At 43.4% G+C, this 72,089-nt stretch overlaps 1 protein-coding gene across 1 annotated transcript; it reads left to right on the forward strand.

The window, feature by feature from the left end:
* The first annotated feature begins 12,757 nt into the window (after nt 1-12,757).
* Nucleotides 12,758-51,349, forward strand: RDH10 (retinol dehydrogenase 10). Its single transcript, XM_040354421.1, has 6 exons — nt 12,758-13,386; nt 16,786-17,024; nt 43,689-43,787; nt 44,935-45,080; nt 47,841-47,972; nt 49,627-51,349. Exons 1-6 carry the CDS (start codon nt 13,104-13,106, stop codon nt 49,748-49,750), a joined length of 1,023 nt encoding a protein of 340 aa, XP_040210355.1. The 5' UTR covers nt 12,758-13,103; the 3' UTR covers nt 49,751-51,349.
* The last annotated feature ends 20,740 nt before the right edge of the window (nt 51,350-72,089 follow it).

Raw genomic sequence — 72,089 nt, forward strand, 5'->3', positions numbered from 1 at the left:
AATGCGATGGTGTGTACACTCCATCGCATCGAAATCTGCGGAAATCTTTGAGAGGATTTATCCGTGGAAACGGTCCGCTGGACCGTATCTGCGGATAAATCCTCTCGTGTGTATGGGGCCTAACAAAGGAGAAGAATCAGGAACGTTGGCGTACAATGTACAGCCATTCCCTGTGATCTCTTACAAAGGAGAAAATTGGCATACAATTTACAGAAATTCCTTGTGATCTCTTACAAAAGAGAAGAATCGAGAAACATTGGCACGTTTTCATATTTTGTTCTTGACCAAAATAAAAAAGGAGTAAACTATTCCGACTCGCCTCATAAATTACATTGTCATAAGAAAAGCACTTCATTTTCCAAATCGTGTGTTGTATGTGTGATTCCTAAAAGGTGGAGCTGTATGACCCACACTTAGTGAGGACATTTGGCAGGTGGAGATGCTGAATGAGGAGAAGGCGTTACACCTGTCAGACTGTAATACAGGTGTCCTGATATGAGCTGCGATACCCAGGAGCCTCCTACAAACGCCTTTTCTGATCGTAAGCAGGGCAGGGACGGCTTTCCCAACTCCAGCTGTTACGTCTGTAATCCTAATTTCACTCACAGGCAATGATCAGCGTCACATTCTCACATATGTCCTAGGTTTATGTAGTAAGATCAGCAAGATAATTGCTTTTCATTTTGCTACACTTTGCCCAATCTCACTTGGCTTTCCTCCAAGGTAGAAACATTTTACATCGAAGTTGCAACATGGAATGAAGTGCAAAAAAATAAAGTAAAGTAGACAGATCAGCAGAATAATAGTTGTAACAACTGCCATGATGGGGTGAAAATCATGCCAATTTATGGTTACTTTCTTCATTAACTTCCTTTCATTGAATATGTAATATGTATCATGTAAATTATTGGCATTGGGCTAGATTCAGGTAGCTGCGCCCCTTCTTATGGCGGCGCAGCGTATCGTATTTATGCTGCGCCGCCGTAAGTTTGAGAGGCAAGTGCTGTATTCACAAAGCACTTGCCTCCTAACTTACGGCGGCGTAGCGTAAATGGGGCCGGCGTAAGCGCGCGTCATTCAAATGATGTTGAGGGGGGGCGTGTTTTATTAAAATTAGGTTGACCCCGCGTATTTTAAGTTTTTTACGAACGGCGCAACCCTCCTCTGGTCTTACTCCAGACCCTATAGCCTCGTACACACGACCGGTTTCCTGCCAGAAAATCTGCGGGGGGAGCTTTTGGCCAGGAATCCCAGGCTTGTGTATGCTTCCTGGCAGTTTTCCCGACAGGAAAACTGCCAGGAATCCCGGTGGGAAAATAGAGAACCTGCTCTCTATTTTCCCCCCGGGATTACCGACGGTCTTAAACCCGGCAGTTTTCCTATGGCGAAACACTGTGAGGGAGCATACACACGGCCGGGATTCCTGGCCAAAGCTCTCCCCGCAGTTTTCCTGACGGGAAACCCGGCCGCGTGTACACGGGGAAACTTACCTAGCAGGTTCTTGGGATTCCCGGCAGACTTTATACCACCGGGAATCCCGGTCATGTGTATGGGACTTTACTTTCTGCTTTCAAGCAATGCATCCAGCTTCTTCCCTGCAGCAGCATAAGTAAAGGGGGGTGCACTGTGATGTAAGGGAGAGTGGGGGGACTCAACTTCTGATGGTGGGGTGGCTCTTGACATCTAATGTAAAGGGGAGAGGATGTGCTGGACAGCTAATCTTACAGATAAAACCGGCCTTTTTTAGGGCAATCATAATGCTGATGCAGCCCACGATGAAATTGAGTTTGACACCCCTGTCCTACTGCAACATTTCTTTGTAAATGGCCCCTATAGAAGAACTATCATTACATGTTTTTCACTATTCTGTCCCTAATGTGACAAAGTACATGTAGTACTTTGTTCCAAGTTACTATGTGCATCCTAGCCCTAGCATTGAGATTGGACTGGGTGCAACACCCCCAAAAAAGCAACCCCCCCAAAAGCCATCCGACAACATAGCTGGGAAGGAGACGGACACTTCATATCGACCACTTGTCTTGGCTCCAAGCACTTTCCAAGACAAACAACGGCAAGAGGAAAGCAGAATGATTGGGGGCGTGTCAGTTTTCCATTGCTCTGCAACTTTTCATGCTGCCAGTTTTCTTGGGAAGGTTGTTGTACACACTAATATATATATATATATTTTAAACTGACAGCTTTGGAATAGCCACTGTAATAACTCTGCAATGTTAGTACAGCGATCTCCCCTGCTGAGCTTTTGTGTTTTTACAGGGGGGCGGCCCCTCTACTAGAACACTCAGGTTACTGGCTGAAAGCGGTGATCGGGAGCCGATTGGCAGACATTTTTCAGTCATGCCACATGGGCGGCTTCTGTCTGATCAACTGCAGTACACACGGGTCAAATGTTGGCCCAACATTCAGCCCATGTGTACTAGGATTAACTGAGACCAGTGGCTGTCCCCTTCCTATGTTCTCTGATGGCCACAGAGGTAGAGGGGTTATGCCCAGTCCTACTTCATATCTAAGTTTGGGTAGCACCTAGCAACATGGGACTTTTGTCTTTAAAGCGGAGGTCCACCAGAATTTCTTTTTTAAAAGCCAGCAGCTACAAATACTGCAGCTGCTGACTTTAAAAAAATGGACACTTACCTGTCCAGTGCACACGCAATGTCGGCAGCAGAAGCCGAGCAATCGCTCGTCTCTCGGCTGCCCCCGCCGCCATCCTCGGTGAGGGAATTACGAAGTGAAGCGGTGTGGCTTCACTGCCCGGTTCCCTACTGCACATGTGCGAGTGGCACGGCCCATCCTCACTGGTCCCCGCTCTCTCCTGGGAACAGTGTGTTTCCCAGGAGACAGCGGGGGGGGGAGTCTATGCCCAAAAGTGGGTCCAAATACATGTCTTAGACAGGTATCTGCACCCCCAGAAAGGTGCCAAGTGTGACACCGGAGGGTTCCGAAAAGCGGAAGTTCCATTTTTGGGTGGAACTCTGCTTTAAGGGGACATAACAGTGAAAAAGATAAAGCAGACCTAAAGTCATGCAGTCCTATCTTCATCAAAGCAATTTTTACAGTCATTATGCCAAACTACAAAGTAATGGAAGTAATCCACAGAGATTGCCCGGAGTACTCTATGGCAGCCCTCAAAATTTCCACTCGCCTGCTCGCATTTTGCGAGTGTATTTTGAGGGCTGGCGAGTGTGGGAGTGATCTTAGGGGAAGAGAGAGGAGAGTCACCGCCGCCGCATTGTTCAAAGCGCCCGGAATATAACAGCTTTCAATTCAATATCTGTGTTCCCTGCCGCGCGCCATTCCACGCGCTTTGAACAATGCGGCGGCGGCTCTCCTCTATCTTACCCAGCACAGGTAGGCTGCACTGGGGACAAATGGCTGTACTGGGGACACATGGCTGTACTGGGGACACATGGCTGCACTGGGGACACGTGGCTGCACTGGGGACACGTGGCTGCACTGGGGACACGTGGCTGCACTGGTAGACATGGGCAGGCTGCATTTTTGGGCACGGATAAAGTTGTTGTTAATATGTATTTTTATAACTTCATTCTGCATAAAACATTTAAGTGTAATTTCATGAGATAATTTAGGAGGGCGTGTCTAGGGGCAGGATTAGGGGCGGGACATGGTAGGGGTTGGGCGGGGCAACTGGTGGCGAGTAACCCTTGAGGCCTGGCTAGTAGCTTAGGACTTGAAATTTTGAGCCCTGCTCTATGGGCCTGTGTAAGCAGACATTTGTTCACTTCAAATAGGTTTTGTATATCCCCATACAATTCTATGGTAGCAGGTCACATGCAAGTCAGGAAAAGGCCAGTTGCAAGTCAGATGTATCAATTAATTCTGAATGATCTCAGAAGTATCTTATAATAATGTCAAACTGAGTCATCAACGTGAGCCCAATGCCCGTCAACACAGACCCTACACTGCTGATGCTATATGGAGGGCTCCTTGGCATGAGCCAAAATCTTCTTCCTGCATGGACATGCCAGCTCACCTATGCTGTCACATGAAGTTAGGTATCCCTGTCATCCCTTAGGACTTGGCAGGTTTGATCAGATTGATAAATTTAGTGTGGGAAACTGAAACGCTGAAGTGTAAAAATTGTATGAAATAGACAGACTGCCACAAAAGTGATGAGACGGAAAAAATGTGACACCACTGTATAATTTTTAATATATCCACAGCACAGGGTCAGACATACAGTATGTGCTTGTTACATAAGCAGGCTAAGAGTCCAGCTGATCCTCTTATCTTTCTGATAAGGTCTATCTCCTTAGAAACAAAGGAATCGGTGTAGTCTCTAACAACATCAAATGTCCACAGTGCACTTGGTAGAAAAAAACTCTGGGGTAGATTCAGTAAGCAATTGCGTCTGCGTATCCATACAATTGCTTAGTTGCGCCGGCGTAACGACTTTTCTGTATTCAGAAAGCTTGTTACGCCGACTGCAGCCTAAGATATGACTGGCATAAGGCTCTTATGCCTTCGTATCGTAGGCTGCATTCTTATGATGGCCGCTAGGTGGCGTTCCCGTAGTGGTCAGCGTAGAGTATGCAAATTGCATACTCACGCCGATTCACAACCCTACGCGCGCCCGCCATATGCATTTTACATCGTTTGCGTTCGTCGGGTTCCGCGTAAGGCTGCTCCTGCTATTAGCAGGAGCAGCCAATGCTAAGTATACCCGTCGTTCCCGCGTCGCGATGTTTGAAAATGACGTCGTTTGCGTAAGTGAATCATGAATGGCGCTGGACGCCATTTACGTTCACGTTAAAGCAAATGACGTCCTTGCGACGTCATTTGCCGAAGTTTCCCGACGGAGCATGCGCACTACGTTCGGCGCGGGAACGCTCCTAATTTAAATGATCCACGCCCCCTACGGGATCATTTAAATTACGCGTGCTTACGCCGACTATTTTTACGGAGCGCCCAAGCAAATTACGGTGCTACTGCTTCGTGAATGAAGCGTAGCACAGGTAATTTACGGAGGCGTAGCGTAAAAACGGTACGCTGCGCCTCCGTAAGAAGTGCGCAAATGTACCTGAATCTACCCCTCTGTTATCTTTGCCAAAGCTTTCAGTGGTATGATTGAACTCATTTTGTTCTTGACAAGAAGAAGTACCCAAAGCGGAGTTCCACCCGTGTTTTAGTTTATTATCTACGTGTGTATGCTCCATTGGACATTTGCTGTCAGAATTTCCGACAACAAATGTTTGAGAGCTGGTTCTCAATTTTTCTGACAACAAAAGTTCTTGTCGGAAATTCCGATCGTCTGTAGCCAATGCCGATGCACAAAACTGCTCAGAATCAATTCGACGCATGCTCGGAATCATTGAACTTAATTTTTCTCGGCTCGTCGTAGTGTTGTACGCAACCGCATTCTTGACGTTCTGAATTTCCGACAACATTTGTGTGACCGTGTGTATGCAAGACAAGTTTGAGCCAACATTCCGTCGGAAAAAAATCCACGGTTTTGTTGTCGGAATGTCCGAACGCGTGTACGCGGCATAAGAGTCATCCGCTACAAAAAGCATAGCTGCTGACTTTAAAATAAACCGACACTTACCTGCCCCATGGTCCAGCGATGCGGCCGCCCCGAAGGCTCGCTCCCTCTCCCCCTCCTCTCCCTGGCATCGTCATCGTAACTGTGGGCACAGCTTACGGCTTCACGGCCGGGCACGCACTGCGCATGCTCTCCTATTGGCCAGCCGATCTTCCCAGAAGATCGCTGGCAGGGAGAGGCCACCTAGGCGGCTGAAGATAGGAAGGAGAAAGTGGGACAGAAAGTCCCACTAAAAAGATGTTACCCACTCCCCCCTCCAAAAAAATGACATGCTAAATGTCAGGGGGCGAGGAGTGGTAAAGCAGAAGTTCCACTTTTGGGTGGAACTACGCTTTAAAAACCGACTGAGCCGAGTGGCAAAGTATTGGTCAAACGGTGACTGCATCCTATCAGATGAAGTCAGTGGCCCGGATTCAGATAGCCTTTACGTAAGTGCTACGAAGCGCCGGCGTATCTTCTTTCTGTATTCAGAAAGCAAGATACGCCAGAATTTTACTAAGATACGGCCGGCGTAAGGCTCTAATACCGTTGTACCTTAGGCTGCATATTTACGCTGGCCGCTAGGTGGCGCTTCCGTAGATTTCCACGTTGAATATGCAAATTTGGTAGATACGCCGATTCAGAAACGTACGTCCGCCCGGCGCATTTTTTTACGTCGTTTGCGTTAGGCTTTTTCCAGCGTAAAGTTACCCCTGCTATATGAGGGGTATCCTATGTTAAGTATGGACGTCGTTCCTGCGTCGAATTTTTTAAATTTTACGTCGTTTGCGTAAGTCGTTCGCGAATAGGGCTGTACGAAAGTTACGTTCACGTTTAAAGCAATGACGATTTGCGGCGTAATTACGAGCATGCGCACTGGGCCGTTCGTAAAAAATGTAAAATACGCGGGGTCAAATGAAATTTAAATAAAACACGCCCACATCATCCAGATTTGAATTAGGCGGGCTTACGCCGGACCACATACGTTACGCCGCCGTAACTTAGGGCGCAAGTTCTTTCTGAATACGGAACTTGCGCCCTAATTTATGTTACGTCCCGCCGATAGATACTCCAATGTATCTGAATCCGGTCCAATGTGTGGGTATTCAGACAGCTTCAAGTGCCATGGCTGTCTTAATACAATTGCTGACAATGGTGGTTCCTTCATCCACGCTGTTAAGATGGATGATGAATCGATTGATATTTTTTATAGTTCAGCCTGTGAACTGCATGAATGAATACCGAGCCGCATATGGCAGCCTTTACTAAAAAAAGATGTTATTTGGTATTGATTACATATGCCCTATTTATAGCACTAACACACAGCTCCTTTCTCTATCTGCCTGACTCTCCTGTAGTCCAAGGAAGGGGGCGAGCATGACACTCCACACCAGGGAGAAAGCCTCTCATTACGGTGTGGAGTTACAGACAGAAGAACAGGAAGTGAGGATTTCTCAGAAGAAATAAGGACATTTAAAAGCAAAATGGAAGGATGAGGTAAGTGAAGGAGGACTGCACTAAGGTAATAGTAAAGCTATTTAGGAAAAAAAAAATTACCTTTACAACCCTTTTAACCCATACATTACCCAGAGATCTTATCAATTCTTATTGGGCTGTATATAGGCAACACCTGGCAATGAATAGTGATTTGTGTTACACAAAGTGTGAGTATTTCCTCTATTATCTTACTAGGCTTATATATAAGTATTTGTAGTCACGAATACATACATTCATCCATAAGACTGCGTGGATGTTTTATTTATACACTTTTTGTTGCACAATTTGCCCTGACAGCTTATTTCCTATTCACTTTGTACATGTAGTCTGTTGTGTACTTGAAGCAAAGGTTCTATTTTAGGTTCATTCACATCTTAAAATGGAGGGAATTTTCTGTTTGATGTGATGTGTACTCAGTACCTGTCTGTTATCTCCTTCCATTGTTCTCACTTCCTCTTTGCTATGATGAAAAATCCATTCTGTGTACAGATGAGGAATCAATGAAACTTCAGTAAAATGTTACAGAACTGGAATCGTTTATTTCGAGCCGCTTCTCGTTTCCTGTGAGGTAAAATGCCGTGCTTACAGGTGCAGGAAGACAGTGTGCAGAGAACCATTTTTATTTATTTTTTACTTTTTTTTTTAAAGGTAATGCTGCAGATCGTAGAAATGTGCTGCGTATGAACGGCTTCCACTTTGTCCAATCAATGAACACTTTGCATTAATTGAGAAAATACAAAGGGCCAGATTCTCGTACAGCGGCGTATCTTTGCGGCGGCGTAACGAATCCGATTTACGTTACGCCTCCGCAACTTAGATGAGCAAGTGCGGCGGCGTAGCGTAAATCGGCCGGCGTAAGCCCGCCTAATTCAAATGTGGGACAGGGGGGCGTGTTTTATGTCAATGTTCTGTGACCCGACGTGATTGACGTTTTTCACGAACGGCGCATGCGCCGTCCGTGGAAATCTCCCAGTGTGCATTGCTCCTAATACGCCGCAAGGACGTATTGGTTTTGACGTGAACGTAAATTACGTTCAGCCCCATTCTCGGACGAGTTACACAAACGACGTAAAATTTTCAAATTTCGTCACAGGAACGATTGCCATACTTAACATTGGTACGCCGCACTTACGCCACCATATAGCAGGGGTAACTTTACGCCGGGAAAAGCCTAACGTAAAGGGCGTAACTGTACTGCGTCGGCCGGGCGTACATTCGTGAATTCGCGTATCTAGCTGATTTACATATTTCGACGCGTAAATCAGCGTACACGCCCCTAGCGGCCAGCGTAAATATGCAGTTACAATCCAACGGCGTAGAAGACTTACGCCTGTCGGATCTAAGGGAAATCTATGCGTAACTGATTCTAAGAATCAGGCGCATAGATACGACGGCGCAACTCAGAGATACGACGGCGTATCTGGAGATAAGCAGTCGTATCTCTTTTGAGAATCTGGCCCAAAGTGTTCTCTGAATGGTGCCCATGCTGAGCGAAAGAGCGACCTCCGCTGTTCAGCACCCTGAACAGCGTCAATGGAGGAATCTCCAATGCTGGTTAAAGCCGAGGTTCCGACAGTTTTTCAGCTATAAATACTGCAGCTGCTGACTTTTAAAATGTGGACACTTACCTGTCCTGCGCGTCCGCGATGTCGGCAGCTGCCGCCATCCTCTGTGAGGGAATCGGGAAGTGAAGCGTTGCGGCTTCACTGCCCGGTTCACTACTGCGCATGTGCGAGTAGCGCACGCGCGCCGTCACTGGTCCCTGCTCTCTCCTGGGAACAGTGTGTTTCACAGAAGACACAGGGGGGTGCGTGTAGGGGCGGAGCTGCTGCACGAGAGTATTCCCGGAAGTGGGTATACCCCCCTGAAAGGTGCCAAATGTGACACCGGAGGGAGGGAGGGTGGGTAACGAAAACGGAAGTTCCATTTTTGGGTGGAAGTAAAGGCACAAAAAAAAAAACCCTGCAAGACAAAGGCACAATGAGCTAGTATGCATAGCATATTAGCTCATTATGTAATACTCACCTCCGATCTAAGCCCCCGCAGCCGTTCTCGTACACCGATTGGGCGGCCGACATCTTTCCCGGGGGTTATTTCTGGGTATCGCGGCTCCGGCGCATGCGCCGCCAGTCACAGCACGGTATCTCTTTGGAGCTGCTCGATCGCCGTTGCTAAAGTGCGCCTGCACCGATGTCTACCGAGGTTTCGGTTTAGGAGATATTTCAGGCACCTACAGGTCAGCCTTATCTAATAAAAACATCATTGCTATTCTGAAGCTTCCCTCCAACCACTTTGCATATTATTTTATATAGACTGTGATTCTGTACTTGCCAAATATGCTGCAGAAATCTCTCTTTACTTTACTGCAGACATTTTTACTGTGGGTAGCTGAAGCTGCTGCCTGTTCACTTACTGGATTTACACAGACACACAGAGGCACGCCTCAAGCTCTGCAGCTCTCATTGGCCCTCTTATGACACAAGAGTGAGACAGAGAGCTGTGCATGATATCCTAAGCCTTGGCTTTTTACAAGACAAGAAACAGGAAGTGTGCTGTATAAGGTATTTACTGGCAGAAAAAAAAAAAACGTTTTACGATCCAAAGTTAAAACAACAAGGGCAGAAGATTTAATAAATGGAAAAATGAAAAAATGACTGAAGTTCCACTTTAATGTATTTAGATGTCCACAACACCCACAGGGGCAGACAGTCCAATGGGCCTCCGACATCTATGGCCCTATTAGCATGTGTGAATATGACCTATAACAGTCCACAGACATGAGATCACGGACAATCCCATGGCAATGGTAGCAGGCAGATACCTGCAAGCTGACAGGGGAAACATTGTTGAAGGGGTTAGGAAACCTGTCCCGATTGCCATTGTTTCCAGCCAAGATAAGCGGTGCCAGAAAAGTCTGCTCTCCTCCTTCCTCTACCCTCCAATGACATAAACTTTCTTGATTGGCAGATTGGATTTTGCATGTTTATGGAGTGCTCTGTATCACTCTGGAGATTTGCTACCCTGAGGCTGATCACATTGTGCCTACGTGGTATATTCCAATCGCTATGTCTATGGGCAATAAATGACTGCACACATTGTACAGGCACCATATACACCGTTCTGTTCTAAATCCCCCAAAAGTATAACCAGGGACCACCTAGATGACTTGAATTGTGCCCTGAACTGGAGCTATGCCTTGCCCCTACCAGGGATGGACTGGCCATTGGGACTACAGGGAGTTTCCCGGTGGGCCGATGGCTCAGTGGGCCGTCTTCAGTGACAGTGGCCCGTCGCCCCCCTCCGCTCCTCTGTCTCTCCCTTCCCGCAGCGCTCACCTCCTCTCCCTCCCCGCAGCGCTCACCTGGGGGGAACAAAGAATCAGGGGGACAACAGAGGAGCATGGGGGAGGGGACAGACAGCTGACCCAACAGCTATGGCCTGGGAGTTTCTCCCTTCTGCCTAATCTTGTCCCATAAGGGGGGGCACCGAACTGATTCTTTGCCCCGGGTGAAAAAAAGTCTAGCTTCCCCACTGGTACTGCCCATAAGAGTACCAGCACTAGCCGTTCTACTCTAATAAAGTAGAACGGCTAGTGGCTAGTGAAGGGGGAGAGGGGGCTTGGGTGGCCAGGGGGTGCGGGAGTTGTCCGGCCCCCATGGGAGAGACCTGTCAAAGTGGGCCAGTCTGGATGAAGTCCAGGGCCAAATTTCTGTCCCAGTCCAGCCCTGGCCCCTACCATTCACAGCCCAATGTGTAAGCCTTCACTTGCTATGGCAGGTTGCTATATATGTATAGTGTTTTCTGAATAATACAAACAAGTATACAATAAACATAGTAATAATCAAATATGCTTGGGACAAACATAGATTTATACAAAAAAAAAAAAAAAAAAAAAAAATATATATATATATATATATATATATATATATATATATATATATACAAATGGTTGCAGCACCGATCCCAGCTGCAGCTGTCCCCCGCTGCCTCTACCCGAGAACTGAACAATCTGAATGGGCAGCTGACATTTGGGAGACACACAGTTTCCAGAAGTCAGCGCGCCCCATTCCCCAGAAGACAACGCGAGGAAGACGAGACCGAGGAGCACCGCGGACAAGGAAGGGACAGATTAGGAAGACCTGCCTAGTAACAGCCATTTCTGGTAAGTACAGTGTAAATTTTAAAAAAAATGATTTTTTTCCACATCTTTTTAGCCTTTTTGGCTATTTTTTTTTTTTTTTTGGGGTGGACCTCCACTTTAAAGCCCATTTGGCTGTATTTCTCCTATGGATCATAGGAGTGCAGTTTGTTTTGCACTCCTGTGACCCATTTTCAGAAGAAAGCAGTCTGAAGTCTGTCCAGACCAGGGCCCACGTCATTACGACCAGGATCTGTCTAGATCTCTGGACCGGCACATGGTTCAGCCTCTCAGTGAGCCACTGAGAGCCTGAGACAGCCACTGAGAGCCTGAGACAGCCACCGAAAGCCTTTGACAGCCACCGAGAGCCTAAAACAGCCACTGAGAGCCTGAGACAGCCACTGAGAGCGAGAGCCTGAGACAGCCACCGAGAGCCTGTGACAGCCACTGAGAGACTGAGACAGCCAACGAAAGCCTGAGACAGCCACTGAGAGCCTAAAACAGCCAATGAGAGCCTGAGACAGCCACTGAGAGCCTAAGACAGCCACAAGAGCCTGAGACAGCCACCGAGAGCCTGAGACAGCCACCGAGAGCCTAAAACAGCCACTGAGAGCCTGAGACAGCCACTGAGAGCGAGAGCCTGAGACAGCCACCGAGAGCCTGTGACAGCCACTGAGAGACTGAGACAGCCAACGAAAGCCTGAGACAGCCACTGAGAGCCTAAAACAGCCAATGAGAGCCTGAGACAGCCACTGAGAGCCTAAGACAGCCACAAGAGCCTGAGACAGCCACCGAGAGCCTGAGACAGCCACCGAGAGCCTAAAACAGCCACTGAGAGCCTGAGACAGCCACTGAGAGCGAGATCCTGAGACAGCCACCGAGAGCCTGAGACAGCCACTGAGAGACTGAGACAGCCACCGAAAGCCCGAGACAGCCACTGAGAGCCTAAAACAGCCAATGAGAGCCTGAGACAGCCACCGAGAGCCTGGGACAGCCACTGAGAGCTCTCAGTGCAGAGGCGTCGGGGGACAGATGCTGCATCCACAGTAGGAAACGGGCAGTGAAGCCGCAAGGCTCCACTGCCTATTACCTTTAGTGAGAATGGCAGCGCCGGGATGTAGTCCGAGGGATGGATCGGCCTTGGGCGGCAACCTGGACAGGCAAGTGTGCTTATTAAAAGTTGGCAGCTACAGTTTTTTGTAGCCACTGACTTTTAATTTTTTTTGTTCACCGCCGGACCTCAGCTTTAACCAGACACTGATAGAAGTCACACGACTTCTATTTAGTTCTGATGAGAAAAGGTATTTAGCAGTTTATATGTAATAAAACGATTACATGTCCATGTTCTGTGAAAGAGCAGATATAGGAATTGCAGGCTCCCGGGTAAGCTAGTAGTGAGTAAAGCTGTCAGCGGTCATTATGTTCTGACTGATCGGTGTATGTGACGGCAGTAGCGGAGTGTGAATTGTGGGCGGAGTTAGCGCAGAGTTGAGCAGGGCTCCTCCCCCCCCCGGCGGCATGTGAAGTTTTGGGCGGAGTTAGCGCGGAGTTTTGGCGTTGTTCCTCCCCCGTACGCCCCGCCCCCCTGTACGCTGAGTGTGTGCGGGATGTAGCGGGCGGGGCTGTGCGGAGTCCCGGTGCCGGGTATATAGTGCGATCCCGGGGCCACAACATGCAGTGTACGGGCCCCCATCTCTGCAGCCTCTATCCCCGGGACATCACTCCTCATTGGTCAGACGGGAGGAGACGGTACTTCCCGGTATACAGCACAGCGGACGGGACATGGGTAGAGGGAGTGTGAGGATCTCCGAGTACTGACTTCAAACCGACACCTACCGCTACTCGTCCTCTGACAACAGCCGGCACTTCTCCGACACCCACCTGTCCTCCGACACCCACCGCACCGGGACTATGAACATCGTACTGGAGTTCTTCCTCGTCACTTTCAAGGTCCTGTGGGCCTTCGTGGTGGCCGGAGCCAAGTGGCTGGTCCGACCCAAGGAGAAGAGTGTGACCGGCCAGGTGTGTCTGATCACCGGTGCAGGGAGCGGCCTCGGGCGCCTCTTCGCTCTGGAGTTCGCCCGCCGCCGGGCACAGCTCGTCCTATGGGACATCAACACCGACAGCAACGAGGAGACGGCTGGCATGGTCCGAAACATCTACCGGGACCTCCAGGCTGAGGACGCCCTCAGGGGTGAGTCACACACACCGATCACTGCACCGATCACTTCATACACACACCGATCACTTCACACACACACCGGTCTCCGCTGTAAACTTTCACCAACTCTTCCCCCAGCACCGATCGGATTGTACATGTAGGAGAGATCCCTCCATGACACCAACTGTCCATCTACACCCCGACCATCCTAGAGACATCCCTGTATGGGCAGCACTCTGTAATCCTAGAACATCTAGGGTCAGGACTGGATGAGGACATTTGGGATCAGGAGGCATAATGGGGACATGTTGGACCAGGATATAAGAACGGGACATCTGGGATCAGAAGGGATGGTGGGACATCTAGGATTGAGACTAATAATGGGGACATCTGGGGTCAGAAGGGATGGTGGTGGTGGGACATCTGGGATCAGAAGGGATGGTGGGACATCTGGGGTCAGAAGGGATGGTGGGACATCTGGGGTCAGAAGGGATGGTGGGACATCTGGGGTCAGAAGGGATGGTGGGACATCTGGGGTCAGAAGGGATGGTGGGACATCTGGGATCAGGACCATTAATAGAATAGCTAGGATCAGGTAGAACAATTGGGACATGTTAGGTCAGGACTGAGAATGGGGGGGACATCTGTAATGATGGGACAGCCAGGATCAGGACTGATAATAATGAGGACATTTGGGATCAGGAGGCATAATGGGGACATTTTGGATCAGGAAGAATAATAGGGATATATGTAATGATGATACAGCCAGGATCAGGAAGAACAATGGGGACATTTTGGACCAGGACTAAGAATGGGGACATCTGTAATGATGGGACAGCCAAGATCAGGACTGATAATGACATGTTGGACCAGGACTAAAAACGAGGGACATCTAGAATTGGGAATAATGATGGGACAGCTAGTATCAGGACTAATGATAACGGGGACAGGTAGGATCAGGAGGAATACTTGGGACAGCTCTTGCGGGACTAATAACAAGGACATCTAGGATCAGTAAGAATAATGACATGCTGGATCAGGACTAAGAAACGTCTAGGATTGTGATTAATAATAATAATGGGGAAAGCTAGGATTGGGACTAAAAATGGGGGTCATCTGGGGTCAGAAGGAATTGAGGGGGGATTTTGTATAATAATGGGATGTATAGGATCAGAAAGATTAATGGGACATCTCAGATTGGGACTAATGATGGGACAGCTAGGGTTAGGACTAATAATAATGATGGGGACATCTGAAATCAGGACTAGTGATGGGACAGCTAGGGTCAGGACTAATAATAATGAGGACATCAAGCATCAGGACTAAGAATTGGACAGCTAGGATCTGGGGGATTAATGATAGGACATCTAGGGTCAGGACTAGTGATGGGGGACATCTAGGGTCAGGACTAGTGGTGGGGACATCTAGGGTCAGGACTAGTGATGGGGGACATCTAGGGTCAGGACTAGCGATGGGGGACATCTAGGGTCAGGACTAGTGATGGGGGACATCTAGGGTCAGGACTAGTGATGGGGGACATCTAGGGTCAGGACTAGCGATGGGGGACATCTAGGGTCAGGACTAGTGATGGGGGACATCTAGGGTCAGGACTAGTGATGGGGGACATCTAGGGTCAGGACTAGCGATGGGGGACATCTAGGGTCAGGACTAGCGATGGGGGACATCTAGGGTCAGGACTAGCGATGGGGGACATCTAATGGGATAATATTGGCGATCTCTAGAATCAGGTATACCGTTTTGCTCTGCAGAGGTCCCTGGCTCCAGGACCTGTACACTGTCGCAGTTCCCGGTGTAGTCCCTTCTATAGTACATTGCAGGGTCTGATCTGTATGTGTAATGTACAGGAATGTCAGTCTGATGATCCAGAGTCCCACAATGATTGGTCAGCCCTGTATATGACGGTACAGACATGTTTTACTTTGAATAATGAGGGGGGGGGGGGTGGCTTTGACCCCCACCAGTTTATATACAGTATGGTTGTATAAATGATTTCAGACTGTAAGATTTAGTCCTATATAAACCCCAGCAGGTGTTTTTTCGGATCCCGGTACACACATTGCCATGAAAGCCGCTCACATGATGTTGGGTGTCAGCTGTATTCTAAAACATAGACTTCTGGGATCTTCCCAGCAGTAAAGTGTAATGTTTATACCGAGCTCAGCAGATGTAGTGGGACTGTGCCCGGGAGGTGTATGGCGTGGGGACTGTGCCCGGGAGGTGTATGGCGTGGGGACTGTGCCCGGGGGTAGAAGGGGAGGTGTATGGCGTGGGGACTGTGCCCGGGGGTAGAATGGAGGTGTATGGCGTGGGACTGTGCCCGGGGGTAGACGGGAGGTGTATGGCATGGGGACTGTACCCGGGAGGTGTATGGCGTGGGGACTGTGCCTGGGGGTAGACGGGAGGTGTATGGCGTGGGACTGTACCCAGGGTACATTATCTTCATATGTAATGCCATGCAGAGCAGACACAGCCAGGGTGTAAATTCTCCATTACTGATGCTGATTGGTGAATTGCCGGTGTACGCCGCGCTGGCTGGGACGCCTGCATTCCTAAACGGTTAATCTCTTTTCTGATGTACAGTACAAGATCCATTACCCGGCTCTGCTCATACATTACACAACACTCGGTTTGGCTGCGTATTGTCTTCTATCTGATCAAAGTACAGTTCCAGTTTGTTTTGGACGACATCCCGTTCCTTTTTGCATAAATAAATGCCCGCTACATCTGTTGTTGGTGTAATGTTTAAAGCTGTGCGTTTATCATCCATGCGCCCGTCCAGATGACATCATTGGAGAAATGAGCAGTGCTCTACTAAAGTAAATAGTGTAGTAGCTTTGATGAATGAACGCTGGTACAGCAATGGATTAATATGCTTCCTACCAGAAGACAATCTGGATCTCCCTCATATATTGTACGTGTAAGCTGGCCATACACTACACAACCCGACTGTACAATCTCCTATAGATCTACCAACAAGTATTGCAGGACCTGCCTGATTAGGTACAGATTTGTTGGATTGTCCTTCTTCTTCTTTTTTTTTTTTTTTTTTTTTTTTTTTTATATTGCATTGTACAATCTAATTGTATAGTGTTTGGCTAAGCTCAATGAGGTTTCCATCTTATTGTGCCCGTTCACATCTGGGAGTCCTACTGTCGCTCAACACTTCTAAAAAGTACAGAAATTTCCTGGGGGCGCAATCGCGTGTTTTTGGCCCCAAGAGACTTCAATGGGAGCGCCTGAAAAACGTATAATTTAATGTTCACAACCGTCTCCTCTTCCTCCTAGTAACTAGTTCTGCATTGGTTAAATCAAAAACTCTCGAGCTTAAAAATGGGCAAAAAATAAAAATGCTATGAAAACGCTGAATTGTTACCCGGACTTACCCCGTGTTCTTTCTTCTTCTTATTACAGCAGGAAATCATGTTGAGGAAGAGGTGCTGCCGAGCTCCAATCTCCAGGTCTATACATACACTTGTGATGTAGGCAAGCGAGAGAGCGTCTACGCCACGGCCGAAAAGGTGCGACGGGAAGTCGGCGATGTCTTTCTGCTGCTCAATAACGCCGGCGTGGTCTCCGGACACCATCTCCTCGAGTGCCCAGATGAACTCATTGAAAGAACTATGATGGTTAATTGCCATGCGCACTTTTGGGTAAGATTCACAATGATTTTTTTTTTTTTTTCACCTTGTTTTTGTATCCTAGGAGCATGTTTGTAAACAGATATAACTATTTTTACTGTATTTGTTTCAAAATATGGGACCATCCCTGTAATAAGTGTCTTCTATTAGATTAGGCTTTTTCAACCAGGGTTCCATGGGGGGGGCTATCCTCCCGAGCTGGTTGGGGATTCCTCCCGAGCTGGTTGGGGATTCCTCCCGGGGTCATTAGAGCTTTCTTGAGTAATGAAACATTTCCACCTCTCAGATAAGTTCCCAATGACACCATTGATACTTTGTATCTATCTATAAGAGGATCCTTCTTCCCAATGACCACAAGTGTAAGGAGTATCCTTCCTGCCGACCATCGCACCAATCTATCACGAGTTGTACATATAGTCATTTTATAGCAGAGGGTTCCCTGAGACCGGAAAACGATTTCAAGGGGTCCTCTGAATGGTTGAGAGTCCCTATTGGTGAGATGTTTTAGCGCTGTATCCAAGAGATATTTTTAGGACTCGTACACACAGGCAGACAAAATGCCACTGTTAGGCTGCATTCACACCTGAGCGTTTTGTCGCCTGAAGCGCGACGCTCAAAGACGCTAGAGGGGAAAAATAACATTATTCTCTATGGAGATGGTTCACATCTCCAACGCCGAACGCCTGAATTTCAAACAAGTCCCGGACCCTTTTTTGACGCGCGAATCGGGCGGCTTGGGCGTTTTAAATTGATGCCAATGACCTGTACAAAACCGTGGGGAAAAACGATGTGTGTTTTTACGGCAAATAGCGGGGAAAAACGCCGCAAATCGCCTACGCCTAGGTGTGAATGCAGCCTTAGATGTGTTTGTGTGTGTGTGTGTTTTTTTTTTTTTTTTTTTTTTTTGACACAAAGGTGTTTAGAGGCAATACAAATGTTTAGAGAGGAGCTATGTGTACAATTTATGCACATAAATTGTAGTCCAATGAGAAGGAAAACGGTTATTTTTTTTTTATATATATATATATATATATATATATATATATATATATATATATATAGTGTATGTCGGTAGAATGCATTAACACTTAACACCATGTACATGTGCAACATTAGTAGAATTTGTTCTAAAGGGGAAAATCCTCTTCTTTTTTTTTTTTTAATGATCCACTTTTCACAAAATTAATTTGTAAATAAAACCTTGAGTTGCAGACAGAGTATAGCCTACCCGCTCTTTAACCACTCTTGCCAGTTCTGACACTTCTCACATACCATATCAAAAACACCTTAAAGTGTAAGTTCACCTTTAGGCCGGGTTCACGCGTATGCGAATTGAATGAGCGTTTCACCGCATTTAATTCACATAGCAGGAGAATGTGACCGGCTGTCTATGGAGCCGGTTCACATATCTCCGCAGCGGGTCCAGTGCGGTGTGCTGGGAAAAACGCATGCCATTTTGGTGCGTTTTAGGTTCAATTTCAGCCCAAAATTCGGGCTGAAGTCGGACCTGAACTGGTGAACCAACACGGACCGGACCCCTGGTGTGAGCCACAGTGTGAATCCGGCACATAACTGCCCCCCCCCCCCCCCCCCGTCCCGCTGACCTGGACCATGGCAATCTCCTGCTCTAAGCCCCGGTATATCCACGCCAGGAGTCTGACTAGTATTAGTGCGACTTCAAGTCATGCCGACTTCAAAGTAGTCCCTGCACTACTTTGGTCCGACTTTGATGCCAGTTACACAGGCATTCCCTGAAATCGCAGCAAAAATTGTTCAACTTTGAAGTCGCAGTATTGTGACAGGGGCCTTGGGCTTTTGTTTATTTTCACCTGGTGATCCAGCCAGTAATTTTTTTTTTTTTTTTTTTTTTTTTTCTTCAGCTTTCTCTAATAGACAAAGCTGTCCAAAGTGTCAGAGGGTTGAGCCAGGCCATTTACCAGGAGTGCCTTCAGTGATCAGCATTTTATTATGTAAATCCTTTATCTGAAAAGGGCAAAACATTGCTGTAACTGCTTAAAAAGTGTTAGCTGTTCAGCTTCAGTTTGTTAGCCAAGTGCATTTAAATCTGCTAGTGTGCCCAGCACTGCCCTCTCCCCAGATTTACAATGCTGCTTTCCAGAGGTGTGTCTGTTGCTTCTTCTCCACTTCACTGGAGAGGCAACAAAGTCTCTCTTCACATTTCTGAGTTTATTTGCATCGGCACAGCAGTTTATTCATTTGAATGGGCTGCTGTACCTCTGGGAAACACTGGGGGGAAGTCTCTGACCCTTTTTCCAAAATGCACCCACTGGGCAGCTGCATGGAACCACATTGTGCAGCAGCACCCAGAGACATGCTGGATATTACTAATGCATGAAGGTGCCATTAATTTTTTTTATAAACCCCCCCATTCATCTACTAAAGAGAAGTGCATTTTGGCTGCGGGTGCAGGAACCCACTTTAAAATAAATAAATCGAACATGTTTTCCCGCACATAAGTGTGAACTAAGGCTGAGACAGTGTGTTACTGGGCAGATCACCCCTTAAAAAGGGGGGGGGGGGGGGGACACTTGTAGAGGAGAAATGGGGCTACATGTGTGCCAAGTTCCGGGTCAAGGGGACCTTTTGACCGGCTGGTACTGGGCCCCAATTTCTCCGGAGAAATTACTGTTTAACATTGGAGTCTATGGAAGGGGTGCCCGGCTTTGAAAAATTGGTGCTCCCCGGCCGTGGGTCCTTCGGACAACAAACTTTGCACACTTGTAGAGGGGGGGGGGGCTTCATGTGGGGTCTGGGAGCACCTATGGCCGGTACCGGGTCCCCAAAGTCCGGGAGATCAGGCGCAAAAAAGGTCACTCAAGTATAAGCCGAGGGGGGCATTTTCAGCACAACAAAAATTTGCTGAATAACTCGGCTTATACTCAAATGTATATACCCTGTGTGTGTGTGTGTGTGTGTGTGTGTGTGTGTGTGTGTGTGTGTGTGTGTGTGTGTGTGTGTGTGTAAAATGTCCACCTTTTTTAGCTGATGTTTCAGCCTCCGAAATGTCGGTGCATTTCTACTGCAAATGATAGGAGGGTTTCGTTTTTGCTTTTAAGCTGAAAAGTCCGTTCTGACAAAGTATATAAAACGGAATAAAGGGACAAATTTAAACCTTCCTTAAAGTAAGCTTGTACAAGAGTCATTTTAAAATGACTTACATAAACTGCACTGGTTCCCTTTTTAAGGGCTCATTCACACCAACGTCCGCTGATCAACACAAGGATACACAGAAACACAATAGTTTTACAGCTGTGTAGAATAAAAATAGAGCATTCCTTCACAAGCCACAAAAATGCATAGTAAAATGTATGATCCTTGATGTGGCCTGTACAGGGGAAAAAGTTACAACGGTTTAAACACATGCAGAGTGTTTGTTTTCTGTGTGGTGTGAACATGCTCAGCTGCCCCCATTTTCCCCATAAGAATATTTTGAGACCCCCCCTCCCGTATTTGGGCTCATAACCAGGGGTACTTTCCTGTGAATGGTGACTACTATGTATTCGGATCTGGTGAGGTGATTCTCACAGGTATGAGTAGAGAAGGACCCAGGGTTTATTAAAGTGGAACTAAAGGTAAAAAATACTTGCCCCTTATTGTTCCAACCGTCCAATGCCCATGATGTCCCTTGCTGGCTCCAGGTGTCTGTCTTTGGCCATCTTGATTGTAGAGCATGGGATGACCTTATTTCATGCATGTGCAGTATTGCAGTCATTCCAGCACAGGCACTGTGCCTAGATGTAAACTGAGCTGTGCATGTGCAGCTCAGTGTTCATTCTACAGAGGACTGCAAACAGGTAAGCAAGTGTATTTAAAGTGGTTGTAAACCCATTTCAACCACTTTAACCTACAGGTAAGGCTTACCTGTAGGTGCAAGAAATATCTCCTAAACCTATACAGTTTAGGAGATATTTGCAAAAGAAAGACACAGATATCTACGACGCACTGAGCGTGCCGTTACTAACTGCGATCATGCCGTTAGCGGAGGTGCATGTGCGGGAGTGACATCATCGTGGCTCCGGCCAGTCACATTGCCGGAGTCGCGATATGCGGAAGTGAATCGTGGCGAGATGGCGCAGACGGAGGTGGTGACCGAGCACCTTAGCGGGGGCTTCGATCTCAGGTAAGTACTTCATAATGAGCTAGTATACTATGCATACTAGCTCATTATGCTTTTGCACTGCGGGGCGTTTAAAAAAAAAAAAAAAAAGAGAGGGTTTACTTCCTCTAAGACATTACATGTGTCTTCTGCAATAAGAGTCTGCCTGTTTCCCGTTATTTTTCAACTTTAGTTCTGATTTAATTTTGTCACTTAAAGTGGATGTAAACCCCAATTTTTTTTTTTATGTCACAATGTAGAGAATAAGATTTCCTATCATCTGTGCCCAGTCTTGCCACACATAGTTAATCCAGCTCTGAGCAATCCACTTTTATTGTTCAGTGAAAATTAACAGACTTCCAGATAAAAACCTGTCTAAATAAAGTCCTTTCCGTCTCCTTGCTTCGAGTGACAGGGTTTTTACATATCTCGTGCACTAGCTTGGACACATTCACATTCCTGGATGTTTATCATAATATGGGGGGTGATCCACAGTTCATTGTGAGAGGTAATGTATGTCACTCAAAGCAAGGGGACGGAAAGGACTATAAGCCTAGGTTCACACTGCTGCGAATTCAAAATCGCGGTAAAATGCACGATTTTGCGGCTGCGATTTTGCCACGATTTCGGCCGCAATTTACTGTAAATCGGGCCCGAAATCGCAAAAAGTAGTACAGGAACTACTTTTTGAAATCGCAGATGCGGCGTCGCACTGATTAGGACAGTGCCATTGCCGACAATTGCTGCCGATTTGAGATGCGATTTGACATGTCAAATCGCATCTCAAATCGTTCCAAATCGTACCCAGTGTGAACCAGGGCTCAAAGAGGATTGATCAGAGCTGGATTAACTCTGTGTGGCAAGACTGGGCACAGATGATAGGAAATCTTATTCTCTACGTTGTGACATCAACAGATAAATAAAAATGTTGGGTTTACATCCACTTGAAAGGTTAAGTCCTGGTTTTGGATATTTTGCATATTTCATACCTGGGTGATCCCTGTGGAAGGCGAAAATCACTGTAGTAGTCGCTGCTACTACAGCAGTCCTCGTGAGTGAGCAGAAAACTGACAGGAGAACCTGGTTGGATCGCTGTGTGAACGGGATCTTATTCTGGGATCCCACATAGATAGGATCAGCTATGACATATTCATTCTTAAAGAGTCACTAAAGGAATTTTTTTTTTTAGCTAAATAGCTTCCTTTACCTTACTGCAGTCCTGGTTTCATGTCCTCATTGTTCGTTTTTGCTTTCATGTTGCTGTAAATCCTCTCTGTTCTGGACACTTCCTGGTTGCCTGTTTCCTGATAACCACAGTACTGGGAGATTTCTCACGGTGGTCACTAATCAAGGAGGTGTGATTACTGTGTGTAAAACAAAACTGGATTGGTACTGAGGAGTTTTAGACAAAGTATCACTGCTCTCTATTGGCTGACTGCCCTCTAGTGGCTCTCTGTACATCAGAGAACCAGCAAACAACAGCAAAAACGAAACTACACTGCAGGCACATTATATGATTGTTTTTTTTATCTATTTTTAATCATTTTTAAAAGGAATCAGTTAACTATTATGTCTCTATGCCCTGTAAACAGTCATTTCAGCTAAAAAAAGTTTTTCCTTTAGTGACCCTTTAAGTTACTTTGTTCCAGCTTGGACCAATTATCAAAAATGTTCATACCTGGATTTTGACTTTTAGGGCTCCTTTACACGTGCTTCAACACACAGTAAAGCGCCTACAACTTCAACAAGCTTTCATGATGTGTTTTTTTTTTTTTTTTTATGCTTCGGTGGTGCTTCGATAAAGCCTTGGTGATTCTCTTTTTGAAGCTTGGCAGATGGTGTGTGTGTGTGTGTGTGTGTGTGTTACCTGCAATTTCTCCAAAGCTGCTGGTGCTTCAAGTAAGCTTTGCCATAGAGTTCTATGGAGGCTTTGAAGCACAACTAAAGCTACATGCGGTATAATTTTTGAAGCAAAGCAAGGTGCAAGCTGGCCATTTTATGTAGTGACTGGCGTTCAGAGCGCTTTAAAAAAGCCTGTCCGAAGCCTTGTTTTGAAGCAAGTGTAGCCCTAAAGGTTGATAACCTGTACAAAACGTATCTCTCAATACTGTGATTTGTACACATAATAGAATTGCAATAAAATAAATGGTGGGATTGGCTTCAGTTTTTATCCTGCTGAACATGCCCTGTGGTGATGGTCCCTTTGTGCTGTCACTATTCTGCCCCTTGTGTTCACTAATGGTATTGCACTTCTGTAGTTGGAATAAGTAGAACAGGTCAATTCTTTAGTATAAAATGTTGTTCAACCTGACCATTTCCAGCTTTGTCATTGGAAGGTCATGACAAGCTTAATCCACTTGTTATAGAAGGTAAAAGTTCTGTTAAAACCTCCAAAGTCCATTCCTTCTTTTATAGAAAGTTTTGTTGGTGAATCTCGGTCATAGAGAATCATGTAGGATATCTGCTCACTGAAAGCAACAGTTGTCCTTGGAACTTGGAGAGCTTGTCATATTCCGGCGCTGCATTGTCTTTGTTCCACCTTTTTAATGAATGACATCTCGGGGTAGAAAAGAACGTATTGTCTGAAATTCTGAGAACATGTCAAAGGTTATTTTTGCTTCAATTACTATTCAGGAAGGTTAAGACTAGAATACTACAGCTGGCTGCAAGCCCAACAGTAATTTACAAACCAGCTAGAGAGATAATAATACACCAACCCCCCCTCTGCCTTTATTTCTAACACTATAGAGTCTGATGGCATATTGCATCCTTTAGTCATAAATTCAGGTTTAAAAGAGAAGTTCCGTATTATTATTATTATTATTATTATTATTATTATTATTATTATTATATATATATTTATTATTAGGTCTAAGATTGAGAGCCGAGCAATCCAAAGATCATCACTTGGTTCTCAGAGCTCCATGAGCAGAGAGCTGGTCACGGTCAATCACCGCTGTCTGCTCTGACCCCTCCCCCCCCCCCCCTCGTGTGCTCTAACTGAAGCACTGGGCTGTGAAGGGAGTGGGAGCGTCAGGTTCAGGCTCCCTGAGAGGCTGAGCCAGGTGCCGGTCAAGGGTTGTGGATGGATCCTGTCATTATTGTCACAATCTTGCCCGAGCCTGGACTGAATCTGGGACGACAGCCTCTGTCTGCTGAAGAGAGTTCACAACAAATTCCTGTGATCAATAGAAGTACAGCCAAATGAGCTTTGGATGTACTTCTCCTTTTAAATTGTACCTAAACCAAGAGCAAACCTGAATCTGCTGCAATTCACTAGACCTTTTGGATATGGTGGCTGCATTCAGTTTCTTTCCTTAATCCCCCCCCCCCCCATAATATGTTACCCTTGCCTCCCCTAGGGTGACAACACTCACGGTTACTGTATCTACTGAGAAGCCACGTTGCCATAGGACAGAAGGTGGTAGGACTATATAACCATGCAGCAGAGTGTACAGGAAGATGTTTGCTCACTACATTTCTGGTAGGCTCAAGGGGGGGGGGGATTACACTTTAAAATATCGCAAAATGCTTTCAGCAGTATATTTAACAGACCAAAAGGAAAAAAAAAATAGAAACATTCATTGTTGGGGTTTACATACTCTTTTTAACTGAGCTGGTTTGTCATTGACCGATTTAAAGCGGTAGTCTTTGGGGGGGGGGGGGGGGGGGGGATGCAGGTTAATAGTATGCCCGCATACCTGCACTTTGAGAGAATTTTTTTTTTTTTTTAAATGATCTCATGATGCTGTCACTGCTGCAGATGCTTTCATTTTCACCTGGTCTTCCTGCCAGGTCCATGTGCTCCAGCATGGCCGGGCTGTGATGACATCACACTTGTTCATGTGTATGGCCAATCATGACCAGGGCACAATTGCCCTAACTGTAGCGCATGTGCCATTGACATCACCGGCTGCTTGTGTTGTGATCTCCCAAATGGTGTGTGTGTGTGTGTGTGTGTGTGTGTGTGTGTGTTTAGGGGATATTCACTGTACCTACAGGTAAGACTTCTTATAAATTTGCCTGACAAGTGTCAGATATGATTTCACAGTCACTTTTTTAAAGTGGAGTTCCACCCAGAAATTTATTTTTTTGGCCAAAAAAATCCGGGGGGAAATAATTATACTCATCCGAAATACCTGTTGCTATGCGGAAGTCCGTAATCTGTCTCTTCCGTAACCGCGGTCTGTCTTCTTCATCCCCTTCTAGTGAATGGGGCGTGCTGCTTTCTGGGAACTGTGTGTAATCCCAGAGAGCAGCCGCCCATTCACAAGTCGGCACGAGACTTGCACATTAGGTAGGAAACGGGCAGTGAAGCCGTATGGCGCGGGCGAGTAGGACAGGTAAGTGTCTTTATTAAAAGTCAGCAGCTACAGTGAGCTTGCATAGTGCAAACAAAGATGTGACCAATTCATTTATGATTATAGTTAAAATTGATTTACCTTTTAACTATCTGTCCAAATCCACTTCCCTGTGTTTGGTATATCGATTGGAACAATTTATCTATATTCAACACATTCAGTCAGAAGAGATTGATTTTTATTTTCTGATCAATCATTTATTGACGTGTGTATGGCCACCATAACGTTACTTGAGTTACAGGCATACCCCACTTTTAAGTACAAAATGGGGTTTATTTACTATTGCTGGAAAGCGCAAAATCAGGCTCACTTCTGCATAAAAAACAACAAGCTTCCAGGTTTTATTACCAAAGCTTAATTGAACAAGCTGGGGTTAGAAACTCATTGGTTTCTATGCAGAAGTGAGCCTGATTTTGCGCTTTCCAGCTTTAGTAAATAAACCCCATTGTGTACTTAAAAGTGGGGTATGCCTGTATTTCTTTGCTTTCAGCTCTATTTTAAGAAGGATGAACTGACAGATTGGGTAAAGGTCTGAACCTCTGTCACAGGGTTTTTAAGACTGGGCGGAAGGGGAAACTTCAGTGGAAACATCGCAAAAAAACAACCACATTGTTTTAATGCAAGTGTTTTGTTTTTTTCACCATAAATTGTGTAGTTTAAAAAAAAAAATCATAACTGACCACAGCTCTGGATGTTCTAAATTCTAAGCTTCCTATAGCGCTTTATTGTGCTTCAGTAGTAGAGTCCATCCTCGTCTATTCTGTGTGTTGAGCTGATTGCGAAGTGATGCATCTGCACTACAAAATCCCTACAGAGATCACAGATCTGTTATTTTTGTACAGGCTTGTCCATAGACGGGCTTCAAGCCAAGATTTCTCTATGCATTTGTGAGTGTTGGTAGTAACTATGAGAGGGGTCATATGGGAGGGGCACCCTTTTTACAGGGGATTTATAGTCCCCATACAGATGTCGGTAAGTAAATAAAACAACAGGGGGCACAACAGCTAGCAATGTCCTAAATGTTCCTGAGGTTAACTAAATTTATAAATCAAAATATGTCCCTGCTTGCCTTTTGCTCGCACATAGTACATCACATAACAAACCTCAGATGCAGTCAGACAATATGCTCTTTTAGGACCTACTCCTCCCTCGCCACATATCTAAAACTGGGTATATGCGTTGTTTATTTGGAAAAAAAAAATACGGACAGATCCCAGCATCAACACAGGGAGGGAGATTTACTAAAACTGGAGAGTGCAAAATCTGTTGCAGCTGTGCATGGTAGTCAATCGGCTTCTAACTTCAGCTTGTTCAATAAGGCTCCATGCACACTGAAGCTGATAAAAGCTATACAAAAACGCCAGTAGTTTTGCAGGGAGCCTTTCAACGTTTTTTAGCGTTTTTGCAATAGCTTTAATCAGCATTTTTCAGTGTAGCTTTTTTTTTTTCAATGGCTAAAAAAACGCCAGTGTTTTTAAGAGTTTTTCAGTGTTTTGTGTTTTTTTTTTTCCCGCCGAAAAACTGCACTTTAAACGCAAATTTCGGGCGTTCAGAAAAAAGCCAATAAACTCCAAAGCTCATTAACACTAAAAAACGCCCAGGTGTGCATGGGCACATAGGCTAACATAGAGTTCAGTTTATGGGTTTAAAAAAAAAAAAAAGCCAAAACACCAATAAACTGCAGTTTATCAGCTTCAGTGTGCATGGAGCCTTAAAGTGGGATTCCACCCGCAAATTTTTTTTTTTTTTAAAGTCAGCAGCTACTAACAGTGTAGCTGCTGACTTTTAATAAGGACACTTACCTGTCCTACTTGCCCGCGCTGATGGGCCCCCCCGATGCCAATCCCACGATCGATGCAGGTCCCGCACCGCCATTCACACTAGGGGAAACAGGCAGTAAAGCCTTACGGCTTCACTGCCCATTTCCTACTGCGCATGCGCGAGTCTCGCGCCGACTTGTGAATGGGCGGCTGCTCTCTGAGAACACACACAGTTCCCAGAAAGCACCGCACCCCATTCACTAGGAGAAGACGGACCGCGGCTACGGAAGAGGCAGATTATGAACTTCCGCATAGCAACAGGTATTTCGGGTGAGTATACATTTATTTATTTATTTATTTTATTTTTTTTATGATTTTTGGGCAAATGTGTTTTTCCTGGGTGGAACTCCACTTTAAGCGTTGCCAATAAAATCTGGACGTGGGTTGGCTTTTTTTTAAATTTTTTTTATAGTAAATCAAGACCATTCAACAGAAGCCGGTCACTAGACTCCCCCCCCCCCCCCCCCCCCCACCACCACCATAGAGTTTCTGAAAGCACAGGACCAAGAATAAATGGACAATGCTACTAATTTCTTGGATACTGTGATGAATTATGCTATTGTTTATCAAAACTATATTTTCTATAAAAAAAATACACTTATTATTATTATTATTATTATTATTATTATTGGCGCATACAAACACTCGTTTTTTCCTAGAGCTATAACTGCGTTGGGTTAATAAATCACAAATCTTTGTGAATATTACATTTTAACCTTTTTGTGAAATGGCAAACATTGCAGGTATACCTAGTTAGTCAGGTTGAAAAAAGACACAAGTCATCCAGTTCAACCAAAAAAAAAAAAAAACAATCCTAGATACACAATCCCTCACCCACAGTTGATTCAGAGGAAGGTGAAAAACCCCCAGCAGAGCATGATCATATTTGCTACAGCAGGGGGAAAAATTCCTTCCTGATCCCCCGAGAAGCAATGGGATTTTTCCTGGATCAGCTTTACCTATAAATGTTAGTACCCAGTTATATAATGTATATTTAAGAAAGAATCCAGGCATAAAAAAAAAATGGCAAAATCTTCTGAGCTTGCCAAAACCACCTCTGGAGGGAGTCCTTTTCACAGCTCTTACTGTGAAGAAACCTTTCTGTATTTGAAGATGGAAGTCCTCTGTGATGACCTTAAAGTGAGTAACTAACTCAACACCAAGGTCACTGTATATAAGTAACTGTGCTAAAAAAACTAGAAGTTGACTTCCCACCTATGTGTTGTGGTAACTCCTGATCTACAGGTGCCACATGTGCACTGCGCTGGTATGTGTTATGATAAAATAATGCTGGCATACACTTTATAACAATTGTGGTATCATGTTGCTCCGTTCACATCTGAGTCGCGGGTGAAATTGCCACGATTCTGCCTGCGTTTCGAAATGGTGGCAAATCATGGGACGCCAGTCACTTCCAATGGCAACCCAACTGTGGTGTGATTTTTATTTTTTTGCCACCATTGTCATTCTTGTACTTCTTTTGAGTGACCGGTGTCCTGTGATTCGTCGGCTGACAATCGCGTCACAATCTGGGTGCCATTGGAAGTAACAGTGGTAGCACAGGTGTCCCACGATTTCCCGCTATTTTGAATCTCGGGCAAAATCGCAGAAATTAGGATCGCTCGGATGTGAACAGAGCCTAAATGTGATTAAAAAAAAAAAGTACTGATGTGTTGCAACAGTATACTGCAGTGCATGTGTACGTCAAACACCAGAATGTGCGCCTGCTAATGCGAATGGGCCATTAGTGACCACCTACATTACCACAATGTGTAACTTTTGTGTGTGTGTGTGTAGGGAGAACTGCAGAACTGAGATGTTGCACATGAATAGTCCTGGACACCGACCATTTGCGTCCAAGGCCACTCATCCTTCCCTGTAAGCATGTACCTGCTTGTATGTGCAGATAAATCCGTACAGCCACGACATCTGTTTATTTGTACAGACTTCTACTCTGTCTGCTTTGAGGACACAAAGTACTAAAGGGCAGAATATTGGGCTGCATGGGCTGGCTCAATGGACACCGTCCGACTAACATTGGATAGTTAGTACAGTGGCGTGTGTGTGCGCGCGTAATATTTTTTTTTTAGCGCGTGACTGACGTTCGCTTCCATTATGAATGGACAAAGCAGTCCTCATACTGTCCGCTCACTCTGTCCGCTCATAAAAGGAAAGGATAAGTAAATTAGAGGCATAATGACTATGACCCGCTAGCTAAAATCGATTCTGTTCTGCCATAATCTTTGCAGCAGTGGCAGCAAAAGAGTTAAAGTTGAAGGCTGTTGCCTGCATTGGAACGGCGATGCCTGAAGCTGTGTGGTGGCTTCAGGCCTGTGGTGCTGAATAGAGTGTCTGTGCTCCCATTAGGGAGATTCATCCTCTCTCTATTTGTCCTGTTAACTATTATGCCGCATACAGACGATCGTTTTTTGTGATGGAAAAAAAATGACATTTTTGAAAATGTCATTTAAAATGATAGTGTGTGGGGAAAATGTCGTTTTATGTCTTCAGAAAAACGACCAAAAAAAAATTCGAACATGCTCGAATTTTTTGTGTCGTTTTTCAAAATGTCATTTTTTGTGTCAATGAAAATGATAGTGTGTGTGGGCAAAACGACGTTTTTAAACCCGCACATGCCCAGAAGCAAGTTTTGAGACGGGAGGTAAAACTACCATTCATAATGGAGTAAGCACATTCATCACGCTGTAACAGACAAAAGCACGAATCATCTTTTACTAACAAGTAACCAGCTAAAAGCAGCCTCAAGGCGAATAGAACTTCCCCTTTAGAGTGCCGTCACTTTGTTCATCATTTTTCAAAATGATGGTGTGTATGCTACATCGTTTTTGAAAATGAAGTTTCAAAAATGTCGTTTTTTTTCATCACTTCAAACGTCATTTTTTTTTCATCACAAAAAACGACCGTCTGTATGCGGCATTAGAATTGAAAGTAAAAGAAAAGACCACATTTTGTGTTGTCCCCAGGAAAGTAATAAGAGGGGATATCTTAAAATAGGGACACTAGTTATGGTGATCTGGGGGTCCCCAAGAGATTCCCTTAATTTACAGAGATTTCCTCTCACTTCCTGTTTGGCTATGGGACAGGAAGTAAAGGAACATCTCTCTCCAATAGGACAAAGATGGCAAAAATAAACCTTACAGGGGTAACCCTCAGTTATAAAATTCGAAATGAGTAAAAAAGTTTTGCACACAAAAAGTGAACCTCTGCTTTTCGGAAACCCCCTCCGGTGTCAGATTTGGCACCTTTTCAAGGGGGTGCTGCAGATACCTGTATAATACAAGTATTTACACCCACTTCTGGGAATGGCGTCATGTCCCCCGTCCCCCTGCTGTCTTCTGGGAAATGCCTCCCTTCCTGATTCCCTCACCGAGGATAGCGACGGGGGCAGCCGAGAGACGAGCGATTGCTTGGCTTCGGCTGCTAACACCACAGGCACCCTGGACACGTATGTGTCCATTTATTAAAGCGGGGGTTCACCCGTACATAACACTTTTTCCCCTTAGATGGATGCTCGTTTTGTCTAGGGGAATCGGCTAGTTGTTTTAAAATATGAGCTGTACTTACCGTTTACGAGATGCATCTTCTCCACCGCTTCCGGGTATGGGCTGCGGGACTGGGCGTTCCTATTTTGATTGACAGTCTTCCGAGAGGCTTCCGACGGTCGCATCCATCGCGTCACGATTTTCCGAAAGAAGCCGAACATCGGTGCGCAGGCGCAGTATAGAGCCGCACCGACGTTCGGCTACTAGTGACGCGATGGATGCGACCGTCGGAAGCCTCTCGGAAGACTGTCAATCAAGAAGGAACGCCCACTCCCGAAGACCCATACCCGGAAGCGACGGAGAAGATGCATCTCGAAAACGGTAAGTACAGCTCATATTTTAAAACAACTAGCCGATTCCCCTAGACCAGTGGTTCTCAACCTGTCTAGTGCCGTGACCCCTTGATAAAATTTCCCAAGTTGTGGGTACCCCTAACAGTAAGGTGTTTTGGCTCCCAAGGCAAGACAAGTAATTTGCGCCCCTAACCCACAGACATTTAGCGCTCCCTGAGTCACTTCCACTCATACAATATTAAAACCCCTTAGTACATTTTAGGATGTACCACTCTTTCTCTTTGTTCTCCTTTCTTTCACTTTTACCTCTCTCTATCCTAATTTCTTGTTTGTTATCCCCATCCCTCTCTAGGTGTCTTTCTTGTTCTTTCTCTTATTCTTTCTCTCCCTTTTTCTTTGTTCCTCCCCCTCTTTTCCTCTCCCTTCCATATATTCTCTATTTTTATTCCTTCTCATACTCCCTGGTTGGGAGTGTGGGATCAGTGGCAATGCTGGCGGGGAGTTGGGATCAGTGGCAGGGCTGCTGGGGAGTTGGGATCAGCCAACTTAGGTGCTCTTGATTAAGGTCATCTGCTGATCTGAGAACTGTAGTGGGGACTGTAAAGGCAACTCTAATCACAGGTAGTGTTACTCACTGTGTCTCCGACTTTGTGGTTTCTCGTAGCAGTGACACCTATGCTGAAATAAGCAGATAGGGTCTCCTCCAGCCCCTCCCACTTCACATTCCTCACCAGTCAGCTGACCTCTAGTCTCTGCCTCCCAGCTATGCCGTGAACTGAATGGGCGGCTGTGAAGAGGCTGAGTGGGCGGTCACAGGCTTCAGGAACAGCCCAGGTTTTGGGGACCCTGGCAAATCCTCATTTGACCCCCAAGGGGGTCCCGACCCCCAGGTTGAGAACCACTGCCCTAGACAAAACGAGCATCCATCTAAGGGGAAAAATTGTTTTATGGGTGAACTCCCGCTTTAAGCAGCTGCAGTATTTGTAGATGCTGCATATGTATGTGTGTGTGTGTGTGTGTGTGTATATATATATATATATATATATATACATACATACATACATACATACATACATACATACATACATACATACATACATACATACATACATTTTTTTAGGTGGACTTCCACTTTAAAGATGTGCCCATGCTATGGTGTTCTGGGTGAAGTGTCCTGTGACCGCTTCTATGGAATAATGCAATTTTTTGTTTTTATGTTTGAAAAGCAAATTAAATCGTCGGTGCCTCTTTACCCTAAAGGAGCCCCTCATAGTCGCGGTGCTGAGCACTTAATGAACCAGCAGTTTGCCTTTAAAACAATCTGCTGTTTCCCTTGTTATGACCTTCAATGTTTAACAATATACTACAGTGAATGTATTTCACAGTTGAGTAGTTTTGCTGTAAGCATACTTATTGTTGTAGTTTTTAATGACTGCGGATGGCAAATGGCCTACTTCCCTTTTCTTTACAAGCCGCGTGGTTTAGTTGCTCTTTATTAAACTTCTAAATAAGGCCGAGATATTTATTGCTGATAAAGGGGCAACGTTTTTACGAGCTGGAATTGCTGTGCAATAATTGATCTTTTCCCCAGATTTTGTCCCATGGCTGCAAAACACATGTAACTTTTAGCAATAGCCTTTAAGGGCTGCATTCTCCCAAATGAAAGGAAATTGACGTAAATTTGTGAAATACAATGAATGTGCTCCGCTGGGCAAAGAACAGATGTCTACAAGCATCTCTTGATGTCATCTAGCACCTCCAATGACGAGAGCCATCTGTAGGACCGAGGCAGCCAATTTCAGTGGTAACGCGTTTATTTCATCCAGTGAATTGTTTTCTCCCGGCAGCTGTGAATTGTGCTGTAATGCTAGTTGAAATCTACTAGATAAGGACGGGGTGTGCTATGGTCACGTCATCGCAGCTTCTGAAGCTGGTAAAGTCCCAGTTATGTTTTGTAGGGATGGGTCATGAATTGTACAACACCCCAGAAGTCCCTTCTTACTGGGCCCTGATTGAGTTCACCTTTAAGCATATAGCTTTGCCACGGAAGGAATTAAATGGCTTGGCATGCCCCCCCTTTCTATTCCGTTTTTATTTATGGAGCTCTCTTAGGTCATAGCTGGCCTCCTGTAGCATATCCAATCTGCACATTTCTGATGCTTTACATTATTCCTGCATTTTGTCATAGAATAATGCTTGCTTGTGAGCATGCCTTGGCTCTAGTAGCAGCTATCTTAGTCACTTCTTGGCAGTAGCACAATCTTTCTCGTTCAGGGCTGCTCATTCCCTGACAGAAGCACTCAGGTAGTGTAGGCCGCACACTCTGTAGCTCAGAGCGACATGGGACACTATTAACGTGTGTGTTTTTCATGTGTGCTGAGTAAGGCTGTTGCATCCAGTCTTTGACTTGCAGTCAGTTTTTGAATAGCAAATGCCAGCAAGCCTTTATTGGGCTCTGGACTCTGCAAAATGAATGTGGTATTACCTGGATATTGTGTGTAGGAAACAATAAGGCCCCTTTCACATTGAGGCGTTTTTCATGCGGTAGCTATACCGCATGACAAAACCGGCCCTGTAGTGTTCGATGTGAAAGCCCGAAGGCTAGCAGGAGCGCTCCAAAAGTCCTGCTAGCCGCATCTTTACCGTGGTATAGGAGCGGTGTGTTCACCGCTCCTATACCGCGCCTTCCCATTAAAATCAATGGGAAAGCGCGGTAATACCGCCCGCAACGCTGGCGGTATTAACTCTTTTTTTGGCCGCTAGCGGGGGTTAAAACCTCACCGCTAGCGCCCGAATATTGCGGTAAATACGACGGTATAGCCGCGCTAAATAGCGCGGCTATACCGTCACCGCGGCTCCACGCCTCAATGTGAAAGAGGTCTTAGTCTTGTTATGCTAAATGGCAGCTCTAAAATGCCAAATAATGCTGTTGCATATTTCTTTTTTTAAAAGCAATAGTTGTTGGCTACCCATGATTGTGCCCTGCTGTGGTTGAAACACCTTGGGGGGGGGGGGGGGGGGGGATAGCTTTGTGTGGAAGTGAGCCTTGGCTGAAGTTAAACATCTTTTGGTTTGCAGCCTGTTTATTCGAATAGTGGACTACCGTGGAACAAGAGCAGACTCTTGGGCCTTGGCACCCCGTAAAGACAATTATTGGATGTTAAGCTGCCCCCCCTAACTGCTCTAATTCTACAACTTCCACAAGTTTAGCTACCAGTAAACGGGTAAGAATGTTTTAAGGCCAATTCACACCTGAATGAGGTGTGGGAAACCCACGTTTCATGCACTTTTTCCACATACCACGTTGAAACGCACTGCACTTGCAATCTGCAGTGAGTGTCGGTGTTAATGTAATAGTACTCTAAATGCAGGTAGCAAATGCAGTTTTGTTTTCCTGCACTGGATCGGATGGAACAGCAGTACCATGCAATATGGTTGCTGTGCATTTTTACAAAGTAGTGTATGCACTACTTTTGGTGCAGTTTGGTGAGATTTCAGTCCATTCATACAATTGGGCTCAAATCACGCTGTACCCCGATCATGTCATGTGACTCGCACAGAAACGCAGCTCCTTTTTGTGCAATTCATGGTGTGGACCAGCCCTTATTGCAAGAGAGACCTAGTATGTCTATTTTGCAACAAAAAAGCCATTCCCTTCTGTGTGTGTGTGTGTGTGTGTGTGTGTTTGTTTTTTTTTTTTTATGTCTGGGGGTGTGTTAAGATGGTACAGTTCTGCTGTAATGCTGGGTTCACATATATGTGAAGTGGATGCAGTTTTAACCACATTATATTTGCATAACATGTGAGTGTTGGCCGGCTTTCAATAGAGCTGGGTACACACATGTCTGACGCCGGGTGTGTTGCGGTTTAAAAAGGGTCCTGTGCGTTTTTGGGTCCGGTTTAGGTGTGACTTCTGTGAAAAATTTGCACCTGAAACGCACAACACACAGGTCAAAGGGTTTTTACCCAGGGAATGGACACAGCGCCCAGAGGCGATTCAGTTTGCATGTGTTGCGCTATATAAGTTTTTCACTCACTCACAGGTCACCGGACTGCAAACCATTGCCACATATATGCGAACCCAGCCTTACTCGGTGCACGCGTTAATAGTGTGAATGGAGCTCTTATATCTGTGTTCAGCCTGAGCCCATCTGTACCTGAATGAAAATGGGGTCTTCTAAACAGGGCAGAGGGGGGGATGTGATGGGACACAAATGTCGAACGCTTCACTACCACATGCATTCCATAAGGGGTTAAGCTGAAAAGAAGAAAAATAAAAGCCTGCTAATCTGTCTGTAAAAGTCATTATCCTAAAATGTAATTATGACACTGCCCGTAGCTCACAATACGTTATTTCCTTGTTTTCCACATTTGCTTTACTTTTGCCTAATTTGTCTTGACACTGCAGCTGTGGCGGCCTTTTGTGCGACTAAACCTTTCCTCTGTTGTGTTTTCATGAAAAGCACTAAAGAATTCTGGAGTGGGGTGGGAAGAAGTGCTAGACTGTTAGAAGTTAATTTGCCATAAACAAGGATGTCGAGAACCAATTACTAAAGCTATGAAGTGACATGTAAATGCTTGTCCACTTTCACACATTTTGTGCCTAATAAGTAATTGCTGTGTTCCTATAAGTGCCATCCCAAACGTGCAATTTGGATGTAGCCGGGCCAAGTCTTTTGAAATGTCCTATAAAGAGAAATCTGTGCTTATATCTACTGCAGTATTTAAAAAAGAGGAGGGGGGACCTTTACCACACCATAACATTGGCAATGTACACAGCGCTTTTCAAAGAATTAGAAATGGCCATTTTCACAATTCTCACAACCTTTCAGCAGTAGTTTCCAGTGAACCTCAAATCTGTTGTGGGTGGGTTGCCCTAATCCATTTTAGTTCATGTTCTGATCAAGACGGGTTTACATTGAAGTTCTCCAATTGCGCCCCCCCCCCCCCCCCCCTTGGTTTATCAACTTATCTGTTAACTTTTTATCAACCCATGCATGGATTTTTTTTAACATCGCTTTTACATACAACTCCACACAGCAGTATGCTCCCTTGGATCTGTTTTATTTCTTAACCTTTTCAGGTCAGGAGAACCCTTGAAATTTTATTTTCCAGTCTTGTGGACCCCGTGCTAAAAATGACTACATCTACAACTCCTAATACATTAGTGTGACGGTCAGCGGGAAGAATGCACTTGAGATCATTGGAAAGAATTATCCCCTTACAGATAGCTAGATCGTTGGTTTTAGCGGAAACTTATCCGAGAGGTAGAAATTGCTTAATTCTCAAGGAACCCCTAGCAACCTCAGGAGGAACCCTAAATGAGAAACCCTGCTCCAGAGCATTCTAAAGCCTCATACACCCCATCTGACTGTTTTTGTCCGAAGGGGCGTTGGCCGTGAACTTGGTATGCATACACACGGCAGAACATTTTCCGCCAACATTCACCAAATCACGTGTTTGTTGTTTTAGCCCTTTACCGCCACATTTTGGGCAATTTCTACAATTGTTGTCTGATGTTTTAGCATTGGTTCTGAGCATGTGTGTTTGTACTTTTGGGTTTTAGTCCGATGGACTTGTGTTGTACACACGATCGGATGATCCGATGTAACACATTTGTTGTTTGAGAGCATGCACAGCGAACATTTGTCTGTGGAAATTCCGACAACAATTGTGCGATGGAGCATAGAGGCGGTCGGATTGTCCGATTAAAACGTGTCCGTCCCAGGCCGTTGTTGGAAAGTCCGATCGTGTGGAGGTTCCCCCTGGAAAAAAATATTCCACTAAAAATTAAATAAATGGAAAAAAAAAAAAAAAATTTTTTTACTCACCCTAAATAGCTGTTGCTATGCGGAAGTTCCGAATCTGCCTCTTCATCCTATGGTGGATTCTCTTCCTCCTACACTCGGTGTCTTCTTGTGAATGGGGCGCGATGCATTCTGGGAACTGTGTGTGTCCCAGAAAGCAGCCGGCCCATTCACAAAGCGCTGCTCGCGCATGCGCAGTATGAAACAGGCAGTGAAGCCGTCCCGCTTCACTGCCTGTTTCCCTTACTGTGGATGGCGGCGCTTGGAGCTGCAAGGATCGGCCTCGGCGGGGGCTGACATCGCTGGCGGCTAGGACAGGTAAGTGTCCTTATTAAAAGTCAGCAGCTACAGTGTTAGTAGCTGCTGACTTTACAAAAAATTTTTTAATGGAACATCCGCTTTAAACAATTTCTCTCTATCAGATAAGTAGCCACTATCGGCAGTGATCCCCCTTCTTTTTTTTTTTTTTTTTTTTTTTATCGACCATCAATGTAAGGAGCATTTTTTCTAAATCGCACCAATGCTCTATGAACTTGTGATATAACTGCTCTAGAGTTTTCTTATGTTGTATATTAAACAAAAAAAAAAAATCCTCATATACCCAATACCCATCTCACACATGCGGACTGTTTGTCCATTTTTTCATTTGTTGACAGATTAAAAATGGAAGTCAATGTATCTCTATGGAAAAACAGATGATCATCCATTTACATCCGCATCCGTTTTTTTTAAACGGATCAAAGCCCTATTTTTGTTCCATTAATTAAAAAGGAATGGACGAAAAACTTTAAGGAAACGGACAAACGGTCTGTTTTTTGCATTGGTAGTGGATGTAAAAAAATGATGTAAACTTCAGCCATCTTTTCTTTGCAAAAACTTGACTGAACTGATGAAATGAACAGTCCACATGTGAAAGGGGCCTAGAGCCCACTACACATGGGCAGAATGTCGGGAGACATTTGCCAGTACAAAAAAATACACATGGGCAGAATGTTGGCCAGTATGTCGGTCTGTCCAACGGAATCCATCATTTCTTTAAGGGAAAATGCAGCAAGTTCTGTTGAGCATTTAGTATCAGTAAATGTGCACAATGTTCTTGCAAAGGGAACATAAAAACGTAGAATTCTCAAGTTTCAGTAACAGCATTGCCATCAAGCCGCTGTGACATCCTTTTCCTAGTTATATTTGAGACCTGAAAATGAAAATCTCAATGTTTGGGATGTCAACCTGGAATAACGGTTTGCAGGATAAGTATGGTGGCACATACTGTGACAAAAACTGGGTGTGGAGTAAATTTTACAAGGTATGTGGCATACTTGGGACTTAAGTTGGATACACATTAACAGTTTGGGTTGCACGGAAAAAAAAAAAAAACCTGACGGCTCCAGTCGGAGACACTGTACTAACCATTCAAGGTTAGTACAGCGATTTTCCCACGCTGAGTTGTTGTGTTCTGACAGGGTAATGGGCACCCCCGCCAGAACACACCGATCAGTGCTCTGCCATTGGCTGAGATCGCTGATCGGGAGTCGGTTGGCTGCTGATTTTCCAGCATGCACGTCCAACCTCAGCTTCTGTCACAGACCTACACACGGGCAGAATGTCTGTTTGTTTTTGTGTTTTACCTGCAAATGTCTCCCCACATTTTGCCAGCGTGTAAGGAGCTTTAGTGGTTAGGGGTGTGGTGGGTTGTGTGTGTTTTCTGTGGGTTGTATGTGTTTTTTTTTTTGTTTTTTTTTCTTCTCAGCGCTAGGGCCCTCCTGGTTTGTGTCCAACTCGGGCCACTAACTGCATAGTTAATGGGGGGGGGGGGGATATTTATATATAATGTTATCCCTCTATAGCAATTTTCCCCATGGGGGACTCCAAGTGGTCAATTAACCTTCTGCCACATCTTTTATGGAGTATGGGAGGAAGAGAGTACAGGTAGGAAACCCATGCAAGCACAGCAAGAAGATGCATATTCCATGTAGTTGGTGGCCCGAGTTTGACACAAACCAGGACCCTAGAGCTGCAAAAATATCTTTATTTTGAAAAAAAAAAAATGTGTGTGTATTATATATATATATATATATATATATATATATATATAAGATGTCCAGCAGACATAAGTTGTGCAGGGCATTTTTGACAATAAGAACAAAAGTAAAAAAAAATATTTCGGACCTAAAATCCCTTTCTGAAAATTATACCCAGCATAATGGTGTAAAGTTGTATTTGTCACGCTTTGCACATAGGCTAGACCGTCTTATGTGGAGTGCCATTCTAAATAAATGGCACTACAGACAGGTGACAACATCTCCATAGTGGAGTACATCACCACACATGGCATACACTGCATGTGAGGCTGGGTTCATACTAGCTGAGGCCGAGGTTTACAGCAGGGGGTCCAGCGCGTATCTTCACCGTTTTCAAGTGCGAAACTGGTCCGAATTGATGGCTTGATTTGTACCTGAAATGGACCAGAAGACACACAGGACCCTTCTGCAATTTTGACCGTGTACTCCCAGAGGTGTGTGACCCGGCTCCATTGAGAGACATTCAGTCTTCTGTCATGCAAATTGGATGCAGAGAAACCCCACATCCAATTCACATCAGTGTAAACCCAGGCTAAAAAAAGTCAGATTTTTCTTCTATTGTGGTGCTTTGGTTGCTCATTCAAAATACTGTAAGCGCTTTAATGCGGGAAATTCCACACATTAACGTGTGAACAATACAATAACGAACTGAAAAAGTTTTAATTGTGTGTTTTTTTTTTTTTGTTTTTTTTTTTAAAGATATCCCACATTTACTTGAGTTTGTAGTAATATAGAATTTATTTTTTATTTTTTTTCAATCGAATTTGTCTAAACGGTCCCTATAAAACGGGGGGAGGGAAAAACATTTTGGAGATCTCTGCTAATCCTGCCTTTGGCAGCCAGCTATCTGTACAATTGGCTTCTCTCCGTTTTCAGCACTGCTAGCCAACATGGATTAGTTGCTTAACACCTGCAAGGCCACTGTGCAAAAAGGACATGTGGGGCTGTTTAGAAAGAAAATGCTATTTTGCAATGCTTGCAGCAGATCTCCTATTCAGCATCATCCTGTAGAGTACAAACGTTTTTTTCTTTTTTTGTGCCCCCCCCACTTTGAATGAAGTATGTTCTTTTTGTGTATTTTCTAATATAAGATCTATATTCATGCCGCCTCCCTCTTTAGCGCTTTGTTTCTCTGAATTGGCAAGTGTTGTAATGAAGCCGTGTTGGAAGGAAGGACATGGCGCGATCACAGAATTTTTTTTTTTTTTTTTTTTTTTAGATCTTAAACAAACACAAGATGGTTCTCAGGAGTTTGTTGATTAAATTACAATGATTACTCTGTGCTCAGCAGTTGGCACCAACAAAGTCAGAAATTACAGCAGATTTGATTTCAGGGGACGCAGTGATAATCTTGTTAGACAGAAATTAAGAATGCTTCAAAGAATTACTTGGAAATCTTTTAAAAGTGCAAGGAGATCCGAAAACTACCTGTTTTTCTTGGCCCAGCCAGAAGAACATTTTACTAAAACTTTTTTGGCTAGGGTTTTTTTCTTTTCCCTTTTTTTTTTTTTTTTTTTTTTTTTTTTATATATAAAGGCTTGAGACAAGCAAACAAGCTTTTTTTTTTTGTGTGTGTGTGTGTGTATATAGCTTGTGGTTCTTGCAGCCATTCCTGTTCTGCAGAGATGTGCAAAAATAGGCAAGTTGGAATTTACGACCAAACGCTCACATCAAACTTTTCCTGTCGGAAATTCCGATCATGTGTACGCAGCATAAGCTTTCTCTTTCAGCCTGTGGAGAGAAATTCAGTAGATTGTTCCATCCACGCTGGATGGAGGAATCTGCAGTGTTGGCTATTGTATTCCGGCAGTCGCAGCACCCAAAATCACCCAAGCAATGACTGCCTTTGATGGGATGCAGTCCAATACGAATATAAGCTCAGCTATGAGGAAAGATTAGAAGAACTGAATTTATTCTCTCTGGAGAGGAGGAGAATAAGGGGGGGATATGATCAACATGTACAAATATATAAGGGGTCCATATAGTGAACTTGGTGTTGAGTTATTCACTTTACGGTCAACACTGAGGACGAGGGGCACTCTTTACATCTAGGGGAAAAGAGATTTCATCTCCGAATACGGAAAGGTTTTTCCACAGTAAGAGCTGTGAAAATGTGGAACAGACTCCCTCCAGAGGTGGTTCTGACCAGCTCAGTAGATTGCTTTAAGAAAGGCCTGGATACTTTCCTAAATGTACATAATATAACTGAGTACTAAGATTTGTCGGTAAAGTTGATCCAGGGAAAATCCGATTGCCTCTCGGGGGATCAGGAAGAATTTTTTTCCCCCTGCTGTAGCAAATTGGATCATGATCTGCTGTGGGTATGGAGTTGGATGTACTATGTTTTTTATTTTTTTTGTGGTTGAACTGGATGGACTTGTGTCTTTTTTCAACTAAAAATTTTTTTATATATATATATATATATATATATATATATATATATATATATATATATATATATATATATATATATATATATATATATATATAAATTCTATAAAAATAAATACATTTTTATATATATATATATATATATATATATATATATATATATATATATATATATATATATATTCTATAAAAATAAATACATTTTTATATATATTCTATAAAAATAAATACATTTTTATATATATTCTATAAAAATAAATACATTTTTATATATATTCTATAAAAATAAATACATTTTTATATATATTCTATAAAAATAAATACATTTATAAATATCATGGCCAGGATAGGTCCTGCTGTATGCTGGTAAGCAAACAAACCAAAGTTTGAATTGACAAACTCCTTGTCATTTCTGATTTGTGACAATCGAGGGGGAGGAACAACAGACGTTCCTCTCACTCTGTTCTAGTGCATCTGATCCGACAGGTTGCATCGGTACTGGGCTCCCTGGTGGGACAGGAGAGACGATTAAAGGCTCTCCCTGATCATATCTCTAGCCCTGATCCAGATATTGCCACCACTTCCTAAGGGTGTGTGTAATATAAATATATATATATTTATATATATTTATGAAGGGTTCAAAATCAGAAACAAGCTTTATCTAGCCCTCCTTCTTTTTTTTTTTTATTCCCCGCTGGAGACCTAACTGCCAATTGCTTTCCTGTGATTCAGAAACACTGTGCTGGGTCATCTGACTTTCGTGTGAAATTGGCCTCGTTTTGCTTTGTCGGTATGGATGTTGGATTTTGAGTGCCTACAAGTTGATGGCATGCTTTAGGCCTCATGCACACTGGATGTAATTACAGCTGCTGTTTTTTGGTTTCAGATGGTTTCTCTCTGCAGCCAGTAAACTCCCCAGCATGTTATCCTTTATGTCCATGCACACATAGGCTTTTATCAGTATTTTTTTGTCAGGGGCATTTTCTGGCTGGGGGAAAAGACACCAAAACTAGTTTAGAGAAGTATTTATCGGCTGTAAAAACTCAATAACTTTGATAAAAGCTTAAAAATGCTGAAACACGTGGCTATTTGACACTTATAACATATTTTTTTTTTTTTTTATTTTTTTTTTTGAGCCATACATTTTTGTAAGTGTATAGCTTTATTTTTTGCAAAACTAAACGCTACTACAAAAATCACGGCAAAACTCATTCTACCTTAATGCTACTGATGTTTTTATAACATCCAGTGTGCATGAGGCCTTATGGTTAAGTGGAACAGTGTTTTGTAAATGAGTATACTGTAATCTAATGCAATTGAAGGGTTTGTTCATGCCAGCAGTTTTGGGCTGCGTTGCCTAATGCACCCCCAATGCAAAAAAAGAGGCAATTTTTAGTTTTGCCTGGCATCCTGTGGTTTCAGTTTCTCAGTGTTCTGGGGGGAAAAAAATGGGGACATGCTGCATTTTCCAGCAGCAAGCTCCAATGCACTATAATGCGTTGCAATACGCTACAGCACAAGTTAAAATGCATGTCTAATATTTTTTTTTATTGTATGCTGTTAACACTTATGTATTTTTTATGTCCAATTAAACTTTCTCTAATCACTTCCGGCTCAATCCAAAAATATAGCTTTACATATACTTTGAAAACCGCATGCCAGCGAGTGTGTGCGCTCTATGGCTTTCTATTTCTGATACTTTCAAATACAATCTGAGCCCAGCATTTTGTAGATCCCTTCTTCCAACGAATGCTTCTAACAGATCAAATCTCATTTAATAGAAACAAAAATAGCAAGAAAATAAACTCCCCAAATGCTGAAAATCCATCAAGTCAGTCCATCATGAAGTGCTTTTTTTTTTTATTATAAATGTTCTGCTCGTCTCCAGATCAGTGGAGATTTATAGCAGACATTTAATTGTTGCGGATTAGGCGGAGGAAGGCAACGAAGGATTAAACATTGCAAAAGACACACTTTTTTTTTTTTTTTTTTTTATTTTTTTTTTACCTGTAACATTGTGCTGTATGCGCTGTCTTGTGCTGTGCCAGGAAACTGGTTTATATGGAACACTGCGGACTGTGCCGGTTGGCACTGTCACTTTACTGGCTATTGTTGTATAGTTGACAGATGGTAAATGCATTGATAGCGGGTGTTAAGCTAATCTCTCTTTGACTGCCTGCGGTGTCTTAGATAATAGTGTAAATGAGGAATTGTCCTCTGACTCCAGTTGCTGTTTTCTTTTCCAGACCACAAAGGCATTTCTTCCAAAAATGATGGACATGAATCATGGGCACATCGTTACTGTTGCCAGTTCGCTGGGGTTATTTAGTACCGCAGGTGTAGAGGTAAGTAGTATTAATATTATTATTCAGAATTTATGTAGTACCCAACAGTCTGTAGCGTGCATCACAAATTAATAGGATATATCATATAGTTACAATACAATTGAAGACAGAGGTTAGGCTTACAATCTAGAGGAAAGTGATACAAAAGGTAATGACTGTAAGGGACCTTTCACATTGGCTTGTCCGTTTCCGCTTGCTCAGTGGGGGATCGATCCGCAGATCCCTGCTGAGCAGGCGGAGACTGACCTGTCAGAGTCCTGCTCTGCTCTGAGAGATCAGATGAAAACCAATGCCTGTCTTGTTTTTTCACCTGATCCGGTCCTCCAGATGGATCTAAAAAACAGGGTTTCCATCACCTGGATTTCACAGACAGGATCAGATTGGATACCGGCGGATGTCACCGCTGGCATCCGCCGCTCCATAAAGGTACAGCCCATAGATGCGTGTGTGTGTGTGTGTGTGTGTGTGTGTGTTTTTTTTCTTTCCATGGGTGGAAGGAAGGACAGCTCTTCCATTCCCCCGTGCCCCCAACCAGCAGAATACACCGCTATTGTATTCTGCCGGATGGGGGGGTGAGGAGTCTACCTGACTGGCAGTAATTGCAAAAAGAAATATCCGACAGGGTGGTTGTATCGACATGTATGATAAGCCTGGCCATACGTGGGTCAAAATTTGATTGTGTGTGTGTGTTTTTATTTTTTGATCTGGTTTGAAAAAAAGGTCCTGTACGAGTTTGGTGCTGTACAAATTTGATCTCCAGTTATGCCCAGTCCCCTCAAAAAACTTGCATTCAATTTGCACCTGTCACAACAGAAAACGCACTGTGAAATTGCATCAGATTCGCACCGCATCAATGTGAACCTGGACAAGTTGTTGGTTGTGGCACAAAAGCTTTTAAGCTAGCCAGCATGTTTGTCGCCCAAGGTGACCACTGAGCGTTGAAGTATCTCAAACAGTGGCGTCAATGTATATGTTATCCTGTCAAAATCGCATGAATTAGATTATCACGTTTTCTTTCTTTTATAATTCTTTGATTCTTTTCTAATCTTGCCACTTATGGATTGCCTTTATCTCCTTAATGTGAATTTATAAATGTATATGCCAATGCATGGATTTTTATGTATATCTCCTTCTCGCTAAAACACAGGATTACTGCGCTAGCAAGTTTGGCGCTGTGGGTTTCCACGAGTCGCTCAGCCACGAACTGAAAGCTGCAGACAAAGATGGGATTAAAACTACTTTGGTTTGTCCCTATCTAGTGGACACAGGCATGTTTCGAGGTTGCAGAATCAGGTTAGTTCATATAGAAGCCTTTCAGTAATATGTCCTTGGTTTAGTTGTGTTGTGAAATGTAAAGCACACTTATTCATATGTCTGCAATAAAATAATCGCATGGCTAAGAGAGCTATAGATTGTACGTCACTGTAATGACAGCATGTTAGATTTTTATATATATTTTTATATAAATTTTTATATAAATGCCCAAAACTGCCTCTAAAGTAGCTCATATGTAGTCTTTGGAGCGCCAGAGGTTGAACTACAAGCATCTGAGCGCTCAGAAAGTTTGTACACCTACACCATAGTGCAAGGTTGGAGCAGCCCCCTTGGACTTTTAGGACAGAGATGGTCATAGAGTTTTATGGTAAAAGGCAATGTAATGCCACTTTTATTGGTAAAAAACATAACTTATTTGTATATAGACAAAGTCAATAAGACAAATAATGTAAAACGCACAGTACAAAGTTACAAAAAATGGTGGTACGTCAAAGCATATTTGTCAAACCCAACAAGGCAAATATTCCCTGTGCTGCCAGAGACAAGCTGTGGTCAGTCAATAGGGATTTCTTGCGTAAAACCCAACATGTTTCAGAATGAACAATATGTATTCCTTCATCGGGGAACATTATGTCTGGGCGACTTTTTTTTTTTTAATTCTCATTGTATGGACGATCCATAATACAGTAACCAAAGAACAAACCCAAAGGATAAAATCAAGGGGGACTCCAAAAGTGACTGAAGCAGTCTGCAGAGCAGCAGGTGGGTGGGCGTGTATCCTAGGATGAGCAAACTTCCACAAGAAGCGCCTTGTAGGCTACACCAGCCAAAAAGGTATCAATATCTTTTAATACGCCAGTTCAGACACACCAAGGCAGCAATGTTCAATCCGAAGCAGTTTTGGCGCTCAAGTCGCTGGCCACCTCTTAATTTCATGCGATTTCTGTTTGCGTTGTGGAGCATTGAGCTTCAAGCCTCAAAACACTTAGGTGTGAAAGGGGGCATAAAGCCTAATGCACATGGGCCGAATGTTGGGAGACATTGGCCGGGTCAATAAAAACTGGTTGCTGCTTGGCCCATGTGTATGTCAGCCGGTTCCAACAGAAGGCCATCTTTTGGCTGAAAAACTAGCAGTCGTCCGGCTCCCGGCCAATGGCGGAAATCACTGACCGGAGTTTTCTGGTGATGCCATCCCCCTGTCAGAACACAACAGCTCAGAAGAAGAGATTGCTGTACTATATTCAGGCTGCTAGTGACCGGAGCTGTCAAGGTGTGTGGGTTTTTTTTTTTTTTTTTTTTTTTTTTTTTTTTGTGTGTACCAGATTTAATTGTCTGCAAATATTTCTGGAATCCCTTTTTCTAATCCAATTTGAGTTTGTAGCTGAGTGTTAAAATCTAGTTACATAAAGGGGTTCTCATTTAATATAAGCTTCTGCTGGAGGTCTGGGTAGGCATGAGATTTAAGGGTCTGGTAATGACACTGTATGCAAGAGGGGTAGATCCACAAAGAAATTTCGCCGGCGTATCTCTTGATACGCCGCGTAATTTCAAATTTTGCGCGTCGTATCTTTGTTTTGGTATCCACAAAACAAGATACGACGGCATCTGTGTTAGATCCGACAGGCGTACGCCGTCGGATCTAAGATGCCATTTTCCGGCGGCCGCTAGGTGGCGTTTCCGTCGTATTCCGCGTTGAGTATGCAAATTAACTATTTCCGACGATCCACGAACGTACGAGCGGCCGTCGCATTCTTTTACGTCGTTTCCGTTCGGCTTTTTCCGGCGTATAGTTAAAGCTGCTATATGGTGGCGTACTCAATGTTAAGTATGGCCGTCGTTCCCGCGTCTAATTTTGAAAATTTTACGTCGTTTGCGTAAGTCGTCCGTGAATGGGGCTGGACGCCATTTACGTTCACGTCAAAACCAATGACGTCCTTGCGACGTCATTTAGCGCAATGCACAGCGGGAAATTTAAGGGACGGCGCATGCGCAGTTCGTTCGGCGCGGGGACGCACTTCATTTAAATGAAACACGCCCCCTACCCGCCGCATTTGAATTCCGCGCCCTTACGCCGCGAGAGATGCACTACGCCGCCGTAACTTATGGCGCAAATTCGTTGAGGATTCAAACCAAAGCCAAGTAAGTTACGGCGGCGTAGCGTATCTTAGATACGCTGCGCCGGTGCAGATCTTTGTGGATCTGCCCCAGACTCCGCACTTTTTGTGGACTGTGGCAAAGTCCTGTTCTTTCGTTGCTCCACCCAGAAAATGGTAAAATCCCAACATGGGCTGTACAAATTCAGCTTCCTTCAGAGTCCCTATGCTGCTTCCATGGTAGTGCAGCCCCAGAAGGTCTTTAGCCTTGTTGCCCTGGAACTAGCGTGCAACAAATTCTAGCCAAAGCTTTCCTCCTCTACATCTTATTGCACAGGAATTTCAAGCCTTATACTGTATTTTGTATGTTTGGTTGTTTAATAGGGTTTACTGTACCTGAAATCTAAGCGGCAGCTCATATTTCCCAAGCATCTGTCACTTTAAATGTATGTTATGTTAGTTTGCTACAAATGTACAGTTTATTTCCTAAGCGGTTGGCAGAGGCTGTTATCTATATAATATTTTCAAATGTATCTTTGCTGAGCAAAACCAGACAATGCCTAATGGGCAGCCAACCAGCTTTCATCCAGGTGCACCTCATTATTCTATGATGTTATGAAGGATTGAAACAGACCTGGAGATGGAATGTGTAAATAAAACTCACTGAAACATTTTATCTTTTCAGGAAAGAAATCGAGCCTTTCCTCCCGCCCTTGAAACCAGATTACTGTGTGAAGCAGGCCACGAGAGCCATCCTTACAGACCAGCCGATGATCTGCACGCCTCGTCTCATGTATATTGTCACCTGCATGAAAAGGTAATGGGCTTATCCCCACCGAGTGCATTGTGCTTTTCCCGAAAAGTATCGACAGCTTACCCACCATGCTGGTGGCCTCCAAGCCCTGTTGAGGATAACCCAAGCAAGGCAAAACAATCGTGGATTTGTTGCCATTAACCATTTAGACAATCAAACAAACTTGTTAAAAATCAAAAACTTTTGAATGAAATTAGAATGGAGAAGTAGAATGCAGGGTACAGTCAATGCCCCTGGAGAGGGCTACGTTAAAGTGAAGCTGTTGCTTTGCCCTACAACAAAAAAGAGGGTCCCATCCAAACCTCCACTGTAATCTATCAAAGGTTTTCTGACCAGACTGATGGCCTCCTGTAAAACTGGCCAGCCAGAGTGCTTGTCACTCGGATAAAAAGCTTTTCTGACAAGAATGGTACATTTTATACACTTACAGTCATTCTGAAAAACATGTACCATTCTTGTCGGAGAAGCTTTTTATCTGTGAAAAAGATACTGATTTTAAAAGTGTTTTGATGAAAAGCAAAATGAGCATTCAGGGGCAGCATGACAGACTATTATATTTTATATTATACTCAGGGCTTTTTTTCAGCGGGAACGCGGGGGAACGCAGTTCCGGCACCTTCTGAACTGACTGTATGTAATAGCAAGGGATGCTGGGGTGTGCTGCAGGATATTGATGCTCACTGCTATGGATCTATTTTTGCAGGGGGGTCCTATTGTTTCTAGGGGGGTCTTATGTTGCTGAAAGAGATCTACCGTTGGGGGAGGGGTCTATTGTTGATGGCAGCCAGAGAGTCTATTAATGCTGGCTGTACGGAGATCTGTTGATGCTGCCGTGAGTCTATTGTTGCTGGCGGGGAAATTTTGCAGTGGGTGGTCCATTGTTAGGGGGATCTATTGTTGTTGGCTGCAGGGGATCTATTTTACTGCTTTTCTTGATATCATTACTAAATTCCATACAAATTACTTAGCACCACAAAATGATACTTGGTTCTATATTGTCTAAAAGGGGCAGTACTGGGAGGTAGGTAGGGGCGGAGAAAAGGGGCGACTCGGAAAGGGGGAGTTCCTGCACCTATTGTCTGAGAAAAAAAGCCCTGATTATACTAAATGTAAAAAACAAATTTTTATATATATATATATATATATATATATATATATATATATATATATATATATATATATATATATATATATATATATAAATTTGTGTGTGTGTGATAATGTAGGCTGGCTATGATAATTTCTTTCAGACTGGAGGTAAAAGGTGATTGAAAGAATACCTGTCAAAAGAGAAATACAGAGATTTGTGTTCCTCACAACCTTTCATAGAATGCTAGTTGCCCATTATATTAAACCCCTGGGCTTGGTACTGTTTCATTCACCAACCTGAATTAAATCTGAAAAGGAAAGACGAGGAGAAGTTTGATTGGATAATAAAATCAGCAGTTTCCCCTAATTTCAGATTTACAGGGACTGCACTTTAAAGTGTACTTTCAGTGCAATTTCAAGTGCACTTGTAGTGCAAAGTGGATTTGCCTTTCGTAAATAGCCCCCATTGATTTGTGAAACTTTTTTTGTTGCCCTTTTGAACTGTTTTATTATAATATATACATGGTTTATTTTGGTTTAGTAGTGAGCTTTTTTCTTTTCTTTGCAGCATCCTGCCGTTTGAAGCCGTGGTCTGTATGTACCGGTTCCTCGGAGCAGACAAGTGCATGTACCCTTTCATTGCTCAGCGGAAACAAGCCACAAACAACAATGAAGCTAAAAATGGAATATAAATTTCCTTAATTATTTAGTGTAAATTTTTTATTTTTTTTTGTCTCGTGATTAGACTGATCTCTATTGTTGAACAGTCAACACATTTTAAGACTGATTCAGAAAAGGCACTTGTGTGACAGATTTACATATGGGACTACTTCCCCCTTTTTTTTTTTTTTTTTCCCTACACTACGTCTTTTCCTTATACTCGTGGCTGGACTCTAAAACAAAAATGAAGAATCACGTATTAATTCACACACTGTAAACTTGCCAAGAGATTTGAAAATGTGACCAACTAAAGACCTACGATGAGCTTAAATGTAGCAATAAACTGTTTCTGTAGAGCTACCAGTTTCTACAAATGCTACACATGTTACATTAGCTTGCTTTAAAGAAAAGAGAGGATCAATAAAGCTGCAGATCTAAAACCTTAGAACAAATTAAGATGTCTGTATAGCAACCTGCTGCTTAACCGTATATTTTTTTTTTTTTCTAGTAACTTTTAAAGCATACTTTTAAAGCACTGTGAGCTGGATCTTTATGCAAGCTGGAGCAAAGAATTGTAGAGCAAAACCAATGCATTCGTCCAAAGCAGCCAATCATGTCTCGGCTTTCATTTTGTTTAAGGAAATTAAACCAGGAATGTGGTTGCTCTGCGCATTCTTTTTGTAATAACTTTCCGCTGATTTTCCATGCCAACAGAATTGGGAAAACCAAAATAAACTTATCCTTTTTAGAAGTCAGATTCTCCCATTCTGTTCTTGAAGAATGTGTTTTCTGGCTCTATCGTAATGACAAAGGAAAAATAAGCAACCATTCAGATGCCTGCTTCCATCTCGACGACAAGGAGAAAATGCAATGTATAAGAAAAGAGCTTAATTTATAGGCCTTGTATACCTCGGTGTTAGCCTAGCCCGCAAAATGAACGCTGTTACTATATTTCTTATGTATGTCCTATGGTAACCCGTTGCCTACACCTTAAGGTGTCTGTGTATGTTTTGAGCTTCAGTTATTTTTATATAAAATATATTTATAACTGATCAAGAACTTGGGGTAGTGCAAACTGGGGTTCAGAATCTGTGGGTTTGTTTTATATGGTCAATATACCTTGGTGTGTGTATAGTACTTGCCATCCTAGCATGTTTACCAGCTAACTTTAGTGGGTATACAAATCAAAGAAAATTGCAATTTCACTGTGATTATTTATACCCACAAAACTTTGGCAGTCTTTTTAAAGTGGATGTAAACTGCCCTAACAAAATTTTGGGCCCCCCAGGAGCGGTTTGCAATAACATACCAGTGTCCATCATATTGCCATGTACGGCAGACTTGCAATACAAGCAATCCCCCTCCATTGCAAGAATTTGTCATCTTCTGGGTTCTAAGTCTTCGGCCTCATGGTTGGCCAGGATGATATAACGCCCAAGCATGCGTATGGAAATTAGTACAGCTGCACAGAAATGTGCCCAGACATTGTACACTGAGCTGCTTATGCACAACTTTGGTACAAACACTGACAAGCAATGAGAAGAAATTATGACAGAAGAGTCTCCTCTGCTATAGAAACCCTACCTGTTGGTTGTCTCTTAAAAAAATAAATAATATGACTTCTGTGTTAATGATGTATGGAATATTTTATTATCTAATCATTTGGGCATTGCATACATGTGCAAGCTTTGGGCACATAGCAAAGAATGGCTTGTAGAAGGAAGTGGACAAGACGGTCTAAAACCCAGATTTTTTTTATTTTATAACCTAAAGACACAAATACATAAAAAATAAATTCCTGTAGCAACATATTTGTTCACACTAATTCTAACCTATATTGGAAAAATATATTCCTGCCATCTTACCTGCAATGGGCACTATGCTTTAATTTTAGAGACATTTAATGCCCATGGTTCAGTGGTGTGCTATAACTAATATCAACCTAAACCGTTTTTCTTTTTCCATTATACTTCAGGCCTGGTTCACACCTAATGTGGTGTTTTTAGTGCATTTTCTGTTTTGCAGAAACACCCTACAGTCCATTTAACATGGTTTCCTATGGGTCACGTTCACATCTGTGCATTTTGTGGAAAGGTCCAGGGAATTTTTTTTTCAAGTCTTTGGTTCCATAGACTTCAATGGATCAAAAACGTGTATTAAAATGCAAAATGCACCTGGAATATGAAACCTGCATAGGTGTGAGCCAGGCCTAAAAGTTAATCTGTGATTGGTTGCGTTGGGTCTTTGCTCTCTAGTGTTGTATTATTAAAGTGGACCTAGGCTCAGATTTATTTTTCATGATAAATCCATGCATACTAAGTAATGTGTCTGTCTGTATTATATGTAGGTATTTATAATTGCACACTGAGTATGCCCTCTATCTGCTTTTCTCATTTGAAGGGAAAGCATCGTCTTTTTGTCCAGGAATTTTTCAGGGTTAGCCTCTGCTTCCTGCACCAACATGCTTGGAGGGGGACAAAATCGTGTAAATTCTGGTGTCTGTATGGTGTCACGCAAATGTGTGACACCGATCAGTCTCTTAACTTGTGACTAACTACAATGTTGGTGCTCATGGTTGTGCTGCATTTGACATGTTTTAAAATGCATTAAAGATTACACATTCCCATTCACCTGAATAGTTTAATAGTTTAGCATTGATGTCTATTCTGAGGCTGCTTTGTGTTGGGTTTCTTTTGATGCAGCAAGTTCTATTAAGATGCATTTGCTTTGCAATCAAAGCAGTTGGAACACAGCCTTTTGCATTCAAATGCATACTTTTGAGTAGCTCCACACTCAAATGCAGAAGGCAACTTTCAGGCTAAGTTCACACTTGCAAAATAAAAATCTAACTCCAACACTTGCATGAACTATAGTGTTAATGCACATTAAAAAGGCACCCCAGATGTCATTCAAGTGGGGAACAATTTTATTTTCTATATATAGATATAATATAAAAAATTAGCTTGTTTTCCACCTCACTGGTATTTCCTAAATGCTTGACAAACATTCTATAGTTGCCACAGGTGTGTTTGCTGCATGTTACCTAAGACTTGAAGGAGTTTGACTAGTTTCAACTTCTCCCAGACTCGACATGTGGCTTAATTTTTGTAGCCTAGCAACGCAAACACTAAGTTTTTCAAATAAGAACCAATCTGTCTGTATTATCTATTGTAGGTTGCTTTGTTAGGTGTTTAGGGAGCAAAAAAAATGTGCCCTAAATACCTGTTAATGCAAGAGTGAATAGGTCCTTAACAGAAATTCCTGTCAACAAGCCCTTTACAATACTGTAATCGAGGAGACTGAGACCTGCAGCAAAGTCACCTGACTGGAGCAAAAGGACTACTCTTTAATGGTAAAGGAATAGTCCTTTTGGAAAAATGGTACTCTTGCTGTATATTGAATCAAAAAAGGGCTGGCAACTTGGATGCTCTTGAATAAAAGTACTTTATTGGTTACATGGGTACAGGCTATACAGCAGGGATATGCAATTAGCGGACCTCCAGCTGTTGCAAAACTACAAGTCCCATCATGCCTCTGCCTCTGGGTGTCATGCTTGTGGCTGTCAGAGTATTGCTAAGCCTCCTGGGAAGTGTAGTTCTGCAACAGCTGGAGGTCCACTAATTGCATATCCCTGCTATACAGCGTATAGCCTGTACCCAATAAAGTACTTTTAATCAAGAGCACACAAATTGCCAGCCTTTTTTTTTTATTCAAGTATTGTATTTATGGGGCCTGAACGTCCTCGCTAGAGCACCGGATCAGTTTGTGGACTTCTATATTGGCAGTTGAGCTGGGATAACATTTTGACATTGTTTCTCTTGCTGTATATTGGAAGATGTCCAGGAATGTATTCCTTACTGAAAGGTCCACTTTAATAAAGCTAATTTTGTTACGGTCAAAAGGCCACATTTTCTAAGGCCTCATTCACACGGACGGACCGTTCGGGTTCGCCTGTCAGTTTTGACGGCGGACCTGAACGGCCGCTTCATGCATCCCTATGGAGCGTCGGATGTCAGCGGAGACATGTCCGCTGACATCCAACCCTATCCGATCCGCTAAAAACAGACGTATGGGGGGCACGTCCCCATCCGTCCATATCAGATCGGGTAAGATCTGATGAAAATGGACATGCTGTCCGTTTTCATCAGATCGCTCCATAGGATACAGCGGTGCCCGACAAGCCCTTTCCCCGCTCAGTGAGCAGAGAGGAGTTTGTCATCCGTCGGCTCAGCGGAGATCTGCGGACTGATCTCCCGCTGAGCTGGCGGGAGCAGGTGGACTCCGTAATGGAGTGCGCCTCGTGTGAATGAGGCCTTAGGAAAGGCTCCAGTGATTGTCCCTGATTACCAACAAATCGATATGCTCTTATTCTGCTTATGTACAATACAAAATGTCTACCCTCATGGTTACTAGGCCTCAGTAAAGGTGGCAGAACTTGCACAAAATGAATGGAATGGTATCACTTGATGCTGTAGATTAAAACTTTTGTCTGTCTGCAAAACAGATTTTGCAGACATTAACTTCTTCTCCCTGTACTTGTACATGTGAATTATGTAGAGGTGTAAAGATTTCTTTTTGTGAGTGTGCTGCAAAATAAAACTACTTTTTTTATTTTTTTTTGTATATATAGAATACATTTTACAGTTGTGCCTTCAATGAAGTAAAAATATAGTTAGAAAACATTGTATAGCGACTTTCTACCTCTGTATCTATATTCAATTTTTCTTGTAAATTACTATCAGACTTCTGTGATTTACATAATTTTTTTTTTTTATTATCATTTTGACGTCTTAAATATTGACCAGTGTCTGGTTTTATTAAAGGAAACTACCTTACTGAAGAAAGTGATTTTGTCAGCCAAGCTTTGGGTATGCTTGTGGAGTGATAACATGTGTGCCTGTCTGTATAACTGTGTGAGTTGTGATGCGCTGCATGTGGACTTTTTCTCCTGCCAGCGATCTTGTAAAGACTGCCACTTAAAATGTGCAACAAAACACCCCCTGGGCTCACAATAATGCCTTACCTTATCGGAAATCCCACCTAATGTTGTCGGGCCTGCCTACTGGCCTACAGAACTCTACCCTTCTCTTACTACACATGCATTGGTTTCGTTCCAGCAAAACAATCCTATTAGTGTGACTGTCTGACATCTGTATACCCCCTCCACCCCCAACCAATCAGGAAAGGATGGATTTCCCTAATGGGTGGCAGAGGTAGCAATACAAACATTACAGGGGTTCTAATCCCTCTCCACTCTACAAAAAAAAGTTTTGCCTTTTAGTTATACTTTAAACTATGTGGACATCAAGAATGCTTACCTTCATGTACCCATCTTTCCAGTGCATCTTGTTGGACTCTTGCACTACTTCTTATCTGCAACTCTGGTATTCATCAATGTGCTGGACCCAGTGTCATTCCTGCTGTGCTCTTATGGCATCTTCCTTTTTTCTTTTTCTTTTTTTTAAATCAAGGTAAAACATTTTTAAAGATTATAGAGGGTTACAAATATTCATCAAGTCTATCAAAGCATCAAACAATGAATATTGTGAAAAAGGGCCAGAGGCCTTCATCTCTGAGTTTAAAAAAAAAAAAAAAAAAAAAAACCTCATACAGCGATATTTTTTTGGAGTGACATTAGAAAAATCAGAAATGTTTTCCTTTGGTGTATGTCAATTGTTGTAAGGTAAAAGGTACAATTGTAAGGAAGCTCTGGGCCAGCAAGCTCAAAAGACTATCTGAACCATATCAGAATAGTTGAGCCTACAATTGCAATAATCTATCTAGGGTGAGCTGTGGAGGGGCTAATCCGGTAACCTCAAGCCAACACTGACATATTGACAAAAAGTTCTTAGATTAATTTCTATGGAGATGAGTGTTCTTCTCCCTAATACAAGTATAATTTACCAGCCTCCAATGCCCCCCCCCCCCCAGGAGGCAAATCGGTGGATCCATAGGGAGTTGTACATCATATGTCTGATTAATAACAGTAATGACCTCTTCTTAATATTGAACACGTTTTGGGACATTTCCAGATCATATGAAGTCTGGTATGCTTTGCATTTAGGACAAATAGGGGAGCCCCGTTTTCCCCTAAGTAAACAATTGTTTTGGTGCACGATGGAGAATGAATAGCTGAAACAATTTCTGTGCAGCTGACACTGACACCAATGGTACAGCTGCTTCCCAGCTCTCCCCATCTATGGGACCTAGATCAGCCTCCCATTTCCTCCTATATGGCAGTGTAGCTAGATCCTCTTTCTGCATAAGTAAATGTGAGTAAATTCTAGAAATGGCTCCCTTCTTATCAGTCTCTGACATGAGAGAGTCCAAGAAGTAGGATTCGACCAGTCGGAGAGCAGAATACCCAGCCTGTGTGCTTTGTGCATGTCATAGTTGTAAATACTGGTAAAAGGAATGTCAAGGGATAGGGAACTCCTCTCTTTGCTGATCAAAAGATTGCAAAACATTGCCCATGTACAGTTGAGAAAGAAATAGAATGCCAGCCAGTGCCCAATGTTGTGTATCCGTTAGCTTATATAGTTCAGCAAATAATCTATTGCCCCAGGTGGGGGTGCACCAAATAAATCCCACAAATTGTAACTGATAACTCCCCACATATGCAGAAGCAGCGCCACCATAAGGCAATGGGATGGGACTGCAGGTATTGTGGAATACTTAGATGACCTCTTGTTGGCAAAACCACCAGAACAGGCTCTGTTGGATAATGTGTCTTTGACTGTCCAGATGTTACAGCAAATAGGATGGACCCTGAACTTTCAAAAATCATTGCTGGAACTGACATCATTTGGGATATCTATGTCTAGGCATGGACACAGGTCAAGCCAGGTTTTTCCTTCCATGAATAAACTCTATCAGGGTGGGGGAGTGTCTCTGCAGTGTTGGGTTATCCTACTGGAAGTTCATCTGATCTGGAATCAGCTGGCCCACACCATGGTGGTGTTGTACAGATATAATCGGTGAGGGACAAGAAGTCATGCCATGGCAAAATTGGTAGATCCAATCCTGTCCTGGGCAGAACTTCATGTTCCAGCCTTGTTAAGAATGTGTATTTCAGATGTGGCCAATTAGCAGGCAGAATTCCTCAGCCAGCCGTGCCTGGGCCATAGAGTGTGATCCCTATACTGGGGTATGTTCCAGGAGCTATGTTGAGGGGGAGAGGGCAGATTTTCCTTCTTGGCCTCCCAAGTACAACCAAGAAAAAAAACTGGACGGATTTGTTTTCAGGTACAGGGATCCTCTAGTGCAGTGGTTCTCAACGCCTGTCCTCAGGACCCACTAACGGGCCAGGTTTGCAAGATAACTGAAATACATCACAGGTGATATAATTTGCTGATCAGTGATGCAGCGTTCTAATCTGCATCTCCTCAAGGTAATACTTAAAATCTGGCCTGTTAGGTCCTGAGGACAGTAGTTGAGAACCACTGCTCTAGTGGAAACAGTGAATGTTCCGGTGGCATCAGTGCACCCTGATCTATGCCTTTTCTCCCTGAAAATACTTGTCTAGTTCACAGGATTTAGATGAAGGGCATGCTGGTTATCCTCACTGCTCCTAACTGGCCAGGCGGTATGCAAACCTGGTAAAACTCTTGCCCGATGCTGGCTCAGAATTTTTTTGTCCCAAGGACAAATTTCCAAATCTGCGCCACAGTCTCTTTTTTTGACTGGCATGGCTATTGAAGCCAAAGTTTTAAGGCACAGGAGCAGGCAGCTCCCAGTCTGTGATATCTACACATGCTAAAAACTAGGAAGTCTACTTTCCGCAAGATCTATTAATTGATGTGGTAGGCATACTGTACTTGATTTTTTTTATGAAGAAAGTCTTTGGGTGGAAACCATCTCAATCCTACAGATGGATCTGGACCAGAATTTTGCTTTCAGCACAATCAAGGGTCAGGTTTTTGCCCTTTCAATTCTGTTTCAGAATGTTGGCCTTTCACTCATTAGGACCTTTGCACAAGGGGTTTCCCATGTAGCTTTCCAAGTCTGTTCCTCTGTGTGAAATCTGAATTTGGTTCTTTGCACTTCAGAAATTGCCATTTGAACCCATTGGACACATTCCTCTCTACTGTCACCCACAAGGTAGCCATCAACTCTGCTAGGAAAGAATGTGAATTGGCAACCTTATCCTGCAAGGAACCCTTTCTGGTTTGAATAAGGTGGTATTAATATCCATGATTTCCTTCTTGCCGAAGGTAGATTCTGCCTTTGACCTCAACCAGGACATCATTCTTCCATCCCTATGTTTGGCTCCAGTTTACCAAAGGAGATTTCCTCCATTGTCTCAGTGTGGTTTGGTCTGTGAGACATCTCTCAGTCACAGTTTCATTCAGTAAGACTGACCCTCATCGTGTCATTCATAGTTACATAGTAGGTAAGGTTGAATAAAGACAATAGTCCATCCAGTTCAACCTGTGTTGGTGTATGTGTGTCAGTGCTGATAATCATTTTCCATATCCCTGTGTATTGTGTTCACTAAGATGCATGTCCAGGTACATATACCTGTAAGGGTACTTTGACTTCTCGTTCCACCATCTCTGGGTGGTTCAGGCAGACCCATCATTCAAGCTTATGGTCTCAAGGATCAAATTCCACCTTTTCCTGTCAAGGTAAACTATACTAGACCTAAGACCTTGTCAATTGTTTCCCAGATTTGCAAGGCTGCCACCTGGTCCTTTAACTTGTTCTCTAAGTTTTTCTGCTGGACATTTTGGCTTAATTTGATGCCAGCTTTGGGCAAAAGGTCCTTCTGGAGGCTGTCTCCAGTTTTTTTTTGTTTTTAGCCTTAGTTTGCTGTGTTAACCACCCATCAGACTACTTTTGGTTTTCCAAAAAGTTAGACTTCCTGTGTCCCTAAATGAATGTAAAAGAAAATTATATTTTTGGACTTGCCATAAAATCCTTTTCTTGAAACCTATTTAGGGACACAGGTCCTATCATCTGACACAAATTGTATATTTTTTAAAATGCAATTTTATAGAATAAAGAGGATAAAAATACATGTTTTTATCCTCTATATGCTATTAAATTTAATTTTTAAAAATATACAATTTTGTTTATGTCCTTGAGGTACCCAGATAGTCCAAACTTTTCTCCTTTCTGCCAGGGGCACTTCTGAGGTTACCCCAGGCTCCTTTTCCTATCACCGGGTTTGGTTAACTAAGCACTTAACGCTTTACTGTCCACCAGATATTTTTATTGTAAAATATCAAACGTTCACAATATTAGCTAAAAAAATTAAGACTAAAATTAATATAAAAAAAATTGAACTGTGCTCATAAAATATCCTAAATACTCAATAAATGTCCACTGTCACCATATGCTGCTACTTAATATAATGAAAATCATAAAAAAACAAGGTGAAATTTATAATCCAAAGTAGCGCACCAATATTTAAATCAAATCTTACTGAAAGAAACAGCGAGTGAAAAAGTCCATAAAGATTGAAGAATAAATTGTGAAAAAGTTGTGTATCACTCCAAATACATATACTGCATATCCTCCACCACAGTGTTTTGTGCAGGATCCACTCTCTTAAGACCAAAACTCATCAAATGGTATTGCCCTTCATTCTCATGACTGGCAAATAGTGCTTATGCAAATTTTAAATAGTCAGAAGACTCCAGTCGCTATACAGAACACATGACAGTATCCACATGTAGAGGAAAATAGAGACAATGGGGGTTATTTATGAAAGGCAAATCCACTTTGCACTACAAATACACTTCAAGTGCACTTGAAAGTGCAGTCACTGTAAATCTGAGGGGGACATGCAAGGAAAATAAAAAACATAATTTTAGCTTGCACATGATGGGATGATGAAATCAGCAGAGCTTCCCCTCATTTTAGCTCTTCTCCTCAGATCTACAGCGACTGCACTTACAAGTGCACTTGCAGTGCGATTGTAGTGCAAAGTGGATTTGTCTTTCGTAGATAACACCCAATGAGGGTTATTTAAGAAAGGCAAATCCACTTTGCACTACAAGTGAAGAATGCACGTGAAATTGCACTGGAAGTGCACTTGGAAGTGCAGTCGCTGTTGATCCGAGGGGGACATGCAAGGAAAATAAAAAACAGCATTTTAGCTTGCACATGATTGGATGATAAAATCAGCAGAGCTTCCCTCGTTTCAGATCTACCTTTCAGATTTACAGCGACTGCACTTCCAAGTGCACTTTCAGTGCAATTTCAAGTGCACTTTGCACTTGTAGCGCAAAGTGGATTTGCCTTTCGTAAATAACCCCCATTGTCTCCAATAATATAAAAACCTTAAGGTACCCACTTTATTTAAAGGTAATGCACTTACATCAACACTCAAAAGAACGAGCCCATAATTAAAATCAGTGTCAGGCAGTACAGTGCTGCGATCTCACCGTCCCTTATCGTGCCCGTACACTGCTTATTCACAATTTTGGTCTTATTCTTAAATTGTTATGGACTTTGGACCAGATTCACGAATAATTACGGCGGCTTAACGTATCCCCTTTACGTTATGCCGCCACAAGTTTTCGGCGTAAGTGCTTGATTCACAAAGCACTTGCCTGTAAACTTGCGGCCGTGTAGCGTAAAGATGTCCGGCGCAAGCCCGCCTAATTCAAATGGGGCGTGTACCATTTAAATTAGGCGCGTTCCCGCGCCGAACGTTCTGCGCATGCTATTTTAGGAAATTTCCCGCCGTGCTTTGCGCGAAATTACGGCGCCCCAAAGTGTTTTTTAACGGGGGCCACGTGCTTAACGTACTTTCGTATTCCCGGACGTCTTACGCAAAAAAAAAAAAATTGAAATTCGACGCGGGAACGACGGCCATACTTTAACATGGCTGGTCTAAATGTAAGCCATGAAAAAGCAGGCTTATGTTTGCGACGGGAAAAACCGACTAGCGACGATGTAAGAGAATGCGACAAACGCGCGTACCTTCGTGGATCGCCGTAATCAGCTAATTTGCATACCCGTTGCGGAAAACGACGCAAACTCCACCCAGCGGTCGCCGAAGTATTGCATCCTAAGATCCGAAGGCGTACGAAGCGTACGCCTGTCGGATCTTAGCCAAAAGCCTTTGTATCTTTGTTTGTGAATTACAAATAAAGATACGACGCGGCAAATTTGAAAGTACGCCGGAGTATCAGCAGATTTCTGTGAATCTGGCCCTATGTTTTTTTCACTTACTGTTTCTTTCTGTGAGATTTGATTTAAATATTGGTGCAATAAAGTGGGTTAATAATTTTAATATTTCACATATTTTTTTTATGACTTAAAATAAATGTCTGTAACACACACTGTCATCATAGACAGGTATAAACAGAAATTGACCATATACAGTGCCTTGAAAAAGTATTTATACACCCAGAAATTGTCCACAATTTGTTGTGTTACAACCAAAAACGTAAATGCATTGTATTGGGATTTTTACGTGATAGCCCAACAGAAAGTGGACATAATTGTGAAGTGGAAGGAAAATGATAAATAGTTTTCATTTTTTTTTTATAAATAAATATCTGAAAAGTTGCGTGCATTTGTTGTCAGGTCAATACTTTGTAGAACCACCTTTCTTTGCAATTGCAGCTGCAAGTATTTGGGGTATGTCTCTACCAGCTTTGCACATCTAGAAAGTTACATATTGCCCATTTTTCTTTGGAAATAGCTCAGGCTCTGTCAGATTGGATGGAGAGCGTCTGTGAACAGCAATTTTCAAGTCTTGCCACAGATTCTCAATTTGATTTAGTTCTGGACTTTACCTGTGCCATTCTAACACATGAATATGCTTTGCTCTAAACCAGGGGTCTCCAAACTTTTCAAACAAAGGGCCACTTTATTGTCCTTTAGACTTTAGAAAGGGCCGGATTGTGGCCAGTGGGCGCAGAAAATGTCCCGGGCCCAGCACTAGTAAGAATAAATGTGGCCTTAGGGTTAGTGGTCAGTAGGAGGAGGAGTAGGGCCCCTATCAGTAGGAGGAATAGTATCCCATCATTGATATCAGTAGAAGAAATAGTGCCCCCTTGTTGGTGTCAATGGAAGGAATAGTGCCACAAGGGCCGCATAAAGGCTAGCAAAGGGCCACATCTGGCCCTCGGGCCCCAGTTTAGAGACCCCTGCTCTAAACCATTCAATTGTTGCTTTGGCTGTATGTTTAGGGTCGTTGTCCTGCTGAAAGGTGAACCTCTGCCCCAGTCTCACATCTTTTGCAGACTCTTCTAAGATTGCCCTGTATTTGGCTCCATCCATCTTTCCATCAACTTTGACCAGCTTTTCTGTCCCTGCTAAAGAAAAGCATCCCCACAACATGATGCCACCACCACGTGTTATGGTGGGCATGGTGTGTTCAGGGTGATGTGCAGTGCTAGTTTCTGCCACACATAGCATTTTGCTTTTAGGCCAAAAAGTTTAATGGTGGTCTCATCTAACCAGAGCACCTTCTTCCACATGTTTACTGTGTTCCCCACATGGCTCCTTGCAAACTGCAAACGGGACTTCTTATGGCTTTCTTTCAACAATGGCTTTCTTCTTGTCACACTTCCATAAAGGCCAGATTTATGGAGTGCATGACTAATAGTTGTCCTGTGGACAGATTCTCCCACCTGAGCTGTGGATTTGTGCAGCTCCTCCAGAGTTACCATGGGCCTCCTGGCAGCTCCTCTTTTCTTGTCCAGGAGGAGGGTGTTGACAGAAATGGTCTGACCAATCAAGAGGTCTGAACGATGGGATGTCACCATATTTATGACAATGTAGCTGCCTTCCCACAGATACGGTTTTCTATAGATAATAATATATTTAAATATCTACAGGTTACAGCATGGTACCTTGTATGTTATAGTCTAGCATGAAACTGCCATTTAAATGAATCCAAACATGATGGTTATTGGATGCCCATTTCGTCTAAGAGGGGTAATGTGTTCAGTTTGCTTTCTGTACCTTCTAATATAGTGGTGTTTGGGCATACAATGTTTCTAATTAATGGATAAAGATAAATATGTCTTTATTCTGGTTTTACCATTATCAGCTCAGGAGTTATTAAATACCCTGAAGTTTTTGATGCTACAAGAAAATCTCTCCAGCTAAGTTATTTTATGACAAGGGATTAGTGAAGAAAGGATATATGCTTGCTTTTCTAATTACCTAAACTTAGACTAAAAGTTTATGAGGCTAATTATAATTAAAATGAATGTGTACTGGGTTGATAGGGTTAAGAAGGCCTGGTGCCCTCTCAATGGACTGATAAGAAAGTTCTAGAATGCAGCTAAAAGTCTGTAAATTGTATAAAATGAAGTACTAATGTAGCCATGTCTTAAAAGGGGGATCACTGCTGCTCTCCTAATAAAAAAGATGTAATGGGTGACCTGGGTCCTAAAAAACATGGCTGCTTGGCCCTCTTACGCAGCCTTTTTGGGGTGCCCAGTCCGCATTGTCATTACAGAGGGGTTACCTTGAGCTGGCTTACAGTGTAACTCAACATTTTTAGGATTTCCTATGTTCATGTGTAATCAACTCCAAGAATAGAATTTTAAGATGAGTAAAAAAAGCTTTTATATATAATAAAAAATAAAAAAAAAGATGGAAATTGTTTATTACACGCTGTGTTTTAGAAAACCACATGCCATCCACTTAGGGCTTAGATCTAAGTCTAGCACAACTAATTACAATAGCGTGACAATGAATGCCAATAATACCAGTGCAATGAAATTACATGCGCCAACACATTTATCATGCAGTAAAATGAAACCAATAATTTTAGTGCCGAAAAACTATGTGCCGTGTGATCTGTGCCAAAATGCTTGCACCAAACACTAGCAGGAGGTGTCTGTAAACCTTGCATTTCAAGCAAGCGTACATGCTATAATAAAACTGATAATTTTTTTAATTATAGGCTATGGACGCTAGGTAATCTCAGGCTCTGGGGTAGACTCTAGGTCATGGGTGCCCACCCTTTTGAAGCGTGAGGGCCACTTAAGTGACTTTGTAACCGGTCGCGGGCCACAATCAATGAGCGGAGCGGGTGGATGGCAGGTCCGTGTCCGCTCTCAATATCTAGAGTGGATACGGACACAGTCCACTATACTCCTTCCTTTTTTCTTTTTTTTTTGATTGGATTGGAGGTAGGACACAAGTCTGCTTACATCTGCCACTCCTTAGAGGTGAATGGAGGGTCCAATTGGGTCAAACTGACCATGTGAAGGGGGCCCAAGGCTGCTTTCACACTGATGCGCTGCGGTTTACCTGCACTGCGGGTGCAACGTAGTGTACCTTTGGATTTCCTGCACTTTGCAATAGACTTCTATTATATTCTGCAGGTTTGGTGCACTTTCAGAAAGCTCACAAAAGCTTGGTTTGGAGCACTGCTCTTTCTAAGAAGTTCAGGTAAAAACTGTTTTGGCACCTATTAATAGCCTAAATCGAACTAGTCACCAATGGGCAACTGTGATCTTAAAGCGGGAGTTCACCCGAAAAATTTGGCTACTTTCGGAAAATCGTGATGCGATGTATGCGACCGTCGGAAGCCTGTCAATCAAATAGGAATGCCCAGTCCCGCAGCCCATACCCGGAAGCGGCGGAGGCATTTAGAGGCTGCAGGAGGAATATGGAAAAATCAATTCCTCTATATGTACTGTAGCTGCCCCTGCCGCTCCTCCACTCCAGGCGCATAGGGAGGCTGCACGGGCACTCATTTTCTTGCCGGTCTGGCAGGCGGCATCAGGTGATGGGATCCATTGCAGCTCCTTTCCCTCCACATTCATGGGGCAACTGGGTAGTGTTTATCCCCTGGCCCCGACTGCTAAACCGAATAAACAGCCGGCAAGCTGGCCGCGGAGAGGCCGGGTCAGCGGCACAGGCTGAAGGAGCAGCCCAGCTACTGCAGCTGCTTTGGGCCTCACATGGACATGCAACCCAGTGTGCCCTATGGCCAGGCCGGGCCTGCCTGACACCTCTAAGTGGTGCTGGCCTGACACTCCCCAATGTGTGGCAGCCGGGGCAGACCACCCCGGCTGCCACACATGGAGGGGGGCTCCATTGGTTTGCCACTAAGTGCATATAACTTGCAGTCATATGCACTGCTCTATACACACTACAATTTGTTCATCTCAGGAGTGTGCAAACAAGAGTGGCTACATTCCTATTGCGGAGAGCAATATAAGGTACCTTTCAAGAATACACACTTTTAGTGTCAGTTTAAGGATAGGTGTGTGAGATAAAAAAAAGCACCCTAACACATATTTTGAGCTACAGTGGGGATCGAAAGTTTGGGCACCCCAGGTAAAAATTTGTATTAATGTGCATAACGAAGCCAAGGAAAGATGGAAAAATCTCCAAAAGGCATCAAATTACAGATTAGACATTCTTATAATATGTCAAAAAAATTTAGATTTTATTTCCATCGTTTACAGAAAACAATAAAATGGCGTCTGCAAAAGTTTGGGCACCCTGCAGAATTTATAGCATGCCCTGCCCCCTTTGCAAAGCTGAGACCTGCCAGTGTCATGGATTGTTCTCAATCATCGTATGGGAAGACCAGGTGATGTCAGTCTCAAAGTTTTTAAATGCCCAGACTCATCTGACCTTGCCCCAACAATCAGCACCATGGGTTCTTCTAAGCAGTTGTCTAAAAAACTGAAACTGAAAATAGTTGACGCTCACAAAGCTGGAGAAGGCTATAAGAATATAGCAAAGCGTTTTCAGATGTCAATATCCTCTGTTCGGAATGTAATTAAGAAATGGCAGTCATCAGGAACAGTGAAAGTTAAAGCAAGATCTGGAAGACCAAGAAAAATATCAGACAGAACAGCTCGCAGGATTGTGAGAAAAGCAATTCAAAACCCACGTTTGACTGCACGATCCCTCCAGAAAGATCTGGCAGACACTGGAGTTGTGGTACACTATTCCACTATAAAGAGATACTTGTACAAATATGGTCTTCATGGAAGAGTCATCAGAAGAAAACCTCTTCTACGTCCTCACCACAAAAATCAGCGTTTGAACTTTGAAAATGAACATATAGACAAGCCTGATGCATTTTGGAAACAAGTTCTGTGGACCGATGAGGTTAAAATATAACTTTTTGGCCGGAATGAGTAAAGGTACGATTGGAGAAGAAAGGGCACAGAATTTAATGAAAAGAACCTCTGTCCAACTGGTAAGCATGGGGGTGGATCAATCATGCTTTGGGGTTGTATTGCAGCCAGTGATACAGGGAACATTTCACGAGTAGAAGGAAAAATGGATTCAATAGAATTTCAGCAAATTTTGGATGGTAACTTGATGCCATCTGTGAAAAAGCTGAAGTTAAAGAGAGGATGGCTTCTAAAAATGGATAATGATCCTAAACACACCTCAAAATCCACGGGGGATTACATCAAGAGGCGTAAACTGAAGTTTTTGCCATGGCCTTCACAATCTCCTGACCTCAACATAATTGAAAATCTATGGATAGACCTTAAAAGAGCAGTGCGTGACAGACAGCCCAGAAATCTCAAGGAACTGGAAGACCTTTGTAAGGAAGAATGGGCAAAGATACCTCTAACAAGAATTGAAAGACTCGTGGCTGGCTACAAAAAGCGTTTACAAGCTGTGATACTTGCCAAAGGGGGCAGTACAAGATATCAACTCTGCAGGGTGCCCAAACTTTTGCAGATGCCATTTTTTTTTGTTTTCTGTAATTTTGAAAGTGTAAATGATGGAAACAAAATCTAACTTTTTTTTTACATATTATAAGAATGTCTAATCTGTAATTTGATGCCTTTTGGAGATTTTTCCATCTTTCCTTGGCTTCGTTATGCACATTAATACTAATTTTTACCAGGGGTGCCCAAACTTTCGATCCCCACTGTATATGAGTTGAGCTATAAGAATGTTATCTATGATCAATAACCCTTACCAGGGCTGCATTTAGACATCATGCAACCCAAACAGACCTGATGACTGACTTTTCTTATCATTCAGGGTTGGAGTTTGTAAAAAAATATCATAGTGTCATTTATTTGACCAAAACTCACACAATACTTGTTCTTTTAAGGTTTAGGATCTTTAATTGTTGCAAGATGAGACAGGGCTTTCTAGTAGAAGGAGGAATGTGAGCCTTTTACCTATAAATAACTACACTATAGCAAAATCTGTATAGTATTCTTCTGCACCTTAAATAAACATAAACAAAAGTTGCCTCTTGTTATATATTACTGATGGGGAGATTGTTAAATTCCTTAAATCTTGGTAATTTTAGATTATTGTTTAGATGGTTTGTTATTCCCATCTGATATGACAAATGAAGCATTGGCTCCGTTTAAAAGGAACTACTGGTCTGTTTTCACAGCAGTGTAACTGAAGTTTTTGCAGTTTAAGCAGTCTGGGAAACATGTGCTAATGCCTTAGAAAACATAAGATGAAAAAATATACTTTTGTATATTTTATCACAGGCTTTAGCAAGCCATCTCAACCAAGCCAAAGGAGAGTTCCAGTGGGATCTAACAATAACCTGCAGTATATGGCCGTAGTTGTCAGCACCCCTTGTTTTCTACTAATAGTCAGTCCTAGGTCTAAAAACGTGTCCTGTTTTCTATTTAAATATACCAACAAATCATTATTTGTGAATTAAGGTTTTATAATTTATTGATATTAGTATATTTTATCAACAACTGATTTTAAATGTAACCCACCCCCACTTACTTACTGTATTTATCGGGGTATTGCGCGCTCCGGCGTATAGCGCGCACCCCTAAAGTGAACCCGTATTCCTGTGGAAAAAAGATTTTTGTACTTACAGTTTTGGTGTCTTGCGCGGCGTCCATCGGCGGGCCTCGTCGGGTCCGGCGTCCGTCTGCGGCTTCGGGTGTCCTCTTCGTCGGGTCCGGCGTCCTTCTGCGGCGTCCTCCCTGCTCGTTTCCCGCTTTCCCGCGCCGAGTTTGAATACTGCGCCGGCATATACTGAGTGCAGTACACTCGTGTATAGTCGGGCAGGCTCGGCTACTCTCGCGCTCACGTCCTGTACGTCCAGGACTTGAGCGCGAGAGGAGCCGAGTCTGCCCGACTATACACGAATGTACTGCACTCAGTATATGCCCGCGCAGTACACTCGTGTATAGTCGGGCAGGTTCGGCTCCTCTCGAGCTCACGTCCTGTACGTCCAGGACGTGAGCGCGAGAGGAGCCGAGACTGCCCGACTATACACGAGTGTACTGCGCTCGGTATATGCCGGCGCAGTATTCAAACTCGGCGCGGGAAAGCGGGTATTGGCGTATATCGCGCACCCACGATTTGCCCTGATTTTCAGGGCAAAAAAGTGCGCGGTATACGCTGATAAATACGGTATTTAGCAGCTTAAAGAAAAAAAATTTTTTTTTTGCTTAACTAAGTCTGCTGTTCTTGCTTATTTGCTGTTTCCATGAGTGACCGTTGGTGGTTTCAGCGATGTAGTCGATTCTTTTTTAGGTCATCAGGGAGACAGGTGCAGTTTATGCTACAATCTGTAGGTGGCACTGTGTTTTGCTGTACCGCTCTACAAATGAAGTGAAAGATAGAAAGAACATTGTTCCTCTCTGCAGACTCTGTAGGTGTCATCAGCGGAGCAATGGTCCAAATGGATTCTGCAACACTGGGTGACCTTGTTGGCCATCTTTAGTGTTGGCAGTGCCTTGAAAAAGTATTCATACCCTTTGAAATTTTCCACATTTTGTCATGTTACAACCAAAAACGTAAATGTATTTAAATCAGATTTTATGTGATAGACCAACACAAAGTGGCACATAATTGTGAAGTGGAAGGAAAATGATAAATGGTTTTCAAATTTTCTTACAAATAAATATGTGAAAAGTGTGGTGTGCATTTGTATTCAGCCCCCCTGAGTTAATACTTTGCAGAACCAACTTTTGCTGCAATTACACCTGCAAGTCTTTTTGGGTATGTCTCTACCAGCTTTGCACATCTAGAAAGTGAGCGGTTTGCTGATGTCAACGATGTGGATCGAGTGGCCCATGGTGGCAGTGGGGTTATGGTATGGGCAGGCATATGCTATGGAAAACAAACCCAGGTGGATTTTATTGATGCCATTTTGAATACACAGAGATACCATGAAGAGATCCTGAGGCCCATTGTTGTGCCATTTATCCATGACCATCACCTCATGTTGCAGCATGATAATGCAGGGCCCCATGTTGCAAGGATCTGTACACAATTCCTGGAAGCTGAAAACATCCCAGTTCTTGCTTGGCCAGCATACTCACCGGACATATCACCCATTGAGCATGTTTGGGATGCTCTGGATCGGAGTATACGACGGTGTGTTCCAGTTCCTGCCAATATCCAGCAACTTGGCATAGCCATTGAAGAGGAATGGAACAACATTCCACAGGTCACAATCAACAACCTGATTAACTCTACGCGAAGGAGATGTGCTGCACTGCGTAAGGGAAAAGGTGGTCACACCAGATACTGACTGGTTTTCAGGTAAGTGGCACGATGCATAGTAGTCCATTATGCTTTACCTTTGCAGGGAAATAAAGAGGGGGTAAAACCCATCAGGGTTTACTTCCTCTTTAAGGAAGCCTATACAGCAGTGGCGGTTCGTCCATAGAGGGTGCTGGAGCGCCGCCCCCTCTGGCTCTCACCGCCACTGAGTCTAATAACATAGATTCATGCATTGCATGAATCTATGTTATTATCGCCGCAGCCGATGTTCTATTCAGATGGTCAGCGCTCATGTCTGCCCATCTGAATAACGGCAGCTGGTTGGCTGTACAGAAGTGCCTATCAGAGCCAGCGGCTCTGATAGGCTTTCCGAGTACAGCCCTCGGGTCCCGGAAGCTTAACTCCAGTAAAGGTAAGTGCCGGGCGGGGGGGGGGGAAAGGGGCACTTTACCTGCCTGCAGCATAATCAAAGCCCTTAGGCCCCGTACAGACGACCGGATCGATCCGCTGCAAACGGTCCGCCGGACCGTTTTCAGCGGATAGATCCGCTGCGACCGCTGCCGGATTTCTGTCTGATGGTTGTACACGCCATCAGACAGAAATCCGCGCGTAAACAATACGCGGGGCGTGGCCCTGGAAGTTCAAAGCTTCCACGCATGCGTCGAATCAGTACGACGCATGCGAGGGATGGCGGTCGGTCGGACGTGTCCGGTGAGTCTGTACAGACAACCGAATACGTCCGACGGACAGGTTTCCAGCGGATAGATTTCTTAGCATGCTAAGAAATTTTTATCCGCTGGAAACTGTCCGATCCGCGGGACAATTGTCCGCTCGGGCCTACACACGACCGGATCTGTCCGCTGGAACTGGTCCGGCGGACCAGTTTCAGCGGATCGATCCGGTCATGTGTACGGGGCCTTAGAGAACTTAAAACGTATGTTTTTACTATCTCATCCTATATTGTAGATTGTTGTTTCTGTAATGTATGCTGTAATGTATGCAATATTGTACTTATTGAGGTCTATTTCTGTTATTTTGTAGTTTCACCAGGCCTGTTCTAATAAAACTGAGATCAAATAAATATGGTATCTGAAGTTTATGGGACAAGCAGGTTTAGAAAAAAAAAAAGGACAAGCAGGTTTAGCTATCTTCCCTAGGGACAGAAAACTGCAAGCTGAGATAAAATGCACAATGTTATTGTTTTAATTAATTAACAGAATTTGAGTAGTTCTCCAACTATGTGTGATTAAACTAAAATCGGTTCTGATATTATTGTTTTACTAACCTGATGGTTTATTATTCTAATTAGGGAACCTTCATTTTGTTTGCATATATTAAAGGTTCCAACTACCAGCAAGAATGAGTCCTTACATTTAAAGAACACCATTGCTCTTTAAAAATGATGATTTAAATCGAGTTTATTTAAATCAAGCCTTTTTACTAGTGATTTAAATCGTGATTTAAATCGACTTGATTTAAATCAAATCTACCCTGATTTATACTGAGATTAAATTACACACAGGTGGGCTCTATTTGGTTCCAGTAGCTTTTAGTTAGGGGTATTAGAATAAAGGGGACTGAATACAAATAAATGCCACACTTTTTAAATATTTATTTGTAAAAACTTTTGAAAAACATTTATCATTTTCCAGTTCCAGTTCAGGGAAGTTCTTCTATGTGCCGCCTATACCGCCACTTTTTCTGTCAGTCCCCCCCCCCCCCCCTCGTAGAAGCTGCTCTGGTAATATAGGCGATGCCAGTGTAATATCTGTGATTCTGAGGATCTCCTCGTGTACTGCCAATATTACTGTTACCTCCATCAGTATTCCTGCACTTACTGTATGCTGTCACTGTTACTATGTCTGCTACTCAGCAGTACCTGGAACTGTTATACGTGTTATGCCGCAGTTGCTACAGCCACATTACTAGTACTAGTGGTTGCCAATAGTTGCTCAACCTTTTATCTGTTTCACCTGCAACTCAACAAAACAATAACTGTTCAACCTTTCTCTGAACTTTGTGCACTGTTTTTTCAACTCGGCTACCAACCTACAGACTCCACCCACAATCATGCTATACAGCCTTAGAGGACCCAACTGCTGGCCAGCCAATAAATATGCATACAATTTTACCTATATCTCTGTACTTGCTTATCATTTTCACATGCATTTTGTTTTTCAACTTTTAGTAAGGACTAGCCAGAAAAAGATCATTTTAACACAGGTGGCCTTGTACGGTAATATTGGTAATCTTAGTCCTGCTTTTAAAGCGGAACTTGACATCTTGAAATCAAGTCTGCTTTCCTTCAGCACTCACAGATCTGTGTTTACTGTCACTGCTCCAACTCTGCTATTTTCTTTGGCACTTCTTCCAGACCGACAACTTACTTCAGCCATTGTACAAAGAAAAAGAGCCACTGCTCCAGGTGTATGATGATAACCTGAGGTGGAATGTCTCATAGAGTGCCAGCCCTGGCCCGCCTATGTGGGAAACTTGTAAGAAATGGCTGCACACCCAGGAATTCCGATTGCCTTTTATTGTATAAAGTGATGACGCCAAAGACACAAACACGAGGTCACATAGACGCGTTTCACACAAACATCTTGTGCTTAATCATTACCAAGCACAAGATTAAGCACAATATGTTTGTGTAAAACGCATCTACGTGATCTTGTGTTGGTGTCTTTGGTGTCATCACTTTGAACAATAAAAGGCAATCTGAATTCTTGGATGTGCAGCCATTTATTTTCTTACTTCAGCCATTGGGTGCTCACTAATGATATACCTTCTGTGCATGCGCACTGTAGCTAAATAAATGCAGCTACTGCCTTCATTTTCAGCCTCACGGAGTCTAATGTTTCCTCAAAATATTAATTTAATACACAGTGCAGAATTTAGATTCACATGGTGTGTGGGTGTAGGAAGGTAGGCCCAGAATTCTGACAGGGACCCCTCATTGCTGATGTC

This window comes from Rana temporaria, chromosome 5 (genome assembly GCF_905171775.1).
Source record: "Rana temporaria chromosome 5, aRanTem1.1, whole genome shotgun sequence".
Classification (NCBI taxonomy): domain Eukaryota; kingdom Metazoa; phylum Chordata; class Amphibia; order Anura; family Ranidae; genus Rana; species Rana temporaria.

Bases quoted from the DNA above. Each gene is read 5' to 3' on its own strand.
- RDH10 (XM_040354421.1), top strand. From the start codon at position 13,104: ATGAACATCGTACTGGAGTTCTTCCTCGTCACTTTCAAGGTCCTGTGG. The intron at 13,387-16,785 runs GTGAGTCACACA...TTCTTATTACAG, and splicing joins GGCTGAGGACGCCCTCAGGG to CAGGAAATCATGTTGAGGAA. The intron at 43,788-44,934 runs GTAAGTAGTATT...GCTAAAACACAG, and splicing joins TTAGTACCGCAGGTGTAGAG to GATTACTGCGCTAGCAAGTT.